The sequence below is a fragment of the Elaeis guineensis genome, chromosome 10, assembly GCF_000442705.2.
Source record: "Elaeis guineensis isolate ETL-2024a chromosome 10, EG11, whole genome shotgun sequence".
In the NCBI taxonomy this organism is placed as follows: Eukaryota; Viridiplantae; Streptophyta; class Magnoliopsida; order Arecales; family Arecaceae; genus Elaeis; species Elaeis guineensis.
The window spans coordinates 43239801-43311889 of NC_026002.2; the positions used below are offsets into that span (position 1 = coordinate 43239801).

The window sequence follows — 72089 nt, forward strand, 5'->3', positions numbered from 1 at the left end:
ATATTAAGTGTAATTTGTTGAAAAGCTCAACTTCTATTGACCATTTATCTTTGAAATAACTCCTGTAACAGTTCAGCCAACCCACTTTGTTGAAGTTAAGATATCTGAAATACTTCATCAAACAAAGCATAATGAGATTAAAGTGACTATGTCTAGTAAAAGAAAGAGTTGTGGTAATATTAAAAAACATTGCAACTTAATATTTAAGCAACCTAGATCAGAATAATATTTGAATTCTGTTGGCCCTATTCCAGGAATAACCTGTTGTAATGGACACTGCATTTGAAGGATAAAATCCACATGCACAAAATCAGAAAAGCAGTGACGCATCAGGTCAGAGTAAAATAGTGTATAAGAATAGCTCATGGCATAATTAGAAGTGGGAGTGATGAGCAAAAGCCACTCCCCAACAATTAGCCTATAGAATGTCATTAAGCTATGGAGGTAAAGGCTCGTGTAAGGAGAAGTTATAGTCCCCAGCTATAGCCATCTCAGCCACATAGTACGCTGCTCTATTCCCTTTCTAATGAATATGATGCACTTTACAATCCAGAGTATTGCTTAGCCACTATTTTATTTCCAATAAGATAGGATGTTGTGAACCATGAAGCTTTTCACTAGAATTGAGCCAATTAACTATTGTAGTAGTCTCCCTCCAAGATAATGCTATGTGCCTGAAATTCTACACGAGCAACCAATAAATCCAGCCATGCTGCAGTTAATTTAGCATATGGCATAGAGAGTGGAAGAAGTAATTTGCTTCCCATCCTGAGTAACTTGCTTGAATAATGTTGGATGACAAGTCCAACAGCTGCCTTTTTAGGATAACTGATGCATCAAAATTTATCTTGATTGTTCCAATGGGAGGGGGTTGCCATGAAACCATATATGAATTCTGTGGTAAAAAGACAGGAGAGAAGCAACTCCAGCGCCATGACAGAGCAACATGTGGTGTCAACCAATCCAGAAGATTGATATCAGTTATAACTTTCCTCAACAGTTGCTGAGGAGACATTTGCATTTGTTGGGAAATATGCTCCTTGCAAGCAACCATAGGTTGGCTGCAACCTAGGGATACAAGGCTCGTATCATAGACTCAACCCTGCTTGTTGATACAAATTGTACCAAAGCCGAAAGAGATGAAGAAAAGAAGCTCTGTCCACCTATATGTTGCAATGTGCCCCAACATTTTTTAGCATACGAGGAAAAAACAATGAGTCCTATTTTCTATCTGGAGTTATGAAATTCTGTACTGTTTGAGGATAATCAAGATTGTCAACATTAATAAAAGTGGGCCAACGATAAGTTGGGATTTTAGACAGCCAAGGGTTATTATATACTTGTATATTGGTCCCATTTCCAATGGATCAGATAAAGTGTGGTTGAACCTGAGGCCCAACTCTATACAATCTAGCTCAAATGGCAGAATAATATCAGAGTTTATGGTAATCAGCCCAATTATCTAGAAAATGATATTTAGCCTGAACTAGCTTGGCCTATAAAGAAGTCGGTTGAAGCACCACCCGGACGGCAAGAAGCTTAAGATTATGTATCCCGTTCCGCCTAAAACGTGCCCACGTTTTAGATCTGTTATATCGGGTCACCATCCATCCGGTTTTTGGTCGGTTCCATGTGTCCTGCCTTTGCTTTCTCCTGGTTCTTTCTTCGCGGGGGGAAAAAGAAGCCAAGGAATCGCTCTTTACAAGGGCGTCAGATCGATTTCTCAACTGATTATTTCCTCACCGCTTGCCAGGAAGGAAGCATGGCGTTCGCCTTCTCCACCTTTTTCCTCGTACTTCTCCTGGCCCCCTCTCTCCTCCTCCTCCACCCGTCCGCCGGCGAATCGTTCGACGTCCGGCAGCACCTCTCCACCGTCACCAGGTCCCCTTGCTCCCTCTTTCTCAGTCTGTTCTTTCATTCCTTTCCTGGAGGAACCTTTAGCCTGTTTCGTGCTTTTCCCCTTTTTTTTCCGTTGAAATTTTGTTTCTTCGTATGAAGATCGTTTAGCGTTACTGTTGATTTCATGTTCCGTCGTGTTTGTTCTCGGCTCTTGTTTTCTTGCCTCATTTTTGGCTGGTGACGGAATTGTATGCGGTTTATTTGAAATCAAAGGGCTTCTTGGAACGAATTGAAGAAATATTCCTTCATTATGTTCCTTTAAATTTATGCAAAGAAGAGTGCGCGTGGGATTAATTTGTTGATTCTATCGCGGCCATGATCATCTTGATTTGGGTCTTACTTTCTTTTTATTGATTTAGGTCTTCCTATTTCTTGATGAATTTTTGTGTTGAGAGTTCGGTTTCTTGTTCTTGAGAGATAGGGGAGCAGAGCTAACCCTCGTATTGATATGATAAGGTATTACAAGCACGTAGTAAGGAAAGTGCTTGTACAATTGCCCCAAGTCAGCGGGTGTAAGGGCTCCAGATTGATGCTGAAGACACATAGAAAGAGAGGGATATGAGTAAATAGGGTTGCAAACAAGAAGTGTTCGACTTTCTTTCCTCTTTAATAGCAGCCTATCATGCCCGGTTTCTACGTTATTTTCTGCTTTTTCATACAAAGGAGACACTAATGAAAATTTCCTGCATTAAGTACGGTCACATTTTCTTTGTGTTAATTGTTCAACTGATAGGGGTAGCAACCTTTAGAGATTATGTTTGAAGACAATGAGTAAGTGAAAAGCATGATAGCAAACTATTTGAGATTGTTGGTCAAAATTTCTCTCTAAGTATAGATCTCAAATTCAGATTGAAGGGCTAGAAAAGAGGAAATAAGGGCAAACAAATCTTGGATGGAGGCAGTTGAAAGGGTTTTTAGACATTTTCAACGTTGGACAGCTGGACTGATGTTGAAGTAGGGTCTAAAATGTCTAAGTAATTAGGATATGGCCTGTCATTTATGTTTGTATCTTTAATATTTTACATTTAAACATTAAAATGGTACTATATAATGATGAAATAAATGCTTTAAAGTCAAGCAGCTGGCATTGCGATTATTTTTCAGAAGAAGATAAGTGCAATGTCTGTTAGCTATTTAGGTTAATCTCTTTTGGTAAGATTATGGCTATATCATCTCATTAGAAAGCAGGATCGAGAATGTTTAGAAGAAAGCATAGAAGAACTTTCCATGATGTCTATGCCACAAATGCTTCTTTAGTTATATAAAATTGAGCAATTTCAAAAATTAAGATCATACTTATTAGGCTTTCTTGCTAAACTTCTTTGTATGGTATTGCTATTGGTATTTCATAAAAATGGCCATACCTTGCCTAAATTTATTATTCATAATCAGGATAACCTGTATTTTCTATTATTGTGCAGATACGATGCTGTAAAAGACTCCAACAATGCCAATTTTGTGCCTTCTGCTATACCAGATGGATGCAAAGCAATCCACTTAAATCTTGTGGTAAATTGTTATCATGAAAATTAAACTACTATTGATATTAGATTTTCATTTACTTTGATGACTTCTTGCTATTGATTAATTTGAGGGTGGCCCTTAGTGCAATGCTAAGGTTACTCCATATGATTTGGGTGTCACAGGTTTGAAACACGAAAATATATTCCTGTGAAGTGGGGGTAAAGCTGTATACATCTAACCCTCCTCAGACCTCACAGTGGATGCCCCTTTTTATTACTTATTGTCGAGTTATCTTTTCCAATCATAAACATATCTTGGTAACTGACATATATCTCCCATAACTTTTGACAAAAGAACTATGAATTCTGTTAGATTATTTATAGTCAAAATATCTTTCCTAGTTGGATGCTATATGTTTCATTGTGGTTTAGATGGGATTCTAGATTCATGCAACATAATATTTCATTTCGGTGTTGCAGGCTAATGCACAATTCAATAAATGTTTTCCAACCTCCTCCAAGTAGTTGTGAGGCTTGAGGGTTTTCTCTTTGATCATCGATTTAGCCTTATTGAATATTTGATCATGAAGATTCCTTTCAGTTGACCAAAAAAAAATTCAAATCTGGAATATGTTTCAGATATAAATATTTTGTGCTTATTTGAACACTAGGTCAGATTGCATCAACCAAACAGTAGATGTTATTTGGTGGTCTTTGTCAGATATAGATGACCCTTTTCGCTTCTTCTGCGCTATGATAATTTCAGTGCATTGTAACTATGCCTGCTTCCTATGATTTGACATTTTTAAGCAATTGATGCCATTTGTTATCAGACATTCCGTTACTGGGATATGGACTTATCTTACCACTTCTGCTGGCCAATTTTGAGAATTCCTTAATGTTGACAAGATATTAACTTTATTTGAAGAAACTCGATTCATCTGGAGTCTTATAGTCCTTCCATTCAGCTAAGTGAGATCAGAGTTGTATCGACCATGGTCACATTGCAAAATTTTATTATAATTCCGGTGTAAAGGTAGGTAAGTATGTAGAAAAAAAAGGTATCACTCCGAAAGATTTAGAAAAAAAAGTTCGTGAATCTTTTGCAATGGTTTTCATTACCTATTAATAAAATATGCTAAGATGACTTAATATATGATTAGTAGTTCAAGATTTTTTCCTCTAGGTGTTAGACTTGTTTGATTTTAGTACAACCATGTTAATGCTTATTGTTGCCATGTACATATTCTATGCATTAAGATCACAAGATTGCTTCGTGTAGTTCGTTTGAAGGAATGCTTGGTGAAACCCTAGCGGTTTCCAGTTAATGCATGTTATGGGCGGAAATTCTATTAATCGCAGTTCTCAGAATTGTTTACAGCATTGCAAATTTCTTAGTTGTTTTTCTGGTAATTGCTTATCGCAGTGGAAACTGATAAATTTCTTTATATGTCCATGTTCTTGATCTTCTTGAGTGTAGGTAAAGGGAGTCTGAAGACTGATACCCTCTTAAACTATCCACACAATGCAATATGCAGAACTTCTGTTGCTATTGTTGGACTACAGTTTATTTTAGATGGAGCTCCTGAATATTAATTCCTCATTCTAGAAGAAAAAATAAGCCATACTTTTGGAACTGTACTTGCTTTCAGAATTTATAACTTTCAATTAATCAGTTGGTAGCCAAGTACTTAATAGAAAGGAGAACTGGGAGCTTCCAACTTTAGTACGTGGACATATATCACTTTTCTTTTTTTTTTTTTTAAATTAGTGTATGCCCCAATTTAGGAATGTTTCTCTCTTCCTCAACCAGCTTCTATCTCAGCTATATAACTGTTTTCAATTTCCACATTTTTGTTTGCTTCTTTTGTTGTATAGAAGAGATCTTTTTCTTTTGCATGATGACAAAATTGAAATATTCTATTGGCATCACTTTCATGACAGGTTTTTTATTGTTTATTTAAGTGCCTTTATCTCATGACTCCATATTGCATTGGTAATAAATGCTCACATGATAGGAAGTTCTTAGATGATTTCTTATTACGATGAAAGCTGTCAGTTTAATGTCTTTTTTCTTAATGGATGCTGTTAACTTTAGTGTTGATTGTTTCTCTGGCTATGCGGAGCCTGCTTGAAATTCTCTAAGTCTTCCACAAGATGCTGTTATCTTAAACGGAGCTCATGAATCCTTTTGATTCACTTCTTTCATCCCCATTTTACATAATAATTTTACCATATTTAATAGTTTATGGCTTTTAGTTGATGAGATTCTGTTTTTGGTGCATAAAGGTAGGTCAACTTTTGGTTTTTACTGGGTTTCTATCTGCCTCAACCATGACAACAAATCAACAATATGATTGCTGTATTTTTTGAACATTTGTTTTATCTCTCTGTAATTTCATATGCTTACTCTGATTCCTTTACCTTATTACACAAGACTGAAATGTTTTCTATAGATGTCACTTTCATAACACTTTTTGAAATTGGGAATTGTTCAATTAAATTATTTTAATTACTGAAGGATATACTTTTGTGTTATGTCACAATTGTGTGTTGATTTTGATGATGTCTAATCTTAAATTAGCTGTAAGATGGAACTAACCTGCATAAATTCTGAATGTTTTTATCACAGGCAAGGCATGGAACCCGCTCTCCGACTAAAAAACGCATCAAAGAGTTGGATCAGCTGGCTATTCGCTTGGATACTATTCTGAATGATGCAAGGGGGTCACAAAAAGATTCTTCCTTGCAGAAGATTCCAAAGTGGTTATCAGGGTGGCAGTCCCCTTGGAAAGGAAGACAGAAAGGTGGTGAGCTAACTAGCAAAGGGGAAGATGAATTATACCATCTAGGACTTAGAGTGAGGGAAAGATTTCCAGAATTGTTTGAGGAGGAATATCACCCTGATATTTACTCAGTAAGGGCAACCCAGGTCAGTTTGATCTGACTCCTTTTTTTTTTCTTTTAAATAACAACTAGCATATCAACAATCTTCCTGTCTGGAAATGCATTTTTATTCAAGCATGCATGACTGTCTCTTTATATGTAATGAATTTTTTTCTCCTTACAGTGACCATTTTGATTCATGTTGATAAGAATTTAATTTTCGGAAACGAAATTCAGTGAGAATCTTGTTGCATCCTTCGCTGAAGAACCATGACCCATGATCATAGATTATTAATTTGAAAGGTCATGTGTTGTAAGGCTAAAACTATAATAATAGCTAAGTCCATGCATATGAAATTCCTAATAAAAACTATGATGATGGCCGAATGTGTGCATGTTCCAACAAAGTTTTGTACCATCTTATGTGCAAATCTGGTTGAAGTTACAAAACAATATCTCATGTATGTTTTAAGAGTATGGTATTTCATAAATTGTTAATTTTACTCTATCAATTGATAATGTGTTAATGTGGTATTGATAATTGTCATAGTTTTTATGCCTTGGATGATACAGGTTCCTCGTGCTTCAGCTAGTGCTGTGGCATTTGGCATGGGGCTGTTCTCTGGGAAAGGAAGCCTTGGACCAGGGCGGCATCGTGCTTTTTCTGTGCTAAGCGAGAGCCGTGCCAGTGACATTTGTCTACGTTTCTATGACACTTGTGAAACTTACAAGGTATGGCAATAATGGATCCCTTTAACATATATATAATTTAAAGGTAAGTTTTTTTTTTCCCCTATCAAACATGTTAGAAAATATTCTGACTGGTTACTTAAAAATCACTTGTGAGTTGAGTTGTTTGTAGGTGACCTAGCCGAGACGTTGTTGAAACTGTGAATTTTGAGGAAAATTCATTTTATATTGTCCAATCAACTATCTATTGTAGCATAGCATCTGTCTGCTGACACGGTGATTGAAAGCAACTTAATGTGGCTAAATTTGGTTTTACATTAAATCTATAAGCAAAATGCTAGCATATTTGTGAGCATGCAAGAAATATAGTTTAAGCTAATAATGTTGTCAAAGGCTTAAGTTGTAGAAAGGTGCCAAGGTCTCTTGGTGCCCTAGATGCAAGGGGGAAAGCAAGCTGCACACCTTGACAAAGTGACGTGCAAAATAAACACACATGTAAATAAAAATGAATGCATGATATTAAGCATATTCAACGATTAACTATCGACGTAGAAAAAATCTAGAAAGCATTATAATTCAAATTTATGCACAAATAAAAGGTATGGCATGGAAAATATCAAATATAACAAATCAAATAATCAACCACAGCACAATAATTACTATCAATTATGCATTACATAAGACTATTAGGCAAGGTTCGCTGTACCGGTACCGGACGGCATGCCGGTGCCGGACCGGTACGGTACCGTACCGACACATGGTATGCCAAGGCGTACCAGTCCGGTATCGGTACATAATTTTTTTTTCGATTTTCAAATTTTTTTTGGGGATTTTTGAAGTTAATAATTGATAAATACAACCTCAAAATGGCATTATATTGCATATTATTAACATATTTGGGTTCAATTTGGAGTTAGGTTGCGGTACAAAGATTCTTGATCCAAAATTTCAAACATATATTTATTTACATTATATTTCAACTATGTCATCTTAAAACTAAAGAAAAAATATATAAAATACACTTTAAAATATATTTAAATATTTAAGTACAAAGCGTAATAACTGATATGCGAATCTTAAGATGTATTCTGCATTTAATTTCTTGTCGAGTGTCTGTGACGCTCGTAGATGTCTGGATCATCAACATAGTCTGAATGGACATCAGTCCAACCCTCTAGTCAAGCTGCACCGTACTCTCGAATATTTATCATCCCATAAGGCATCCTCTCTGGATTGTAAGACATCTCAGACCTCTCGCTAAAATTCTGGCTCTGAGAAGTATCTTCGAAATGATGGTACAGTTGTGGAGGAGCCCATCCAAATATGCCAGTAGCAAAATCTAATCCGTAAGATGCTCCAGACTGCATAGGGTAGTAACCACTAGAAGATGATGCCTCGGATGCACCATATGTATATGGATCATAAGGTGGCTGTGGATAATAGGATCCATAATGCGAGGATGATCCAGATACATCCATGGATCTCACTCCACATGCAAGATCGTCCGCAGCTACATCATGTGCTGGACGACCTCTAGGAGCCCGTCGTCTATATGAAATTGGCTTTTCACGATCTCTGTTGACTCATCCACCATGATCTCTATCCTGTATGACATGCGTAAACTGAGACTCACCGGTGAATCGAATATCACCCTGTGGCTGAGTCATAAACGGTCTCTTGTCCTCCAGTTCCTCTCTGATCATCAGATCCATGGCTACTACTACCAGTATCATCATCACTCTCTCTGGTGTCCGTATCTGAACCAGATAGCTTCTGTACTCTCGAGAGTGGTGCACGTACAACTGTCTTTTCCTTTCTTTGTGCCCCTCTGTGACTGAGTTTTCTGTGATTGGGAGGATGGATGCCTTCTTGCTGGCTGTCGGGAGGATCGCCTATACATCTCTCGCTCGAATCTCTAGGAAGATGTATCGGACAGCGAGTCATGTGATGAATGAGTCCCTTGTGTCTCCTCAGATTGTGGCTGATCAGCTGGAATCCTATGTGAAATATTTTTTTCTGTCCATTGCCCTGGATCCACCCTGATCTCCCTCGCTACCACACTGGCTGGTCGTGGAGGAGACCCTAGCTCATCTAGCTTTGGCTTCTGCTGCTGACCTGCAAGCCATCCGATGATCGGATCATCATCCTCGTCGGCATAATCATCCAGCGTCGAATCAGTGTACTTCAACTGAACTTTCTCTTGAATATATTTTAGCCTCAATCTTAGATTGTAGCGAACACATACAAGATCGTTGAGGTATTTTTGTGTCAGACAATTTCTCTGTTTGCTGTGGATAAGGGCGAAAGTGGACCAATTACGCTCACAGTCACTACCAGAGACTATTTGAGAAAGAATACGGACAGCTATATGTCTCAAATTTTCTACTGACGTTCCAAAATGAATCCATTATTCAGCTACAAAAGCAAAATTACATATCAAATTTGATGATATTATTAAACAAAATTACATATCAATCTATATTGCTCATTATTGATATGTAATTTATCTGAATTTATCTGCTTTTTGCTTACGACAGCTGATGGGACTCCAAAACTGTCTGATCCCTCTCTAAATTATTTCGTCTGAAATAAAATATATTTATTATTTATAAATATATCAGATCGAATTCAGTTGAATAATTACATCTGTTTTAAACTAGTATACCTCTTGCAGACATAACGATGCGATTTCTGGATCGGACACCATCTTATATATGACATTGCGAAGAGCAGCAAGAAGCTCGCTGTCCATATCTATCTCCGGAATACTATACTGAAATCTCGGATTCAAGTAATAAGTTGCAGATAAATTTCAAGACTGATTAAGCACATTTTTATTTTCATGTTTCGAAAAAATATTTTAAAACATTCTTGAATCCAAACTTATCAGGTAGATGCAAATCTCTGTCCACCTGATAGTTCCAACGGCGCTCAATGATGTTAATGAATTCTTGAGCATACTTGGGATCATTCTCACCGATCTGTTTCTTTGTCTTCTCCATCATGTAATATAGGAAGCCCATCTAGAGATACCTCTCGCTGTCCACGGCGCGAAGCACTTCATATAAAGGCTTGATAACCTTCACTACCTTCTCAGTCCGCTGTCAAAATGACTGACTCGTCACCAAGTTCTCCACATGACTTCCATCAGTGCCGGTCCTCGCATATCTGCTCTTCTGCCACTCGGTATTGACAAACATCTGACGTAGGGCTGCTTTCTTCTGAAGAAGACTATCAAGTGCTATGTAGTTGGTAGCAAACCGTGTGATACCCGATTGTAAGATCTCCCCCTCAGTATACATCTGTATTAATGAAAAAATTCATGTGTGGTTGTAGATGAATCTAGTAATGGTCTGGGCAATCTCCACTACCTGCTGCACCCTGCGAATCTTTTTGATATCCATCAATATAAGATCAATGCAATGTGCAGCACATGGGGTCCAGTATATCTGTGGTCGCTGCTCCATCAGCAACTCTCTGGCAGCCTTATATTGTGGTCTGTTATCTGTGATGACCTACACAACATGCTGCTTACCTACTGAATCAATCACCTCCTCCATCAGACCAAGGATATATGTGGCATCGTGCATCTTATCTGAAACAGCAATTGATTTGTGAAAAAATATTTTTCCATCACAGTATGTCAAAAACTTAATGATGCTTCGCTTAGTAGGACCTGTCTAACCATCACACATCACTGTCAGACCGTATGTAGGCCATTTATTTTTGTAAGAAGCAATCCATCTCTACAGATCCTTCTTGTTGCTGTCAAGAAGCTGACCATAGATGTCTTTAGGTCCTGGAGGATCTACACCCTGGCCGGTAGCTTCTATGGTTGAAATAGCAGATCGATAGTAAGGATTGGCTACTGCATTTGCTGGAATATGACTGAAATGAAATCATGATCCAATAGCTCACCACATATTCTTCTTTTTATCTTTTTTCAGCATACTGTCAATTCTCTGCTGCTTTGGATCCTTACTGGACAAAGCATGTGAATCCAAATCCTGAATGCTGGCTCCTACTGGAATATCTCTGGAGGATCTCCTCCTATTGCCAAAAGCTCCCAACAAAGAAGATATGCTGCATCTGCTTCCTCTATCATCAGGCTCTCTGACTGAGGTAGTCCTCTTTAACTCGAATTCTCCTCCACCAGTCGCTGATCCAGATCCTGATTCGTAGCATGATGGTTCGAATCGCTCTATGTACCGAGCCATCTCTTCCTGCCGGTACTGATCCGCCAAGCTCGTTTGAATGACAGTCTCAATCTGTGTCTCATCATCTGGAGCAGAAGCCTCCTCTGACTCTCTAGAGTGATAAGAAGGTGGCTCTGCAGTTCGACGGTCTACTTCGATTTTTTTTGCTTTGCCCTTTCCTTCGCTACTTTCGAATCAATAAAGTACTTTTTCATCAATTGTCGGATCTCTTGTGGACATTTTCGACACATGAACACATCAGGATAACCACCAACCAGATGCTGCTTCAACCTAATCACCCCTCCTCCCTTGAACTCTGTGTTGCACCATTTGCATCTCCAATAATGTCGAGCCGAGAGTATCTCGCCATGATCCCAACCGATGTCACACTCTGGATCTTTCTTCTTACTTATTTCTGCAGGTATAACAAAATACTAATTATTTTGAATTAACTGTAATATAACACTAATTACATATATTTTTTATTTGATAATATTTTTTATTATTTAAATATTTACAAAAAGAATTTCAAAAAAATCTCAAGGTAGATTCAAATATTTCAATTGTTTTGAATTATTCTAAACATTATTCTTAATTTCAAAACTAACTTTAATTTTTTAATTTTTTATTTTTTTAAATAATTTTTATATAAATAAATATATACTATAAAATAGCTGATTAATTAAAGTGAATGAATGTCATGCTCTAAATTTTTTTCTTATAAATATATGCAAGTATAACAAAATACGATAGTTTAATGATAATTAAAATAATTATATATAATTTTAAAATAATTTTAATAATTATTTTAAAACTTATAAATTCAAAATAAATATGTTATATGTTTCAAATAATATTTTTAAATTAAGTAAAATATAACACTATTTTTATATATTTTTTATTTTATAATTAAATTTTTTAATTTAAATAATTAAAAAAATAATTTTTTAATTTCAAATATTTAAAAAAAAATTTGAAATTAGATTTAAGTAGTTTGAATTATTCTAAACATGATTCTCAAACTCTGATTTTTTTTTTTAAAATTTAATTTTTTATTAATTTTTAAATGAATAAATATATAAAAATATTTAAAAAATATATAATTAATAAAAATTAATAATTTTGGTGTCATCGTGTAGATATTTCAAAGATCTATCACATATAATTAAATCATACCAAAATTACAAGATTTTGGCATGATTTTCTCTTATTTTCATTCTTTCTCATTCTTATCTTATTTTTAACAATAAAAATAAAAAAATAAATATTTACTAAAAAAATAACACATTATCTTACCTTCGACCAAAGATCAGCCTCTCCTTGAATCACTCCTGCAATTTGACAGAGTTTTTTCTTTTTTTTTCTAATTTTTCGGAGGTCTCAACAGTTTCATTGAGACCTTCATACGTTTCGGGAGTTCTCTGAGATTTCTCAGGAACTTTAACGCCTTTCAGCCATTTAAAAACTCTCCGACCCCACCCCCTTCCCCTCTCCCCCCTCTCAACTTTTTTCACGTGGGGGATGTCGGCACGGTTCGGTTCACGTCGAACCGGTACCGAACCGACCATACCGCCCGATTTCGGGCGGTATGGATGCGAACCGGACCGAATCGGCCGGTTCGGTGCGGTTTGGGGGGATTTTTCGAAAAAAAGGTTCGAACCGGATCGGTAAGGCGCCGGTCCGGCTCGGTACGCCATGTATCGGACGGTTCGGCCCGGTATGGTGAACCATGATTAGGCTATGAACAAGTTATAAAGTGTTCAGAGATCAGAGATCAATTGTCTAAACTCAAAAGGAGAGGCAAAATATTAAAAGTGCAAATGCAACTCCAAAAGACCAAGACATCTAATCATGAAATCTCAAATCTCATCCAAAATTTCCAAGAGATCTATGGAGTTTGAATTCCTAAACATCATCATCATCATCATCAAGAAGTGCAACATCATTTTCATCTTCATCATTATTAGACTTCTAGTTTGCATAGTCCGCATCTTCGTTCTCATCTAAATCAGCCTCTTCTTCATCAATGTCAACCCTGGATTAGAACTTGAAGCTTGGGTACCTGCTCTTGATTTCACACTTGTTGATGTTCATCTAGTGTTGTGTTTAGTCTTTCCAACTTCGGTAGCTTTAGCAACAGTACCCCATTATAGATTATCAAAAACCAAGTCATCTTGTGTGCTGTCATTATAATCACCCATCCTCCCCATGAGCCACATATTACTATCATCAATTTCTTTCAAGGAGATGGGATCAATTGTATCATGTAACTTGTATCGTTGCTTCAAACCCTGGTTGTATTTAACAAAGACGTAATCATTCGAATGTTTTTTAAGTTTTATCTAACCTAATCTCTTGTTATGAAGTTGCATGATGCTGGAATGCTTAGTGCACGTGATGGCCTAACGGGTCATGGATCTTGACCTAGGGGTCGCAGATCTCGGATGCACGGGTCACAATCCGGCTGCATGGGTAGCAGGTCTTGTACACGTGTCTTGGGACATGACTAGTTTTGGTGATGAGTCATTCTTTTCCATCAATTAGAAAAGTTTGATATTAGTAAATTCTATGGAGCTTTGATTTTTGTGAATTTTTCTTTAAAGAACTTCCATATTTTTAGAAAAGTTAGTAGTTAGGATTCTTCAAGTTAGAATAGGATTTTGAATTCCACATTGGAAAGTTGAAGAAAAGAGCTTCTTTGTGCTACTAATGGATACACCCCCACTAGTATCCTCTTGTAATCAGAGCTGAAGATCCCTGAATAGTGAAAATTCTATTGTGGGAATTATTCTCCCTTTATTTTCTCTCTATTCTCTCTATCCTTCCTTTTGGTGGATTTCTAGGGTTTGCGAGTGGGCATCGCGAGATCTGTATCCTTGGAGTGGCCTGTCAAGGTGGTGTTTTTGGCTTTGGAAGATAGTGATCCACCCCTTCACTTTTTCAAACTACCATATTCCTTGTGTCATATGTATCATAGTTGGCTTTCTACCTCACCACAATCGGTTGCACTGACATACCTTTCTTCGAGTTTTCAGCCAAAGTTCAATCTCCCTGGTTGCACCAACATACCCTTCTTCGAGTTTTCAGCCAAAGTTCAATCTCCCCAGTATCAATTTGTATCAAAGCATGGTTTCAAGACGCTGCTTGGTTGCCGCAACATCAAAGAGCATGTTGAATGTGAGTAAGATCTGCAAGACATCGAATTAGATGAATTGCATCACTGGCTTGAATAACTTTGACAAAAAAATTAGTGGCTTCATCAATGGCAAGAGCAATGTGGACGTCGACATCGATAGCATTCCAATTACTACTATGATAGAGGGCCATTTAATGATGAAAGTGAGTGTTCCAATGAAGTAGAAGAATTTAATCTATTCTACAATAGAAAGGCATCTTCATCGAGTGAAGAAGATACCTGACACCAACATGAACGAGGACGATTTCCTAACCATCGTGACTTCAGTATCCAAATAGACATTGCCGACTTTGAAGGATGCTTGTAACCGGACGAGTTTGCTGATTGTCTCCACACCATTGAGCAAGTTTTTGAGTTTAAAGAAGTTTCCAACAGTCGACTTGTGAAGCTAGTCGCCATCAAGCTCAAAAAGTACACATCAATTTGGTGGGAAAATTTGAATTGACAACATGAGCATGAAGGATGTGGCAAGATCTGAATATGGGACAAGATGCATGGCGAACTCAAATGTACATTCCTACTTGAAGATTATCATTAGAATACATTCTTAAGCTTCATATTAGGCAGCATGACATAAACGTAGAAGAATATACAATAGAATTTGAGCAACTCCTCATGACGTGATATTAAGGAATCTGAAGAGCAAATTATAGCATGATATCTTGGAGGATTGAAGCTTGAAATTAAGCGAGTCGTGCAACTTCAACCCTATTGGATGTTGAACGACATGATATGATTGGCAACAAAAGTTGAGAAGCAACAATTAAGAATAAATAATTTGCCTTTCCAAGGTATAGAGATGGAGCATCCAATTGGGGGAGTTCCATATTGAAAAAAATGTCGGCAACTTCAAAGGCCAGCAGCTCCCAACCACCTCAAAAGAAGGACAAGGGCATCCTTAGCAACCCTAGCCATTCCAACACTGTCATCTCCAACCGTCGCAAGTGTTTCAGGTGCCAAGGATTTGGGCATACTGCAGCCGACTACCCAAATAAAAAACTTGTCTTTTTGGTGGAAGAAGTATCATGCACAGAAGATGAGGAAGAAGATCAGCCAGTCAAGTGGGACGAGGAAGGTCCAAGCATGGAAAGGTTAGTGCATGCCGATCAAGATTAAGTCTTGATCATCCGCTGCAGCCTTAATACTACTGTCGGAGCTGGCAAAGATGATTTGTTTCGCTACAACAATCGTCCATACTAAGTGCACTTTGCATGGCAAGGAAGCTTTGGTCTCACCAATATTTGATCATGGGGTTTATATCCTTTAGAAGATCTGTAGCTGAGTCACTGTGATGGGAGAAAAGGTCAGTCTTTGCACATCACAGACATTAGGAGGAACTGGAGAAAGTTGATGGCTTTGTTGCCAAAAAGAAAGCATCAAGGCTTTGAGCTTTGAAGGCCTTGCCAAGGAATCAGCAGACAGAGCTCACATTGGATTATGGTGGTAGTACTCCTAGCCAAGCTGGAGAAGATGATGAAAAAGCTTTGCAGCTTGGAACTCTTTGAGATGGGCAACAGAAACTATTGATGCCTCTTTAGGGAAATCCACAAACGAACTCACCTTCAAACAAGATATGAATTGCAGTGGATATCTTCAAACTAGATAGTTGTATCTAGGATCCACAACATCAAATATTGACCCATTTAGAAGAAGCATAGAAGAAATTGAGCCAGAGAAAAACTCTTTAAGTCTCTAACCATGCTGTGCAGAGGCAAGACTTGGAGACAGAATCCTTATTGTCATTAACTTGGAGCACAGAAGAGATTGAACAGAATGATATCAGTAGTGTACAAGAGTTGGTGTCTAATGTTTTAACCTGGACCTGCTCCTGATACATCTGACTCTGACCTGACAAATTCAAGAGCCGGTGAATCATAGCTTGCACCAAATCACAACTTAATACTAGACAAAACAACAGTGGCCCTTGAGGAATCTCCAGACCATAAATCAGTTCCCAAAATGAAGGAGCATGCTGCTTCAGTTGGGACTGGCCTGGAGCTAACACATGGAACCAGGAGAAAGGTGGCTAAGTCATTGAGGGGAGCCAAACATCCAGGATGGAAGCTAATTGGTAAGGCAGATAGCAATCTCCGTTCAGGCAAAGATACTGCTGATAAAGTCACGGACAACAATAGATCTGTCTCAGTTGCTTCGCAGAGGTCAGCTACAGAAGTACGCCCCAATACTACCAGTGTACACTCATTTTTTTTCTTTACATGGAAAGAAGATCAGGCATTAGGGAAGGTGCAATGAGATTGCATTTGAAAACCTCCAACAGATTATCATCTTTGCAGAGTCAGGCAAGGTGGAGTTGTCATGAATGTCATAGAAGCCATTGTGATTGGTGGAATGTCCCTTGGCCGGTTATCTTGCTGTTTGAATGCATCTGTGGCAGTAGAAGCAGCAACATGTAAAATGTTTTAAGACTATCTATGGCACAAACGGCATCATGTTGGAAGATATCAAGGATGACATTGAACTTAAAGATATTTATTTCAGCTGCACAGCAAAGCCTGGTCAGTTGATATTTGATGGCTTCTCATTACATATAGGTGGTGCTTGGTTGGGGAGAATGGAGGTTTGGAATGGGAATCGGAGTGGTAACTCTCATTCTAGCCGCTTGGTTAGGGAGAGTCCCGTTCCGATTCTGATTCCGATTTCATGGTGGAATAGGATGGCCCAATCTACCTAAAACTCAATTTCCACTCTCCCATATGGATTTATATTTCTATTTCGATTCCAATTCCGGTTATGAACCAAACGCTTTAGGGGATTTGGTCATTCCGATTTGTATTCCAATCCATTCTGATTCTAATTCCGATTCTGATTCTGGTGACAAACCAAGCACCTCCATAATGATCTACCAAGTGGTAGAACCATGGCTCTAGTTGGAGAGAGTGGCGGTGGCAAATCTAATGTGCTTAGCTTGGTGGAAAAATTTTATGATTCACAGGCTGGTGAGGTGATAATAGATGGTGTCAACCTAAAGACTTTGAGGCTAGGGTGATGGCGGAAGATTGGACTAGTTAGCCAAGAGCCCACCTTGTTTAATGCCATTATCAAGGAAGCCACCTTGTTATCAAGGAGGTTAAAGTTCACTACAAGCAGGACTGTGGTAATGTGGCTTACACCTCGCAAGATAGTATTGTTTAGGATTTGAATGCTGTAAAGGCTACCAATGGGGCAATAATCAATGCTGGGTTGAATCTAGATTCTGAGATTAGACCAGTCAAATCTCCTTCCTAGCTTCCAAACAAAGCTCATCAATGATGTTGCAAATGCTTCCAAAGGCCTTGTAGTTTTGGTGATCTTACCTGGCGAACAAGGTGGTGCTGCCATTGCATATGTTCCCTATGGAAAACACCATTCAGTAGGGGTGGCAATGGGTTGGATATTGGTCGGGTCGACCGATATCAGTACCTGCCTTGCTAGGAAAAAATCCATACCCATGCCCGTACCCATATCTATCTTTGGTCGGGTTGGGTATACCCGAAATCCTTCTTCTACTTGATCTCTCATTTCGCCCCACTTCCAACCTCCCTCCACTCCATTCGTCGCTGCCCTTCTTTGCTCCCCATTTCCGCCACTGCCCCACCATCGCCTGCTGCCCCATCCCCAAACCCTACAAAATATCATGCTTCCACGAAGAGTGAGCTCTCAAAACCTCAAGGGACCAACTCACACCGCCACAACTTGCACAAAACCCATATGCTTGAGACAAAACCTCAACCAAAACCTAAGAAACCCCTCCGATCTCTCTCAAGTGTCCTCCTTTCCCATATATCTATGAAAAAGAAAATGAAATGAAGAGAAAAAAGGAAAGGAAAAAAATATATCAATCTATGTGGGGAATGGTCTTACCTTTTGATTTTTATTCGTCTTTCCTTTTTTTCTATTGATTTTGCCTATGTTTTCCCCCGATTTTCCCTTTGGTTTTTCCATCCTCAGTAGTTTTAATTGGGTGGGAGTTATGGAGCGGCCGAATAGGGAGGCTCTTGTCGGCATTAGCATTCCTGTCCGTCGTCGGCATCCTCGTCCACCACCATGCCCCCATAGGGCCGCCGCTAGGGTGGGGGTAAGTGGACATCTGTTAGGCTGCCGCAGCGCCACTAGGGTTTGGCCCTTAAGTGTTAGGGTGGCCGGGTGGGGTGGGGGGCCTTGGCTGGATTTTGGATTTTATTTAATGAGAGAGATGTGTCTTAAGTTTTATTTAAATAAGAGAGATATTATCGGGGTGGGGCATACTATTACCTACATCCGATCCGAATCTGCTTCGGATAATTTTTCTAGAATCCATACCTATTCCTTCTTAATCGGATCGGATAAAATTCACTCCATTCGGTTCGGATTGGAGCGGGTATCCATCGAATCGAAAAAAATTGCCACCCTACCATTCAGAAAGAAAGCTCCCCATTATGTGGTACTCAGGTGACTATGATCCCAACTACCCATGGCTTCCATGATTGTTTGCCATGTCCATCACTGCCAAGAAGTATGATGATCATGGGCAACCTATCAGGTTGTAAGGCCCCAAGTTGTGTGTCATTTTTCTCTTTACTGTGTTTGACCATGGCATTGGTTTTATCGATCATCCAACTGTATCTGATTTGGATCTTGTCTTCTCATCAAACTTTGAGGACTATATCAACATCTTATGCTTGTTGCCTAGCCTCGATACCTTTGTATTGCAATTTGCCATTGGAACACTATGCAACAAAATAATTGATGGTTCTCTCAAGGTTTTGAGGCACGTCGATGATAATACATACAAAATTGAACTTCCTAGAGACTATGAAGTATTTGCAACATTCAGCCTAGTTGAACTATTACCGTATTATGAAGATGATGAAGACCAAAAAGATCTAGACTTGATGGTGACTTTTCTCTAACTAAAGGAGATGATGTTGGAGTGCCTAATGCATGTGATGGCCACACGGGTCGCTAGTCCCGGTTGAATGGGTCATGGCTCCTCGCTGCATGGGTTGCGGATTCCGACCGCATGGGTCGCAGGTCCTATATGTATTGGACTTGGGACACGACTAGTTTTTGGTGACTAGTTATTCTTTTATATTAGTTAAAAAAATTTGATGTTAGTAAATTCTAGGGAGTTTTGATTTTTGTGAATTTTTATTTTAAAAATTTTTGATATTATTAGAAAAGTTAGTGGTTAGGATTTTTCGAGTTAGAATTAGGGGTGCAAACGAGTCGAGCCGCTCGTGAGCTACTTGAGCTTGACTGGAGTCCAAGCTCGACTCGACTCGTTTATTATCGAGCTTGAGTAGTAAGATACTTGACTCAAAAGCTCGCAAGCTTACTCGAATTTATATATCTTTTTAATAATATTATTTTTATTTATAATATATATTAAAGTATATATTATTAACAGATTAAGGTTCGATTTCGAGCTTGACTATGGCTTGGCTGATATTCGAGTTGAGTCGATCTCGAGCTTCATCTTTTTTTCATCGATTCGAGCTCGAGCTTGGGATATTAAGGTTCGGTCGATCTCGAGTTGAGTTTTGAGTCCGAGTATTTTGAGTCGAGTCGAGCTTGAGCTTATAGCTACTTGACTCGACTTGGCTCGACCCGATTGCACCCCTAGTTAGAATAGGACTTGGAATCTCACATTGGAAAGTTGAAGAAAAGAGTTCCCTTGCACTATTTGTAAATACCCTCATTAGGGCTTTTCTTATAATCAATATTGAAGATTCTTGAGTAGTGAAAATTCTATTGTGGGAATTATTCTCTCTTTGTTTTCTCTCTATTCTTTCTTTCTTTCTTTTTGGTGGATTTCTAGTGTTTGTGGGTTAGCATCGTGAGAGCTGCATCCTTGGAGGGGCCTGCCAAGGTGGTGTTTTTGACCTTTGAAGAGAGTGATCCACCCCTACTCTTTCAACTATCATCTCCTTTCTATCATACGTGCTATAGTGTGGCTTCTAACACACCATAATCAATCGGCTATGCTAACGTACTCTTCCTCCTTCGAGTCTTAACACCTCCCTATCATCACTACAAGATTTGAAGGATAATTTTTGTTAATGATTCAACATGAAACCAAGATCCCCTGATTCGGTATTTATCCTATGAATATTTGATTTCTATCTACTTTAAATCATATAATTGGATGCTAGCTACCTGTTCAAAAATGCTTCAATTTCTTTTGCACCTAAATGCGCTGCATGTTAAGCTCAAAACCTTTATTGCAAACTTCCGTAAATTAGGAGTTGAAGCACCATACATAGCCCACCATTCAATTGTAAAATTTACATAGTTTTTCAATTAGTGAAATGTAATTTATATCTAATCAATTAATAAAAATCCACTTGTTTGTGAATACCTAGGAATAGTCAAAACACCGAATGTAGTCGTTTTAGATTTACTACAAAGTGGAGAAGCCATTGCACAACTCTAGCTATTTTAAGTTCCTCTTTTTTTCCGTTCCTTTATTGGTGGAGTCAATTAATTTCGTAGGTGTTGGGGGTGGGCTTTGCCAGCACCATGCACTTAGGCACTCCTTTCTAAACACTGAGTATAGTCTTTTAATTGAAATAGATTATAACTTCTTTAAAAATGTGCAATATCAATGCAGAGGTTTGTCTATGCATTAGCAATTATGAATTTGAAAGAAAAAGTATTGAAAAATGTTCATGTAGTCATAAGTAAGAATGATAGTGATTGTGAATATGTCAATAGCTTGATTTGGCAAGTATCCTATCACTTTTGATACCATGACTTCATTTGATCTTGTTATACCAAATCCATGCTGCCCTTAGCTATCAGCCATCTAAGGTCCACAATCTTAGGGATGACAATGGGTTAGGTAGGCCATTACTTGTACTCAGGATGGGTCGAGTTAGATGGAATAGGTTGGATGGATTATGTCGTGTAAAACTACAAAAATCATTTTTTTTTTTGGATACAAATCACTTGTTTTTGCCTCATGGAGAGATTTATGAGGAGTCATAAATATCCGGATCGGGTTTACTCGTGCCTTCTTTTGATGCACTATGGATCGAGTAAAACCTGCACCCCATTAGGGTCGAATCGGGTCAAGTACCTAATGGGACAGCGTAAATTACCACTCCAATGCAATCTTGGTACTGGGTACATTACCGTTTTGATGTGGTATAGATCGGTACGATATAGCATGCACCCTATAGCGAGATAGCTGTCAAGCTATGTTTTTCTCACTTTTTATCTTTGTACACCTTTTAGTGAGTAAGTACACACCTTGATACGCCTTGGTATGGGTTGGTGTAGGTCTCATTACCCGAATATAATTTTCATACTGGTTTTGACCTTGTATGGCATGGTACGGCATGAATCGGGTGGTTCAGGATGGTATGACAGTCCTGGGTTTAGATATTAAACACTTTGTTAGGAAGCATCTATTAGCTTAACTAGTATAATAAGTGTGTCTACAAGCATGAATGTGTGCATCCATTTGTTAGTTCAGCTTGAGCCATTGCGTGTACCTATATTGTGCATCCACAATCTGAATTATAAATTACAAATTATGTTTGTTATTCATTATTATGTGTGAAATAATCAGTTTATTAACCTAATGTTAAAAAAATTGGTACTTCCCATCTGCTAGCTCATTTATTGTGCAATATAATCTTGGGAAGGTATAATGCCATGATATGCTGTACATGCGTTAATGGATTATCTCTTGAGAACTAATAGTATAACATTATTATATTCCCACAATATTATACTATTATATTACAATATTATATTATTCTAATATTATACTATTCAAAATAAATAACTAGTAAATTGAGAATACTTTATAATAATAGTTCTTGATAGTATAAAGAGTTAAAAAAAAATTGAAAGCGCTGTTCAGTATCCTTTATTGTCATTTTCTCATACTAAAAGCACTTTTCAGTTTGGTTACCAAACAGACTTGCATTGCATTATGCAGTCACATGGACTATGATGAGCTTTTAGTTATAGATGGTTAAACATCAGGTTAGCAAGTATTTTTTATAGATTGCGCTGTTACAGGAATTTAGGCGCAGTCAGGAACCTGCTGTTGAAAAGCTCAAAGAACCGATTTTGGATGAAATTACTTCTTCATTAGTCACTCGTTACCAGCTGAATTTCACAAGACAGGATGTTGCCTCTCTTTGGTTTCTTTGCAAACAGGTAAAGATTAGTTGTTTGGTTGATGCAAGGGCAGCTATGCTACCTTGAGCCTCGTGTAACACTATTTGAGACTTTTTTTTAAACTATTTTGCGTCACAAGAGTAATTGTTCCGTTAAATGCAGGAAGCATCCTTGTTGGAAATTACTGATCAAGCTTGTGGCCTGTTCAGTGCTTATGAGGTAATGCTTTTAATGCATGTGGCATGTTGGTTGTTAGGTTCAAGAAGTTGCATGCTTTGCTTTTTAGCACACGTCATTCAGTGCTAGAATGCTTAAATTCTGCTTAATATTTCATATTCATCACTTAGGATAAAAGCAGAATGAATATACTTCTTATGATGATGATATTTATGAATTATTGCATCTAGCATCATTCTTGTCAAACATTTAGTTGAATGCTCTGTGTTCCTTCTCTAATAACAAATTGACTTTAGAAAAGTGGAATATTATATAAGTCTCTTCCTTGTACTAAATCCCTATTGGATTTTCACTTGTTTACATCTTCAGGTCTCTTTACTTGAGTGGACAGATGACCTGGAGGTATTTCTACTAAAAGGTTATGGCAAAGCCATTAATTATCGCATGGGAGTGCCATTACTCCAAGACATTGTTCAATCAATGGAGGAAGCAATCATGGCTAAAGAAGGTAGTTTGAACCCATTGATATTAACCTGTTTACCATCATGCTAGTTGGAGGCATGTGCAATGCATTTGAGCCTCTTTTAGTTTGCTGCTGGGAATTATATTCTCTCTCCCAAATGCCACCAAGTATGGTCATTATAAAGAAGTGAATATGGTGTTAACAACTTCCGGAGTTGTTGTGCAACTAAAATTCCCTCTAAAATGTGGCCAGATTATGACATTGTATTGCTATCTAGGTGACTTTGCTCATTGTTTAGATGACGTTGCTTGCTATCTAGAATTTTGAACATTGATCATTATTTAGATGACATTGCTTGCTATCTAGAATTTTGAAACATTGAAGTATTGATTATCCTTATCTTTTGTTGTCAATTAAGCTACTATATACATGATTAAGGCTTTGTAATCGTAAGTTTGTATGTCAATGATATGAGAAGTATCGAATCTTCATCTCATATTTAGTGTTAAACCATGCTTAGATTTTAATACACAATAGTCAACTTCGAAGATTTTTTAAAAACTTGAGCTATAATGCAGTTACTGTCTAAAAGGTTTGATTGTAAAAGAAGCACTTACTATTTATCAGTCAACTCCACTTATGTTTGGTCTTTAGAAGTCCGTCGTGTTGCTGAGAACCATATAATTCTACCTAACACATTTTTTTCCACTAAACATATTCAAGTATGCTGCTGAATTTGAAGCTAGAAGTGTTCACATTCAAATTTCAAAATGGCATAGTTTTGTTTCTGACTTGATTCAGTTATTGCAACTACAACATGCTCAACACATGTCCCATCCCAATGTCCATTTTACTCTGTATATACATGGTACACTAGTGACAGCTATATGCAAGTATGCATTTTCAATAATCATATAAACCTATGGTTAATAAATACAAAAACTGAAACCATGCTGTTGAGATAAAGCTTGAAATTTGTGGTATGGATTTTCGACACAATCTATGTTTGTTGTCATTTATGGCAACATATGTACATAGGTAGGCACCTTCATCTGCATAGTTATGTTCACTGGATCATCTGTCTGTCCTCTTTCATTGATGAATTCTAATGTTGTACTGATTCTAGAGACTGTTTTTAGTGGAGTTTTGCTATCAAGGAAACTGGGAGGGTCACACTATAGCTTACACTTAGTTGCTTTTCTGGTATACTTATATAGTTCATCAATTAGGACTTGAATTTTGAAGTTTGATTGCGCCTCCAATACCCGAATCCACTCCCTATTTATACCACTAAAGAATGGCCTGGTTTTATAAGAATTTTTCGGCATATACACTGTCTTCCCTGTTCTTAACCTTAACTGTTCATATATCTGAGTAAGCAGTGAGGAACCCCTGGATGCTTCTCCTGGCTATTCATTTGCTTTATGGCCAGGTTAGAGTCATAACAGGGCCTGACTATTTAGCCACACACTTGGAGGGGGTAAAAGGATTAAGTATTGACCCTCCTCTTCCCTATTGTGTCAGCTGTCCCTTTTCCCTATTGTGTTAGCAGTTGTCCTTGTTAATTTTCATGCGGGATTATGCATCACATGCTAGATGTGGATATCCAATGACCAATCCCCTTTATCATCAAATGGAGCCCATAGTTTGCCCCAGCTAGGTTATTGCAAATGCATTGCCATGCACATGCCAAACACCAGTGGAGGACTAAAATATGCATATGCAAGATGTTACTAAGATATTATTAACACTATCACATTTCTGAATGAGATGCAGATCTTAAACTGTCAATTTAAACTTCTATATTGATTAGTGACATCATTGAGTTTCCAGAAAACCGCACCCCTGGAATTTTTGAGAAGGCAAGGCTCCGCTTTGCACATGCTGAGACAGTTGTGCCTTTGACCTGTCTGCTCGGGCTCTTTCTTGAGGAATCTGGTGAGGTTTTTAAGCTGATGAGCACATTTAACATCCAAGTATTTCTTTACGTGACTTTTCATCCTTGTATATTTAGAAATCCCATCTTTTAACCATTTATTTACAAATATTTTTGGTTGATTCTCAGAATTTGAGCAAATACAAAGAGAGCAACCCTTATGCCTGCCTCCAAAGCCTCCTCAGAAAAGAAATTGGAGGTGCAGTATTGTGGCACCTTTTTCTGGAAATAATGTGTTAGCTTTGTACCAGTGTCCTGGTAATAATTCTAGTGACATCATGCTGTCTGGAGCTCACAGAAGCAAGTATTTCGTGCAAGTTCTACACAATGAAATCCCAACTCCCCTGCCGGTAAGATTAACTAAGAAAATGCTGCATACTTTTTACTGTTTTAATTATCCTTTATTAAAATGCAGCATCATTTACTGTTGAAAGGATAATTAAATAAAGCAATGTTCTGTATTATAGATGCAAAATCATATGAAAGTGAGTTGATTTCAGAATGCAGTATGGTTGGTACTAGCGTGGAAGGCAGGTGGGATTATGTTTGGGTTTGGTACAATCTGTAACAAATCCGTATTTTTGAAGTGGGTCAAAAATATAAATCCATCTATTTCCATCTGGCTGGGGTTAAATAAGGATTGAGATGTTTTTTATCCATCAGGTATTTCAAGTTGCATTGGGCAAAAAGTAACCCAAAAAATAAATTGTAAGAAACATGTATAACTCGGTTGTTGAACATCAATTGAAGAACATGTTTACATGATTAATTGTGCATAAGATTCACTGAGAACCATAAATAATTTGTCATGTCATATTTTTTGGTGATAATCATCAACAATTCAAATTGATCATTAACTAGATAATAGTTTCACTAGAAGCAAATTAGTTTCTTCAATTCAGGGACATTTGTGGGTCAGTTTCATTGGTTTGGTTTTGGCTTAGGTCACTTAGTGATCCATATTTAATCCATATATGAAACAGGTCATTTTCTGATCCAACATTGATCCAAATGTCTTCAGTTTAGACTTGGATGTCTATTTTCTTTCAGTTTTGGATCAGAGTGGGTTGATCCTATCCTCTTGCAGTGCTAGCTGATTACAACTCTGCCATGTTCTTTGCCAAATATTGTCAACATTATAGTGATCTAGTAGAGATTATATATAGGAATCTAGCATGAGAGGCACTACTGAGGGCTGTGATCCATCAATCAGATTGAGTATAAACGCTATTATTCATGTAGTGTCATAAATGCACTTTGGAAGGAGCACTTGTTGCTCAGCCTTGGAGCAAGAACTGAATAAGCAGGAAATGTTTGTGGAAGATGGGAGTTGTAGAAGCTGGTATAAGGAGGATGTGGATCTCATGGATGGAGAGTAATTTCAGAATTCTGGTTATGTATTAGAATAGATATTCCCATTTCCTCTCTTTTAGCATGCATAGTATGGGGAAACTTTAGCATGTCTGTTTATCTGAATTCTGAAACACATGGTGGGTGTACGTGTTGCTTAGATCTGTGCAAGTGAGTGCATGTGAGCATGTATTATATAAGTGTGTTCATGTGCACCCATTCACATGCATGTGGTGTGTGTGCATTAACATGCTAATGTCAATACTATAGTTAAGAATACACTTTTTTTTCTGTAAATTATGTTAGCCTTCAATACTATAAAAATAATTTATTATTTCTGGATAATAACTAAAATAATACAATAGAAGTTAATTATTCTTTTATTCATAAGTTTGACTCTAACTGAGCCAACCATGGGCAAAAGCTTAGCCTAGCTCTACCTTGGCTCATTTACTAAGCGAGAAACCTGACTTTGAGCTGAATACAAGCTGCTCTGAAACAGCTCATTCGATTGTCTGCCCTGTGTGTTTGGATTTGGATGCATGCTCGCATATTTGCTTATGTGCCTGTGTCTGTGGACGTATAAATAGAAAGCATTTTATAAAAAATGTTAAGAGTACTTTTCTCAGCATCAGTTACTTTGCCATTGTTTTCTTTCCCACCTTCACACATTCCTTTAGCCTTATTGCATCTAACTATTCCATCTATAACACAGTGGTGGTAGTTGCAGGGGGGGAAAAAAAAAACTCATCTGTACTAAGAATAATGGGCACTTCATATTCACTAATTGATGTAGTGTGTTAAGGAAATTCTCTTATAGGAAACAAAGCTAGTAATGTGCTTTGGCTGTAGAACCCAATGAGGTAGTGTTATGTGGTGTGCACTGGCAGGCTTAACTGCAGGATCACACCATCTCTACATCAACTTAATCTTCAAGCTTTTTTCATGATTAAGAGTAATCTTCATGTTGTTTTTATGATTAAAAGTTTTACCTTTTAAAACCCCTCAGAAAGGTATAACACTTGCAGTCAGACGATATGGATTACCCATTTTATAAAAAAGCAGCCACTGCCCTATTCTGCACTACAATAAATCATCCCTCAAATCATAAGTTTTTGGCCATATGTGCATTAGTACCACATTTTACGAGTTCACAGTTGGCAATTGTTGTGGGCTTATATAGCATGTCTTGTTTCAACTTGACCATGACTTAGTATTCGTATAATCTTGTGGTCTATCTTAACTCATTTGACATATATGTTTATGGAGGAAGAGGGAAGCGAAGAGAGGAAGGGGTTGGGGGAGGGGGGGGAGGGGGGGGGGGAGTTGTGTCAAGATGGACATTTATTAGCAACATAAATTTGCATCAAGCAGTGGACATGAGCAATTACGGTCACTATAGAGGGCTAGCCCTGATGTGGACTGATTAGCTGCCTTTTGGATTTCATGTGATTGGAGTCATTCATTCCCCCCTCTTTTGCAATTTCCAAATAATGTTAAATGAACTTCAATGGGTATTAAGTTGACCATTGAGTCTAAATTCTAAATGGAGAACAACTCAAGCATTATGTAATTCTGACTCTTGTTTTTTCAATTATTGTCGTATTGAATGCATTGCTGGAGGTACTTGTAATGGTGTGTTCTAAATGTACATGCTTGTTTTGTGCATACGTAATTAGTGTGGAGCACCTACTAAAGCATGCAAATTTGAGGGAATCTGCCCTTCTACTGAGTTGGCAGAAATTACATTTATTTACCTAGCAATTTTAATGGTGTTTATTTATTTTATTTTTTTGGAGTGTGAGAGGGTGGGGATGGCTTAAGCATCGCACCTTGAATTATTGTGGATAAAAACAATATGGATAGCTATGGTTGTATGATTGGTTGTTACTTCTTTGTTGTTAAGCACTACTACAAGAGTGGTTAAAAAAAAAATAAAAATGCTAGCAAGCTTTTTATCTTTAAGTTGTCTCATGTTTATTTTTTTCATTATTTTAAATCTCTGTGAGTTTTATTTGGGCAGGGTTGTGGCGACACAGATTTTTGCCCATTCGACGTTTTCAAGGTATGGCATGGGGATTTACTTTCCAGACGCTTGCCAGATTTTTTGCCCGCACTTCAAGTAACGAACTTTTCATTGTATGCAGGAACGAGTTGTCAACCCCCATCTAAAGCATGACTTTCATTCGGTCTGCAATGTGAAGTTGGAATTGCCAGAAGCTAAGATAGAACAAATCGAGTCTTGTTCCCTGATTTGTAAGTTGTCAAATTTATTCCGTAGACTTTTCGTTCTGAAAAGATCGAATACATACACCAAAAACCAGAAGACGGAATTGTGATCCTACATTAATCATGATTGGTACTTGCCTTAAAAGATTTATTTTTATCACATTCACGGAGATGATGCAATTGTTCAAAATCTGATGGTTCTCACAAGGGATCTGCTGGATGTTACAGGAAGCAGAGAGGCTATCTAGGAGGAGTAGTTTTAACCGTTCCAGTCCTGAGACATTCCTTTTTCAATGTAACTCAAGATGTATGAATGATTCTACAGCTGTGGGAACTCAATTTTGTATAATGAAGCTACAAACTCTTATGGTCCTGTCTACACGTGGATACCCAGTTGGGTGCCAGTAGTGTGTACTGAAAGTATGCATTCTGACATGCAGCTAATTTTTATATTTTACTATGATTTTTTCATATGTAGTGAGAGAGAGGGGCTACACGTTTTATGTTAATTTCTTAGAAAAAGAGAATTTAAAATTGATGGTATACTATTGAAACTTAATATTGAAATTGTAGAACATTACATACATTATAAAAATGTTTAGATATGAAAATTCAGGTTTCTATCCTAGTTATCATGAAATTTATGTATTTTGATGATTACTGTCCTGGTGATCGACAGTTTTAGTAGTGTGATGTTATGTTTTACTACGATTTGATTAGTGAATGTAAATTAGCTCATGTTTAAAAATGTATAGATCATGATCCATGAAGTTAATTTTCAATTTAAATGCCCTGTTATGTATGTCACTATACTGGTACAATAGATACCTTTAAACTAACTATAAATAGGAGACAAATAGAATCTTTTAACCTGATTATCAAGTAGGTGTCAAAATAGATGGTTTTAATTATGTTTTATAATGTTTTAATAATTAATGTTTAGTAAATTTAAATGTATCTATGTTTTAAGATGGGGATTATAATTTATAAAATGGATTTTATCATGTAAGTACCATAAATGATTTTTGTATTGACTCGAAGCATAGATTAGATATTAATAAAATATATAAATTTTAGTTTCTATACATTTTTGTCAGTGTAAACTATGTTAAAATGGTTTGGGCTTACGATTTGGATGGTTAATTATATGGTTCAACTTATAGTATGTATGTGTGTGGGTGTGTCGGCCTGTCTATATATATATTATAGTTTTTACATTTAAAGATGATAATGAATAGGATTTGGATGGGATATTATATTATTTATTTTTAAATTTAAATTTAATATTTTATATTTAAATTTTATTCGATATTCGATCAGCTAAGAAAAGAAGTATCCATCATTATACCTAATAAATTGAGGGATATATACGGATAATCTATTTCACCATATTCAATCTATATTTGCTCTATATTTATCTTATATTCAAAAAAATAAATAATTAAAATAATTTTATACATATTATCAATCAAAATAAAATTATTAATTCAATATAAAATATAATTTATAAATTTAAATTTATAAAAATTAAATATAAAAATAACATTACAATTAAACATAGAATATATAAATAATCAAAAAAAAAATTTATGTATATTATCAATCAAAATAAAATTATTAAAATAAAATTATAAATATATATATTTGGATATGAAATTTGAGTATTATTTATATTCGTAGTTTTGAATTTAAATAAAAAAATATTATTTATATTTATATTATAATTTTTAAATTTTATTTAAATTTAAATTTAATTAAATTTTATTTTTTTTTGAGTTTGATGAGATTTGAAAACGGTGCATAGCTATTGGATAGATTTTTCTGGCTATTTCCTACGGTTTTTGTACGTTAATGGGTGACGGTTTTTGTACGTTAATGGGTGACAGCAGGACTTGCTTGGATTGGATAGATTTTTCTGACTACTACCTGCGGTTTTTGTACGTTAATGGGTGACAGCAGGACTTGCTTGAATTGTCAAGCACGGGCGAATTAAGTCACCCTCACGTGTCGCGAGCTGTTTCCGTGAGTTACACGTGGCGCATCGTATACCACTTATATGCCTCTTATACTACGGCAATTGTACCGAGTTGAGACCGAGTCGCGCTAAGAACTTGGTTAAAAGCCACAGAGCAAGCGGAAGCAAGGCAGAAGGGGAGAGACTGGAGATGTCGAGCGAAAAGAGGGTATGCGTGACGGGAGGCAGCGGGTTCATCGGATCATGGGTGATCCGCCTCCTCCTCGAACGTGGCTACACCGTTCGTGCTACCGTCAAAGATTTGAGTACCGTTCCTCTCTCCCTTATCCGTTTCCTTGGATATGGAATGAAAAAAATAAACATCATAAATTTCTTTGTTCTGATATGCAGATGACGAAGGCGAGACGAAGCACTTGCTCGGCCTCGACGGGGCCTCGCAACGGCTTCGCCTCTTCCAGATGGATCTGCTTGACTACACCTCCATCCTGGCGGCAGTCCAAGGCACTACTGGCGTCTTCCACCTTGCTTTCCCCATCGTGTTCGGCCCCGTCCAAGATCCTCAGGCACCAAACCAAATTCACTACTACATTATTTTGTCAATCTCAGTTCTATTTACTCAAAGAACAATGTAACAAATATCCAATTTTATCAAAAAAAAAAAAAAAAAACAAGCATGAGTTTGCTATATTTGTTTTCTTTTCCCCTTTTTTTAACAATCTGAAGGCAAACAGAGGGAGCAACTAGATCCTGCGGAGAAGGGGACACTCAACGTGCTCCGCGCGGCACGGGCGTGCAAGGTGAGGCGAGTGGTTGTGACATCGTCAACGGCAGCCATCTTACCCAACCCGAGCTGGCCCGCCGGTGTGGTCTACGACGAGGACTCATGGACCGACATCGACTACTGCAAGAAGCTCGAGGTGAGTGAGTCCACTCACTCACAGTGATTCAAATAGCTTCTAGCATAATTTCGCGTGCTTTGTTGTAGTTCTGGTATCCGGCTTCGAAAACTTTGGCGGAGAGAGCAGCATGGGAGTTCGCCGCAAAAGAGGGTTTGGATGTGGTGGTGATCAATCCCGGGATGGTGTTGGGTCCCATGCTTCACCCAGCTATTGGTGTCTGCGCAACCATTTTGCTCCACCTTATCCAGGGTAACTATTTGTTGCTTACCTCTGTTTATTACTCCTGAAGTAGTGGGTGGTGAGCTGAGCTACTTGGTGCATGCCGTAGGTAGAGATGTAGGAGGGATACTGAACTCGTACATGGGATGTGTTGATGTGAGAGACGTGGCACTGGCTCACATACTGTTATATGAGAAGCCATCGGCACGGGGACGGCATCTATGTGTGGAGGCTGTAACCCGTTGGTGCGACCTTGTAGCTAAGGTCGCCGAGCTCTACCCAGAATTCCAAATTCCAAGGTGTGATAAGAAGCTCAGATATCAAATAGTGTACCTCTATAATTCAGCAACTATATGGTGCTTGATTCCTTTTGTGTTTACAGGCATTCAGAGGACAAACAACCTTGGTTGGTTAGGGCAGAGAGTCCATCAAAGAAGTTGATGGAACTGGGTCTTCATTTCAGATCCATGGGACAAGTGATCAAGGATACTGTGGACGGTTTGAGGAGCAAAGGCTATCTCCAGTGACATGAACTACTTTATTGTTGGATATCATGTGGATGTTGTTTTGTTAATAATCTGAAGATTATATGATTTGGGAAGACTAAAATCTGCTAGTATAGTTTATATACCTTTTGTACTGGATTTCTGGCGGCTATTTGTTGTCTCTGCTTATGAAGGATGACTGCTTTATGAAGATGCTTGCAAGATTTTCTATTTGTCACTGTAGATTGCAACTCTTGGTTGTTAAATTTTTTATTGATGTCATGCAGGAGATTAGAATATAAAAATGTATAAAAATAATCCAGTAGTGGTTCTTTTTAAAGAAGAAAATGCAACAATAGGTAGATCTTCATCTCCTCCCCATTGATGTGTGTACCTGTTTAATAATGCCAATCAGTCTACTAATTACGAAGGCTACTAATCAGTTCAAACCTACCTCAATACTCACTGCATCATACAATTTAGACAATGGGGTTCGAATTAATAGTATGATCATAAGTTAATTTTGGGTTGATTTTAGATAACAACTTAACTCGTATAATATAATAAAATAATAAAATCAGATTTTAATCAAATAGAAGTCCATCTTTATGAGAAATTCTAATTGGTATAACGTATGCGAAGACCGTTGCAGCTTGGGGGTCAAATTAGTAAGTTCGAAGAGGAGCAGATCCTACTGAAAAAAAAGTGGGAGAAGAATCTTTTGAGGAGCTCGTGCACAGAAGAATTTGATGGGAGCGCCTTCATCATTGCTGGCGGAGCCTACTTATTCGATTACAACCGTACGAAAGGCTCAAAGGCCGCATGATCTAAAGGAAAATATTATAATAATAGGAGGAAATCAGCTCACAAAGAAAATAGAGCTCAAGTTCGCTGATTTATTGATTTACGTTATCAATGTGTCTAAATTGTACATACCATTGGTGATGAAGGAAAAAGAAAAGAAAGTTGATCATAATCAAAGGTTATGTAAAACAAAAAATACGAATGCTCCTATAAAAACTTCATTATCCTTCCCTCGAGAAAAGAAAACATCATTACTCAGTTAACTCGTTCATGTAAGCTTAGGAAATCAAGCCAATCAGAAACCATGACTTCAGAAAACTCAGTATGGAGCATTAGCTGTACATTTTCTTAGCGAAAAGAATGCTCTGTGAACCAGATCGTGCAGCGTGATGTTGCTAGCCTTAGCTGAATTAGTGCATGCACCGACGTCGATGTGTTACATTTATCCAAGCTGTTCCTTGATTTTGTTCTTTTTTCCTACGAATTTTGTTTTTATGTTTTATTAACTATGGCTCAAGAGGTCCTACACTGGCTAATTCCCGTAGCAGGCCTTGGTTTGAATTCTTAAGGCAGCGTCCCATCCTGGGTCCTACACATGGCGCGTCGCCTACCGCTTCCACTTCTCTTATCCTGCGACTAATGTGGCCTGCTGAGAACGACCCACACTTTGGTTAGAAACCACAGAGCCAGAGAAGAAGAGAGACCGGAGATGTCGAGCGAAGGGAGGGTATGCGTGACGGGCGGCAGCGGGTTCATCGGATCATGGGTGATCCGCCTCCTCCTCGAACGTGGCTACACCGTTCATGCTACCGTCAAAGATTTGAGTACTGTTCCCTTTCCCTTATCTGTCTCCTTGGATATGGCAAAAATAAAATAAAATTAACACCATAAATTTCTTTGTTCTGATATATATATATATGTAGATGACGAGGGCGAGACGAAGCACTTGCTAGGCCTCGACGGGGCCTCGCAGCGGCTCCGCCTCTTCCAGATCGATTTGCTTGACTACACCTCCATCCTGGCGGCAATCCAAGGCACCACCGGCGTCTTCCACCTTGCTTCCCCCAACGTGCTCATCCCCGTCCAAGATCCTCAGGCACCGAATTCACTGCTTCCTTAATTTATCAATCTCGGTTTTTCCTTTTAAATCCTTGGAAAGTAGCGATGAAATAGAAGAATCTTGAACTAACCAAATTAAGGTGGATTTGAAAAAGCGCATGAGTCGAGTATATTTGTTCTCTTTCCCCTCTCTAACAATTTGAAGGCGAGCAGAGGGAGCTGCTGGATCCCGCGGAGAAGGGGACACTCAACGTGCTCCGCGCGGCGCAGGAGAGCAAGGTGAGGCGAGTGGTTGTGACGTCGTCAACGGCAGCCATCTTCCCCAACCCCAGCTGGCCCGCCGGCATGGCCTACAATGAGGACTCGTGGACCGACATCGACCACTGCAAGAAGCTCGAGGTGAGCGAGTCCACTCACTCACAGTGATTCAAATAGCTTCTAGCATAATTTGACTTGCTTCGCTTTGCTGTAGCTCTGGTATCCGGTTTCGAAAATTTTGGCGGAGAGAGCAGCCTGGGAGTTCGCCGCGAAAGAGGGGCTGGACGTGGTGGTGATCAATCCTTCGGTGGTATTGGGTCCCGTCCTTCCCCCAGCCATCGGTGCCTCCGTGGCCACTTTGCTCGACCTTCTCCAGGGTAACTATTTATTACTTACCTACGTTTATTGCTGATGAAATAGTGGCTGATGAGCTGAGCTACTCGGTCCATGCCATAGGTAGAGTAGCAGAGTTAGAGAACTTGCACATGGGATGTGTTGATGTGAGAGATGTGGCACTGGCTCACGTTCTGTTATATGAGAAGCCATCGGCACAGGGACGGCATCTATGTGTGGAGGCTATGACCCGTTGGTGCGACTTTGTAGCTAAGGTTGCCGAGCTCTACCCTGAATTCCAAGTTCCAAGGTGTGATGAGACCCTCATATAGTAAATACCGGACCTCTATAATTAAGGAAATATATGATGCTTGAAACCCTGTGTGTTTACAGGCATTTAGAGGACAAACAACCTTGGCTGGTTAGGGCAGAGAGTCCATCAAAGAAGTTGATGGAACTGGGTCTTCATTTCAGATCCATGGAACAAGTGATCAAGGATACTGTGGACAGTTTGAAGAGCAAAGGCTACCTCTAGTGAACGAGCTATCTGATTGTTGGATATTTGTATGTTGTTTGTTGATAATCTGAAGACTACTTGATTTGAGAAGACTAAAATCTGCAAGCATAGTTTATATATGCACCTTTTGTGCAGGATTTCTAGCAACTCTGTGTCGTTGTCGTCTCAGGTTATGTAGGCTGATTGTTTTATGAAAATGCTTGCAGAATCTTTGTATGCATACATACTTTTGTTACTGTAGATTGCAACTTATTGATGAATATAATATCCGTAAAGATAATATCCGTAAAGATAATCGTAGTTTGGGAGACAAGCCATGAAATGTTAAAAATTCTCATAAGATGGGCTTCTATTGATTATGAACTGATTTTTTATTTTAATTTATTATAAAAATATCAACTAAATTGTCATTTGAATGAATAATTAAGGAGTTCATGATTATTTGTGATCATATTATTATTCTGAGTTCTATTGTCTTAGTCACATGATGTAGCAGATATTGGTGCAAGTCTGACTTGGTTAATGAACTTTGTGATGGATGGACTCATTAGTATTACTAACTAGGCTAGATTCTAATTCTACTCATATATATATATATATATATATATATATATATCCGTTTGTAGGGAAATCCTTGCTGCGGGATAATAGAACATTATTGATGCTAAAAATGATCATTTTCGATGTTAATTAGCATTGCAAGATGCTCTTCCGATGCAAACAGAAACATTAAAAAAGCATCAATAAGTAAAGGGTGGAAACTAAACTTACCAACGCTTTGATATAGCATTGAAATTTACTGACGCTTGTATTTTCGATGCTTTTCGTGTCATTAAATAGAAGATATTTTCGATGCTTCTTAAAAATATCGATACTTCTATAATATTGATTCGTGCGTCGTTAATTTATGTGATGGGACTGACGCTTTTTAAAAATATTGATAAATTTTAAAACTATTGATACTTCTATAATATATATATATATTAAAATAAAAATATCTATATTGATGGTGTCTTCGTTTGACACGTGGAGGTTTTAAGAGGAGGGAGCCATGTGTGAGTATTGCATTTTTTAGAGCTCGAGTTTTTTGTTGGGCATCGCATGATGCGGTGCACAGTGCATAAGCCATCGTGCAATAGATGGCCGCATGTGGATACACATTTGTTGTATGTGACTATATGCAGCCATCCATCACATGACGGATGGGGTGTGCTGTGCACCGTACCGTATGGTGTGGTGCACAGCAGAGGATCCGGACGGTATTTTTGGGCTTCGTTTGCTTCAAGCCTCCCACCTGATTGAGATCCTGAGGATGGAAAAATAGTGGAAAAACAGAGACCTGGGCTTTATCCACGGAGACATAGGAGGCACAATCGAAGTGGAGGGTATGGGCGAGGACGTCGTCCTCCTCGCGGTGGTCTAGCTTGATGGACGAGACTAGATCGACGACCTCCACGCACCACTCATCGGAGTGGAGCAACATCTCTACCAGGTGGCGAGAGCAGACGCCGTCCTCCTCGTGGGGGTCTAGCTTGATGGATGGGACCAGATCGGTGACCCGCACACACCACTCGTCGGAGCGGAACAGCATCTCCACCAGGGGGCAGCGACCCGCACGCACCACTCATCAGAGCGGAGCTGATAGAATATGTAATGGTGGTGGAACATACAACAATAGTATAAAAAACTATATAAAACAATGGAGCAGTACAATTTTTTCTCACAAACTCTTTCTTTTCTTTTTCTATTCTTTGATACCACCTCACCACACCATACATTCTACAACAACCACCTATTTATAGGTATAAGAAATGACCTTTTGACTCTCTTAATAAATTTATCATTTAGACTTCCCATGTCACTCTTGAATTTTTCATGTGACTCTTGATTTTTTACCACTTCAATTAAGTTTACAAAATGATCTTTCGATTTCTTCAATATATTTAATATTTTCTTTTTCCAACACTCCCCCTTAAACTTAATTGTTCTTTCTTCATCGTGCCAAGAGAACTTTTAAACTTGGTGAAGAGCTCTGCTCCTAATGGTTTAGTGAATATGTCGGCAACTTGATCTTGTATCTTCACATACAGTAGCTCTACTTCTTTGTTCTTCACATATTCCCGGATTGAATGAAAATGCACATCAATATGCTTGCTTCTTTGATGATACACCGGGTTCTTTCCTAGTGCAATAGCCGACTTGCTATCAATACTTATCTTGGTAGGTTCTTTTTGCTCAAAATGAACTTCCTTCAGCAAGCTTCTTAGCCATATAGCATGTGATACATATGCGGATGCAGCAACATATTCGGCTTCACATGTAGAAAGAGTAACAATAGGTTGCTTCTTTGACATCCATGAAAAAGCTGCATCTTCCATAGAAAATACAAATCCGAAAGTACTCTTCTGATCATCCATGTCTCCAGCCCAATCACTATCTGAATAGCCCACAAGTTCCAAGTTACTATGATGAGAATAAAATAGCCCATCAGTAATAGTACCTCGGATGTAACGAAGAATTCTCTTCGCTGCCTTCTAGTGCATTAATTTGAGCTCTTCCATGAATCTGCTGACTAGACCGACTGCATATAGAATATCCGACCTAGTACATGTCATGTAAATCAGACATCCTACCAAGCTTCTATAGAGAGTAGGGTCCATAATCTCTCCTTCATCTTCTTTTGACAGCTTTGCTCCACAATTAACGGAGGTGCTTATAGGGTTACAATCTTTCATCTTGAATTTCTTCAAGATTTCTTTGGCATAACCTTCTTGGGATAAGAAAATTCCTTTTTGATATTGTTTGACCTCCAAATCCAGAAAATATGTCATTAACCCCATGTCTGTCATCTCAAACTCCTTCATCATGGCATGCTTGAACTCCTCAAACATTTGTGGATTATTATCTGTAAAAATAAGATCATCCACTTACAAACACACAAGTAGAATGTTAGAATTTTTCTTCTTTACATACACAGCATGCTCATAGGGACATTGCTTGAAGCCATTTGCTTTGAAGTAGTCATCAATTCTTGAGTTCCATGCTCTTGGAGCTTGTTTTAAACCATAAAGTGCCTTCCTTAGCTTTAAAACCTTCTCTTCATGTCCCTTCTTCACGTACCTTTTGGGTTGTTCAACATATACTTCTTTTTTTAGAAAGCCATTTAGAAATGCCGACTTCACATCTAACTGGTAGATGTTCCAATTATTCTGTGCAGCCAAAGAAATCACCAGACGAATTATCTCCATGCGTGCTACGGGAGCAAATACCTCCTCGTAGTCAATTCCGGCTTGCTGCTTGTAGCCTTTAGCTACTAATCGAGCATTATATTTTTCTACCTTTCCTTCTGCATTCTTCTTTACCTTATATACCCATTTCACTCCGATGGGTTCATGACCTTCTGGAAGAGTAATAAGCTTCCATGTGTTATTCTTCTGGATTGCCTTCATCTCTTCATTCATGGCCATCCTCTAGTTTTTATTCTTCACTGCTTCTTCAAAAGAGATTACATCCTTATTAGCATATAAACAAATGAGATTAAGGGGACTCATCATCTCATAGAGATCTTGAATACTTCTTGTCTTTCTGGATTCTTCATTTGAAGATGGAGCTCTCGTGCTAGGTGATGAAGGTGGTGTGGGATCTTCAACTTGAGCCTTCACTTGTTCTTCTTCTTCTTGCACCTCTATCATGTTGGTGCTCCAATTTCAGATTCCTTCTTCATTGAATTTCACATCACGGCTTATGAGGATCTTCTTCGTCTTTGGATCATAAAGTTTGTATGCCTTGGATCTCTGATCATATCCTATAAAGATGCAAGGATAACTCTTGTCATCAAGCTTGCTTCTCCTTTGATCTGGGATGTGTGCATAGGCAATGCAACCAAACACTCTCAGATGAGATACATCTGGCCTATATCCATTCCATGTTTCTTGAGGGGTCCTTCCTTCAAGATTCTTTGTTAGACAACGGTTGAGAATGTATACCGCACAGTTCACAGCTTCCGCCCAAAACTCTTTTGGCATTTCTTTCATCTTCAGCATGCTTCTCACCATGTCAAGAATGGTCTGATTCTTCCTTTTTGCTATGCCGTTCTGCTGGGATGAGTATGGTGCAGTCAAAGTCCTCCAAATATCTTGAGATTTGCAGAACTCCTCAAATGCCTTCGAGGTGAACTCTCCTCCTCGATCTGATCTCAAAGCTTTGATTTTGCATCCGGTTTGGTTCTCCACAAGAGCTTTGAACCTTTTGAATGTCTCCAGAGCCTCACATTTCTCCTTCAAGAGGTACACCCAAATTTTTCTGCTAAAATCATCAATAACTGTTAGAAAATAATGACGACCTCCAAATGAGGTCGGTGTGATGGGACCACAAATATCCATATGGATGAGTTGCAAAGGCCTTCGAGCTTGATGAAATGACTCCTTTGGGAAGCTAGCTCTTGAGTATGTTTCAATAATACATCCTTCACATATTTTTTCAGGGGTATCCTCAATGAGAGGTAATCCCTTCACCATCGCCTTCGAAGATAAGAGTTTCAAGGAACCAAAGTTCACATGCCCGAACCTCAAGTGCCATAGCCATGTGTCATCCTTCATGCATGCACTGAAGCACTTTGTCACAACATACTTGATGTTCAATATAAACATTCGGTTCTTGGTCATAGGTACTTTTGCAATCAACTGATTATGTTTTCTTAAGTAAAGATATCTACCTTCCATAACAACATCAATTTTTTTTTCTAATAATTGACCAAGACTTAAAATATTTGTTTTCATATTAGGCACATAGTAAACATTAGAAATGAACTGTTGAGAACCATCTTTGAGTTGAATTAAAATTTTACCTATCCCCTTCACTTGAACTTTTGAGGTATCACCGAAAGAAACATTGCCTTCCACTGTCACACCCCAAATCCAAGACATAACACGGCCATGCTACCGAGGGATGGACCCACGATAACACGAAGCCAAAATTCATCTTCTAAAATATAATAACAGGTGTATCATAAATAAATATAATAATGAAGTTCAATTCAAATATTTAATTAAACCAAAACTGGTTCAGAGCATTTAAATCCAAAGATGAAATAATCCAAGCCTTAAAATTCATAATGACTACAATCCATAAACATAAACTGAATTCCTAGTACAAAATTTCCAAGCTTGCTTTGCTGATCCCCAAGTCTGGATTCTCTTTCCATCAGTCCTAGCCTTATTTCTCTGTACATGAAAAAAAAAACAAAAAGAATATGAGCTACACCAGCTCAGTAAGTAGACTTCCGCTTCCTTACCGTATCAAGCATAAATTTTCTATGATAATGCATCATTTAGCAAATAATAATTATTATAAAAATAAATATTTCATAGAGCATATAATAAAACAAGTTATAAACTCATCATGCATAAATCATGTATATTTCACAATTATGAATCATAAATCATTTTCATCATGTATTCATGTCATGTTTCAAAACATTGCTCACAGATATTCGTGCTAAGGTCACTATTATACCCGTGACAGGATCATGTTTCTTAATCGACAAAGTTCTTAATTCATGTGCCAACTTTATACCCGCTGGTAGGGCCATGTTTCATGTGGATGCTAGCTCCGAATGTCGACCTTCCCGAAGAGATTCATTCATAGCCATCTGAGAGCCTTTGAAATCATTATATCTTTTTCTTAAAGCATACATATACATAGATAGAAAAATAATGAAATTCATGCTTCATAATCATACTATTTTCATAAGACATATTCATGAAATCAATACTCATAATAAAATATACTTTTTCATATCACATATGCCGATCCTTATTTTATGAAAAATTATGATTTTATCAATAGCAATTCTTTGCATAAAAACATGATCATTTAAAAATAAATAAGGAGCATAAGATCTACTTACCTCGATCGTCCTGGACCTTTTAATCTTTCTTAAAAGAATCGGACAGTCCTATTTAAAATATTAAATCATCAATAAATTTTGTTTCATATATTTAATAAAATTACATAATATAAGAAAATGACCGATTTGATGATCAGTCCAATAAATCTCTTCCTTCGGTTCTAAACCGATCTAAGGTCATAGGTCCCTAGGAGTGGAGAAGATAGCCTAATAAGGGATTCATAGGATTTCTTGGAGAGAGAAATTTTTTTAGAGAGATAAAGTAGAGAGAGAAAGTAGAAAGAGAACGAATCCAATTCTAGAGAGAGAAAGACTTTAGAGAGGGATGAGAGAAACTTTCTCTTTTTTTTATTTATTTTTATTTTTATTCTTATTATTTTATAAATATATATTTTTCTTTTCTTTTCTTTTTCTTCTTTTCTTTTCCTTTTTATTATTATTATTATTATTTGATTATATATATTTTTTCTTTTCTTTTCTTTTTCTTTTTCTTTTTCTTTTCTTTTTCTTTTTCTTTTTCCTTTTCCTTTTCTTTTGCTTTTTCTTTTCCTTTTCTTTTCTTTTTCTTTTTCTTTTCCTTTTCTTTTCTTTTTCTTTTTCCCCCGTGGCCTTCTTTGGCCGGAACAGGGGACCTAGAGGTCTCCGTTCCCTACGTCGGCCGTTCACAGCCACCCCTTGCCCGACGGTGGCCGGCGGCAAGGGCGGCCTTCCTCCGAGTTTGGAGGGCCCGTACCGACGGTCGGTGATGACCGTCGGTGCCAGAAAATCGGAGAAAAGAAGAGGCGAAAATAGGGGTTTTCTTTTCCAGAAAAATCCGGCGACATCCGTCGCCGGCAATCGTGCCCACAGGCACTGGAAAGAAGGGAGAGAAGAGAGGAAGAGGAAGGAGACCTTACCACAACCTCCGGTGACCCCCACCGATGTGAAATCACGACGAACACAGGTCGAGGAGTCGCGGCTTCAAACGAAAAAATCGGAGAAAAATCTCCGGCAATCGTCGGTGACTGATGGATCTACCCTTAGAGGAGAGGAGGGGGGTTCTTATAGAGCTCGTCCTAGGGTCTTTTAATGGCCCTAGGACTCTGATTCTTGATCGGAATCGGGGAAGAGGAAGACTCCGATCGGGAGTCTTCTTCCCTATTTTTTTTTCCTAAGTGGGCTCAGTGGGCTTTTGGCCCATCGGACCGGGTTATCACATTTTAGCCCCCTTAAAAAAAATTTCATCCTCGAAATTTAACATACCTTCATTTTCAAATAAATGTGGATATCTCATCTTCATATCATCTTCAAGCTCCCATGTAGCCTCTCTCTCTTCATGATTACTTCAATGAATTTTTACATATGGAATGATACGCCGTCTTAGAACTTGCTCTTTTCGATCAATAATTCGGAGGAAAAATTTTTCATAGGTTAGATCTTCATGAAGTTGCAATGGCTCATACTTTATCACACTATTTGGATCAGGTACAAACTTTCTCAGTAGTGAAACATGAAAGACATTGTGCACTTTGGATAAATCTGGTGGTAAGGCTAGTTCGTAAGCAACATCTCCTACTCGATTTAAAATTTTAAAAGATCCAATATATCACGGACTCAGCTTGCCATGTCTCCCAAACCTCATGACACCCTTAGTAGGTGATACTTTTAGAAAAACATAATCACCGACCTGAAATTCTAATTCTCTTCTTTTTCTATCTGTCCAACTCTTCTGTCTATCCTGTGCTGCCTTGAGTCTTCTCTTGATTAGATAAATTTTGTCTCTAGCATCTTGAACTAACTCGAGACCTATTAATTTCTTTTCACCTACTTCATCCCAATACAGAGGGGATCTACACTTTCTTCCATATAGGGCTTCATAGGGTGCCATCCGGATACTAGAATGAAAACTGTTGTTATATGCAAATTCAATCAATGTCACATGATTATCCCAATGTCCTCCGAAATCAAAAGCACAAGCTCTTAACATATCCTCAAGAGTTTGAATTATCCTTTCAGATTGGCCATCGGTCTGGGGATGGAATGCAGTACTAAGCCTCAATTCTGTCCCCAAAGCATCTTGAAAATTTTTTCAAAATCTAGATACGAATCGTGGATCTCGATCAGACACAATACTTATTGGAACACCGTGCAGGCGTACAATTCCATCAATATATATCTGGGCTAACTTATCAAGTGGAGTGCCAACTCGAAAAGATAGAAAGTGAGCTGATTTAGTAAGCCAATCAACAATCACCCACATTGCATCATTTTTTCTTGTTGTCCTTGGAAGTCCAGTAACGAAATCCATCGTGATATTCTCCCATTTTCATTCTGGTATCTCTAATGGTCTTAGCAAACCAGCGGATCTTTGATGTTCGGCTTTCACTTGCTGGCATACCAAGCATTGAGATACAAACCGAGCTATCTCCTACTTCATTCCATTCCACCAGAAGAGTTGTTTTAAATCTCTATACATCTTTGTACTATCGGGATGAAAGGAGAAACAAAATTTATGGGCTTCTTCCAAAATTTTTTTTTTAGTTCAGGATCTCCTGGTATACATAATATGTTCCCAAAATAAAGAGTTTCATCTGTATGTAGCCTAAACTCAGTTCGTAGCCCTTTCTCCATGTCCTTCTTAAACTGACATAAATGAATGTCACTTTGTTGGGCCACTTTTATCTGTTCGATCAATACTGGTTGTACCATTAAATTTGCTAACACATTCTTAACATCAGTACAAGTCACTTCAATTTGTAAATCTTCAAAATCCCTAAGAATTTATTGCTGAAAGGATAGCAGAGTCATCACATTCGCTGAAGACTTCCTACTAAGTGCATCTGCCACCACATTAGCTTTTCCAGGGTGATATTTAATATTTAGATTAAATCTTGTAATAGTTCGAGCCACCTTCTTTGCCTCATGTTCAGCTCTTTTTGAGTAAATAAGTATTTCAAGCTTTTATGATCAGTAAAGATTTCACATGATTCTCCATATAAATAGTGTCGCCAAGTCTTTAAGGCAAAAATAATAGCTGCTAACTCCAAATCATGGGTCGGATAATTCTGCTCATAGGCTTTTAGTTGTCGAGAAGCATAAGCTATGACCTTATCATTCTGCATCAACACACAACCTAATCCTTTCTTAGAAGCATCACTATAAATGACAAATCCTCCTTCATTAGATGGTAGAGTAAGAACTGGGGCAGATATCAATCGTTGCTTCAGATCTTGAAAACTCTGCTCACATTCACTGCTCCATTCAAATTTTATTCATTTCTGAGTTAAGCGAGTCAGAGAAATTGCAATTTGAGAAAATTCTTTGACGAATCTTCTATAATAACCAGCCAAGCCTAAGAAGCTTCTAACTTCCGTCACATTAGTCGGACGAGGCCAATTTACCACGGCTTCTATCTTCTTTGGATCGACTGAGATTCCTTCCTTAGATATTACATGGTCGAGGAAGACAACACTATCCAACCAGAATTCACACTTGCTAAGCTTGGCGAAGAGCTTCTCTTTTCTCAAGGTCTGAAACACGATCCTCAAATATCTCTCATGTTCCTCTATATTTTTAGAATACACTAGGATATCATCAATAAAAACAACAACGAATTGATCCAGATACGGCTTGAAAATCCTATTCATCATATCCATAAAAGCAGCCGGTGCATTGGTTAGTCCAAAAGGCATTACTAAAAATTCATAATGGCCATACCTGGTTCTAAATGCAGTCTTAGGTACATCTTCATCTCTAATTCTTAGTTGATGATAGCCTGATCGTAAGTCAATTTTGGAGAAAACTTGAGCACCCTGAAGTTGATCGAATAAGTCATCTATTTGAGGAAGAGGATATTTATTCTTTATGGTTACCTTGTTCAACTCTCGATAGTCAATGCATAATCGCATGCTCCTATCTTTCTTTTTCACAAATAACACAGGAGCTCCCCAGGGTGATGTACTTGGTCGGACAAACTTTTTATTCAAAAGTTCTTACAGTTGATCCTTTAATTCTCGTAATTCTATGGGAGCCATCCGGTAAGGAGGTTTTGAAATAGGCCCGGTTCCTGGGGTGATATCAATTTTAAATTCAACCTCGCGCGCTGGGGGCAGTCCGGGTAGTTCATATGGAAAAATATCAGAAAATTCCTTGACAATTGGGATATCATCCAACTTTATCTTTTCCTTCTCGACGTCTATTACATGGGCCAAAAATGCTTTGCATCCTTTCCTTAAAGCTTTTCTTGCGTTCATGATTGAGATAATACCCAAAGATTATTTGGATTCCTTATTATGAACTTCGCCTTGAAAGAAGAATTACGGTTCATCCGAAATTTGAAATACCACTTTTTTTTCAAAACAATCAATATGTGCATGGTATGAAGATAACCAGTTCATCCCAAGAATAACGTCAAAATCATACATATTTAGCTGAATCAAATCTGCTGCTAATTCTTTTTCTTCTATTTAGATTATGCAATTCTTGAAAATAATGTCAGCAATAACAATATTTTTAAAAGGTGTGCTAACATATAATGGTTCATTTAATTTTTCAGGCACACAATTCAAAGAAGTAGCAAACTTGAGAGATATAAAAGAGTGTGAAGAGCCAGAATCGAATAACACACGAGCATAAATAGAATTGACTGGGATAATACCTGTCACCCCTTGATCATTTGCATTGGCCTCCTGCTGGTTTAAAGTAAACACTCGTACGTTTTCTTTTTATTTTTGATCAACTGGTTTGTTAGATCTAGAGTCATCTCTTTTCTTATTTGGGTAATCACGAGCCATATGTCTTTTCTCACCACATAAGAAGCATGCTCCAATCCTCTTGAGACAAGGTCCATTGTGATTTTTTCCACAATAGGAGCAGGATGAAGATTCTTTCTTCTTATCAGAGTTATTATTTTTGAAAATTTTCTACTGATCCTTTAGATTTCCTGCTGATCTCGGTCTCTTCTTATCTCCTCTTTCTAGTTCTGCTCTTTTCAATTCAGATTTCACTTTCAAAGCTCGCTCCAGTACGTCCTTGTAGTTATTGAAAATATGAGAAGATAGACGGGATCGAATTTCATATCTTAGACCTTGTTCGAATCTGTTAGCTTTACTCCTTTTGAATTCCATAAGCTGGGGGCAGAAGCGGCCTAGCTCATTAAATTTGTTAGCATATTCTAACACCGTCATATCATCCTTTTGCTTTAAGGCTAGAAACTCATTTTCTTTTACCAATCTCATTATCCCCGAAAAGTACTGACCATAAAATATCTCTTTGAATTCTTCCCAAGTGAGCTGATCATCATTGTTCCCATAGGCAGCTTTTATTGCAGTCCACCAAAACTCGGCATTCCCTTTTAACATAGAAACGGCTAATCGGACCTTCACATTCTTAGGATATTGCAGGGCATCAAACATCTTTTCCATCTCTCGAATCCATATCTCTGCAGTCGTAAGATCAGATCCACCCTCAAATAGAGGTGGGTTGAGCCTTCTGAATCTCTCGTAGTATAACTCCATAGATAATGTCGGTTGAGGAGCAGTCTGTGCCTGCTGCTGGATAAGCTGAGCCACCACTTGACATACACCAGCAATGTCCACCTGTGTGGCCGGTGTGTTAGGAGCCCGCTCAGCTGGTTGATTGTCAGTTCCTCGTGACGTCAGTCTTGCTCTTCTTGCTCCTCTTGTCCTAGCGGCCATATTTGCCAAAGTCTCGTCCTCCCTATCGCTCATCGCTTCCTATTCAAATGCCAATCATTATTACGTTATTTTATAATAGAGTTACAGTACAGTTAATAATTTAAGTCAGAGTCTAACTATGCGTAACCTAACTACTCACTGTTAGGTTTTAAGTTCTATCCTTGATTAAACCTATTGCTCTGATACCATAAAATATCACGCCCTAAATCCAGAACATAACACGGCCATGCTATCGAGGGATGGACCCACGATAACACGAAGCTAAAATTCATCTTCTAAAATATAATAACAGGTGTATCATAAATAAATATAATAATGAAGTTCAATTCAAATATTTAATTAAACCAAAACTGGTTCAGAGCATCTAAATCCAAAGATGAAATAATCCAAGCCTTAAAATTCATAATGACTACAATCCATAAACATAAACTGAATTTCTAGTACAAAATTTCCAAGCTTGCTTTGCTGATCCCCAAGCCTGGATTCCCTTTCCATCAGTCCTAGCCTTATTTCTCTGTACATGAAAAAGAAAATAAAAAGAATATAAGCTACACCAGCTCAGTAAGTAGACTTCCGCTTCCTTACCGGATCAAGCATAAATTTTTTATGATAATGTATCATTTAGCAAATAATAATTATTATAAAAATAAATATTTCATAGAGCATATAATAAAATAAGTTATAAGCTCATCATGCATAAATCATGTATATTTCATAATTATGAATCATAAATCATTTTCATCATGTATTCAAATCATGTTTCAAAATATTGCTCACAGATATTCGTGCTAAGATCACTATTATACCCATGACAGGGCCATGTTTCTTAATCGACAGAGTTCTTAATTCATATGCCAACTTTATACTCGCTGGTAGGGCTATGTTTCGTGTGGATGCTAGCTCCGAATGTCGACCTTCCTGAAGGGATTCATTCATCGCCATCTGAGAGCCTTTGAAATCATTATATCTTTTTCTTAAAGCATACATATATATAGATGAAAAAATAATAAAATTCATGCTTCATAATCATACTATTTTCATAAGACATATTCATGAAATCAATGCTCACAATAAAATATGCTTTTTCATATTACATATGCCGATCCTTATTTTATAAAAAATTATGATTTTATCAATAGCAATTCTTTGCATAAAAATATGATCATTTAAAAATAAATAAGGAGCATAAGATCTACTTACCTCGATCATCCTGGACCTTTTAATCTTCCTTAAAAGAATCGGACAGTCCTATTTAAAATATTAAATCATCAATAAATTTTATTTCATATATTTAATAAAATTACATAATATAAGAAAATGACTGATTTGATGATCAGTCCAATAAATCTCTTCCTTTGGTTCTAAACCGATCTAAGGTCATAGGTCCCTAGGTCTCTAGGAGTGGAAAAGATAGCCTAATAAGGGATTCATAGGATTTCTTGGAGAGAGAAATTTTTTTAGAGAGAGAAAGTAGAGAGAGAAAGTAGAGAGAGAATGAATCCAATTCTAGAGAGAGAAAGACTTTAGAGAGGGATGAGAGAAACTTTCTCTTTTTTTTTATTTTTTTTATTTTTATTCTTATTATTTTATAAATATATATTTTTCTTTTCTTTTCTTTTTCTTCTTTTCTTTTCCTTTTTATTATTATTATTATTATTATTTGATTATATATTTTTTTCTTTTCTTTTCTTTTTTTTCTTTTTCTTTTCTTTTTCTTTTTCCTTTTCTTTTCTTTTTCTTTTTCTTTTTCTTTTTCCTTTTCCTTTTCTTTTTCTTTTTCTTTTCCTTTTCTTTTCCTTTTCTTTTTCCCCCCGTGGCCTTCTTTGGCCGGAACAGGGGACCTAGAGGTCCCCGTTCCCTACGTCGGTCGTTCACGGCCACTCGTTGCCCGGCGGTGGCCGACGGTAAGGGCGGCTTTCCCCCGAGTTCGGAGGGCCCGTACCGATGGTCGGTGATGACCGTCGGTGCCGGAAAATCAAAGAAAAGAGGAGGCCAAAATAGGAGTTTTCTTTTCCAGCAAAATCCGGCGACACTCGTCGCCGGCAATCGTGCCCACAGGCACTGGAAAGAAGGGAGAGAAGAGAGGAAGAGGAAGGAGACCTTACCACAACCTCCGGTGACCCCCACCGGTGTGAAATCACGACGAACACAGGTCGAGGAGTCGCGGCTTCAAACGAGAAAATCAGAGAAAAATTTCCGGCAATCGTCGGTGACTGATGGATCTACCCTTAGAGGAGAGGAGGGGGGTTCTTATAGAGCTTGTCCTAGGGTCTTTTAATGGCCCTAGGACTCTGATTCTTGATCGGAATCGGAGAAGAGGAAGACTCCGATTGGGAGTCTTCTTCCCTATTTTTTTTTCCTAAGTGGGCTTAGTGGGCTTTTGGCCCATCGGGCCGGGTTGTCACATCCACTATCTCATCTAACTCTTTGAACATGTGTTTGTACCCGCACATATGATTGCTTGCACCGGTATCCAAGTATCAAATATTTTCGTTGGAAGCTTCTTCTCTCTTCTCTGCTAGTAGCAAGATACCATCTTCTCCTTCCTCCTCCTTTGCATAGTTGACCTTCTCATGCACTTAGTTATCTCATTATGGTAACATTCTGTGGAGTAATGACCATATTTACCACAAGTATAACATTTAATTTTACTTTTGTCATACCTTCGTCCTCCTTTTGAGAAACCTCATTGCCTTCTTCCGTCAGAGAGACCTTGTGTGTTTTCTTCATTAGGTAAGACTCTTGTACCTCCTCTTCCTCTGCCATGTCCAAAGGAATCTCGTCCTCATCCACGACCTCGTCCATGATCGTATCCACGGGTATAACTATGACCGTGATTTATTTGACTGCTTTCGCTAGTTGGGCCATCCTTCTTCTCATTGATGGTGAGCTTGCACTTCAAGGCTTGCTCCAAGGGTTCTTCTTTCCGCATCAAGATCCTCTGCTCATGGACTTTTTGAGAACTCATGAGTTCATCAACTGTCATAGTGTCCACATCTTTGGACTCTTCAATTACAGCCACAACATAGTCAAACTTCTGATCCAAGGATCTTAGGATCTTCTCCACCACACGCTTGTCCTCTACATTCTCACCATTTCTTTTCATTTGGTTTACATTAGAAAGAATCTTTGTGAAGTAATCCGAGATGGATTCTCCTTCCTTCATCTTCAAAGTCTCGAACTCGCCTCTCAACATTTGGAGGCGCACCTTCTTCACTTTCTGAACGCTCTTATGAGTGTTCTCGAGGATCTCCCAAGCTTGCTTCAAGTTGGTGGCACAAGCAACCTTCTCGAATCCGGCTTCATCTAGCCCTTGATAGATGAAATAAAGGGCCTTCTTGTCCTTTTTTCTTTGATCAACAAGCATCGTTCTTTGTGCCGCCGTTTGTGCACGGTCATCTTGGGGTTCTTCATATCCCTTTTCAACAACCTCCCAAATATCTTGGGAGCCTAGCAATGCCTTCATCTGGATGCTTCAATTCTCATAATTGGTGGTGGTGAGTCGTGGAATGGGGAATTGCATGCTGTTGGATATATTTTCAACCTCCGAGCTCTGATACCACTTTGATAGAATATGTAATGGTGGTGGAACATACAACAATAGTATGAGAAACTATATAAAATAATTGAGCAGTATAATTTTTTCTCACAAACCCTCTCTTTTCTTTTTCTATTCTTTGATACCACTTTACCACACCATACATTCTACAACAACCACCTATATATAGGTATAAGAAATGACCTTTTGACTCTCCTAATAAATTTATCATTTAGACTTTCTATGTGACTCTTGGATTTTTCATGTGACTCTTGATTTTTTGCCACTTCAATTAAGTTTACAAAATGACCTTTCGATTTTTTCAATACATTTAATATTTGCTTTTTCCAACAGGAGCAACATCTCCACCAGGTGGCGGGCGGGGATGCCATCATCCTCGTGAGGGTCTTAGGGGCAAGGGGAGAACGGATCGATGGGCCTGCAGTCAGTCGCTGCCAAATCAGAGGTCATCATCATCGAGATCTGCTAGGGGATGAAAGCCATGATGGTGGAGCTGGACTCCGACAGTGATTACTTCGTGGATCTGAAGGAGTTTGTCATGTTCCACCATAGGTTGGGTGCAAAGGAGGGAGAGTTGAGGGATGCGTTCACGATGTACGATCTGGACTGGGATGGGCAGATCACGGCAAAGGAGCTCCATCTGGTGCTGAAAAGATTGGGGGAGGAGTGCTCCGTCCATGACTACTCTAGGATGATCCGGTCTGTTGATTCGGATGGTGATGGAAGCATGAACTTTGAGGACTTCAAGATGATGATGGTGAACGACGGAGAGAGGAAGGGCTCTAGAGGTGATCGCCGTCATCGTCCTCTGATTGATGTGGTATATCGTGATTCTAATTTCTTTCACAAGGGTTAGATGAGTTTTACATAAAGATTGGAGTCCCATCAATCCCACTGTCAAATTCCTTGTGTCATTTTGAGACGTCATTTAAGATTGTGTTTGGTACATAATTTTGAAAGATAATCTGAATTACCTTCAAGATAGATTATCATCATTAAATTATCAATAATATTGATTACTGTGTTTGATATACGTAGGTAATATTGCAGTAAAATTATTAAAAATTTTGATTGACATGTTTGGTATAACAATCAGATTATCGATAATATGAAATCAAATTTCTAAAATACCCTCTTAACCTTGTAATCATAATAATATATTATATTATATTATTATATATAATGATATTTATATAATTATTATAATATAATATATTAATATAATATATTATACTATATTATTACATATAATAATATTATATTATATATTATGTTATATTAATAAAAGATAGAATATTATATGTTATGTTATATTAATAAAAGATATTATTATAATATATTATAATATTCATATATTAATATATTATAATATATTATAATATAATAATGTAACAATATAATTAATATATTGTTATATAGAATAATATTTATATAATATATATTACAATATATTAATATAATATATAATAATATATAATTATATAATAATAAATTATTATAATATAATATAATATACTATATTATTATATATAATAATATTATATTATATACTATATTATATTAATATAAGATCTAATATAATATATATTATTATAATATATTATAATAATAATCAAATAATATATAATAATATAATATTGTAATAATATAATAATGATATAATATAATAATATAATATAATATAATATAATATAATATAATTTATTATTATATATAATAGGATTTATATAAAATATATTATAATATATTATCATATTCTATATTATTGTAATATAATATAATTACTATAAAATTATAATAATAATATAATAATAGTATATTATATTATAATATATTATATCATATTATTATATATAGTAAGGGGAGGGTGAGAGCCGTCGGGGAAGAGGGGTAAAGGGATTGATTTTGTATGATTTTTTTTTGAAGGATAATTTTGTTCATTTTTTTTTTTACAATATTACCAAACAAATGGTTATCTGGATAGCCACCTCTCCCTAAGGCAATCCAGATTACCTCCTGAGAGATAATTTGGATTGTCAAGATAATCTAAATTGCCACCCAAAAAGTATACCAAACACAATAATCTATTGGGCTCATTTTAAATTGCTAGCAATTTGGATAGATTACCAGCTATCAAATGCAACCTTAGTTTTTAGCGATGCTTTAAAAGAACTCTCTTTGCAATGTTTATTTTGTGGTGCCTCTGAGAACTGACTGATTATTTACATGCTCTTTGCAAAGAAGATGAGTTGATACTCGATACTGATAGGAGGAGAGGAGGAAGAACGAATAGGGCTCAAGAGATAGGAAAGCCCTGTAGGTTCTTTTTGAGAAATGCAATGCCGATACGGTGATAGGCCAGTGAGAAAAAAATTTATTTGGAGGTACCTACTAAATCTTAATTATATATTGGCTCCTAAGTCTTTATAAGGGATGATCAGTGACCCAATTTTTAATATTGACAAGCTAATTTTTATGACTGTATTTGTTCAAAAATAATATATATATATATATATATATATATATATATATATATATATATAAAATCTAAGGATAAGATCTTTTTTCATATAGATGATTTTTTTTGGCTTCTTTTTTTTTTTCATTTCATTATCTTTTTCAGAGATCCATAGGAAAGGAGAGTATTTGAGAGAGATTAGAGGGATTTCTTAGGTTCCGATTGGATTTTTTTTTTCTAAAGGACATAGGATTTTGTGAGTTGTGGCGGTGTGAGTTGGTCCCTTGAGGTTTTGAGAGCTTAACCTAATGTAACCTTCTATAATTTCTGCCATTGCGTTTCTTCCCATTGTCATTAGTGTTGGACTCCCCCCTCCAATCTCCCTCGGATCGGATCTTCATAGGATGAATAAAATTAAATATTATTTTTTTAAAAAAATCACATCCCATGAATCGCATGAGGTTATAAGCTAGTATTTAATAATTTTTAACATTTTAAAGCATCAGCAATTAATGCATTATTGATGCTCAAAAGCATTAAGAATGTCCTATTCCAGTAAAAAAATAATTCCAAAACAATTAGTAATCTGTATGAAAATATATAAAATCGATCCAAAATGTATAAAAAAATCAAAACACTATTAGTCACAATCAAGACTCTATATAATATCATAAACTTATAAATCTGTCTAAAATTTATAAGCAAATTCAAACACCAACATACTCACAATCAACACTCTATATAGCATCATAATCAATATATAAACCTATGAACCTATAAACCTATCCAAAATTTATAAGCAATTTCAAATACTAACATAAAGTCATAATAAGCACTCTATATAATATAATAAAGTCATAATTACATTATCTATTCTGTTCATGAATTACAATCCATAACCAAGAAGAAAAAAATAAAATAAATATCTCAAAAGAAATATAAAGGCATTAAGCTATCAGCGATCCAGAGGAGCATGATCATCATCGACTCCACGACTGTTGAAACTACCAAGAGCCTACAATAAAGATATATAAACTTTATTAGTTGAGAATACGAAAATCATAACATAAATTAAATGATTAAGTGTATGAATAAATATAAATATAGTAAGATATATATCCGAGAAGACTCTACAAACATCTATAACGTGGATATCAACTGATCAATCTGAGTTTTTATAATAGATATCACAATATCATAGCTCTATCTGATTGTCTTCACCCGTGCCTCCACCAGTGCTTCCACCCGTGCCTGCAGCTGCTCCTCAATCCATGCCTACATCTACTGCTCAATCTATGCCTCTATCCGAGCCTCGAGCATATGAATATTCGTATTGCTAGAGTTCTCTCTAGCATTTTGAGTGTATTGACATACGTCAGATAATTGAGTGGGAATGATGATAAACACACGAATTAGCATACTAGGAGCATCTGATTTATTATTAATTGATCATTATTATTGAGAATTTGATGCTTCTTAGTCTATTTTGTAGATAATTGAAAGATTAGGTTAATCAAGATTTAAATTGATTCAAATCTAATGGGCCAAGTGCAACCAGTTCAAAGGTTAAATCGCGATCAAGGATTAGAAAGCAAAACATCAAAATTCAAAGATCAAAATTTAAGAGGCTGCACTCCAAACTTGCATGAAGAGAGAGGGCGCCACGTCTCACAAAATCTAACAACTTCTCTCCCGCCAACAAAACACTCACCATGGCCCCCACTCTTATTCTCCTTTAATTTTCCTCCGGACTTCAAAACTCCTCGTATGCTCTCAACTTCCCAAGCTTCCATAAAGTCCTTGTGGCCCCACTCAAACTCTTCCCAAGCTTCCATAAATTCCTCCACGCACCTAACATCCTCCTTCCCTTAACTCTCCATCATTAATTCATGGCCCCCATCTTTCACTAAATTAATTCTCACACAACTCTCTCTTTCAGAAACTCTTCACGTGAGCCCCCGGCTCCAATTTCCTCCTGCTTCCACAAACTCCACGCTGCCTCTTCTCAGCAAACTCTCTCACGTGCTGCTCCAAAGCCTCATGCGCTTTCAAACTTCACGCGGTTCTCTTCACGTGTCTCCCTCTCAAGCTCAAACTCTTCTCCCTATCTCACGCCGCCCCAAATCCTGACACAACTCAATCTCCTTTTTGCTCCCAAAATCCTCTCATGCCTCATCAATAAATAATGCCCCATCCTCCTTTCAGATGATCAGGCCGAGAACGCCTCAGGCATCCAGCCGAGGCTGTTCCCCCTCTCCTTCATATTCTCTCAATACCCCTAGTCACCTCATTCTCTCCATCTTCACACCTCACCTCTTCTCTTCTTCTTCACCCAAGAAGTTTGGAGTTCAAAAGATGAAGGTACTAGAAGCGAGAAGACTCAACACCATGTGCTTCTAAACTTCTGCATCTTGGGAAGAGATGATTTCTTTTGTAAGGTAGATTCATTTTTCTTGACTATATTTTTATATACTTTTTTTTCATGCAAAAAATAAAAAATTATTATTTTTTTCAATATATGATTAGATCATGAATCTAAACAATCTATATTCTTTGAAGACGCATCGTGATCCAAAGGATACGGCGTGCGCTCAAGAAATAAATAGATTGTCTTAGGGTTTAACCTCTTATCTTCTCTTTATAGAATCTCTTGAGATAATTTATACTCATAAAGGGATGAGCCGTGATCCGAAAGATACAGTCCGTATTCAGATAGAGATAGATTATACTCAAAGATCATGATAACAAGCCATCCTTGTATGATTTTGAGTACTAAAATATGTTTGACAAAAGAATGATTCATAATCCCTGAGATCTTTCTTGCTTGATCACCTCTATCATTAATTTAGAATTTATTTTTCTTGTTTACTTAGTTTCAAAGATATTTAAAACAACAACTTCAGCACACATTAAATTCTAATTTTTTTTTTATTTTAAGTTCCAAATATAATTGTCCTAGATCTCCGTAGATACAATCTCGACTCATTCTATCATATAGTTTGAGTTGATTTTTATTTTTGATCGCCTACAATAGCGATCAAATTTTGGCATCATTATCGAAAATTATTGGCATAATTGTGTTGAAAAAAATAATTTAGTATTTATTTTCACCTTATATTGCTTTACTGCTTTCTAACTAGATGACTTTATTTGTATGCATAGAAAATTTTCTGCTTATTATTCCTAGAGATTTACTACTTTTCATAGCTTAGAATAATTTACTATTTTAAAAATAGATTTGATTTTTTATTTTAATTATAGGATATCTGGTTGCCTTATATTCCTAACTTAATTTAATTTTTTTTTTTTAAATTTAGACTCCCCAGATCTTCTTAGACCTAATTAATTTAATTTAAAATTTATCACTTATTCCTTCTTATTTCAAATAACCTAACATAAAAAGAAACAAAATATACATCTCATAATACTTAGTTAATATAGAGAAACCTAAAACACAATAAAAAAAAAGAACTTAATATGTTTGGATATCTTTTCTAATTACATTGCATCTTCCATAAAATACTTTAAGGATATAAACACTAAATAAAATAAGATGGAGATTTGATCACCCTTCCTTAGTCCAAAAACCACCACTCCTTACTTTGCATTGATCTAAATCTCTAATTTAAAATCAATTAGACGTCAACCCTAAAGACATCCGAGTTCAATTAGGATAAGGTCACTGAAAGTTGAACCAGGTTTGAACTTACGTAATCAATAGATGTCTAGGAAAGTGGCTCATGGGGAGCCTCCCACCAATTTTATACTTATCTGGCTAGTTAGGTTAGCTAGCTTTGAGCTTGGAGAGCTTATAGGTGAACTTACAAAGTTAGGAGTTGTCTAAGTCTAGGCAAATCCTAGGATAGAGTTTAATTTGTTGCCTAACTTGTGTAAAAAAAAATAAAAAAAAAAACACTTCTCATTTATCCTTCTTTGATTTAGGATTTTAGGTTATCATCTTTAGACTTCATCTTTTTCTTCTTCTCTATTTCTTCCAAAAATAAAATAAAATAAAATAAAATAAAATAATAAAAAAATGAGTGACTTCAATCATAAACCCCTAAGTCTTAAGGATTATTGGTATCTGGGCTCAACCAACCTACATTAGATCGCCCCAGACCATGGCTTATAATTATTTTGAGATCAAATCCCAAACCTTCAACATGCTTCCTCAATTCACTAGAAATGAGGATGCATATGTATTAATGAGGGAGTTTGAAGATGACCAAAGGCTTAATTCACTAGAGAAAAGTTTAGAAGTCCTGATGAAGTCACATACCGACTTTATGCAGACCATAGGCCAATATTTAAATTCAAACACCCAAGCCATTGCCCGTTTGGAAATGCAAGTAGGGTAGTTAGTTACTTCCATCGATGAGGAAGAAAAAGGTAGAACTGAAGATACCCCTATAGCCCAAAATGGTCCTAGTGCCCCACAAGAAAATCAGGTCAACCAAATAAAGAAAGTTAACACCCTACGATCTGAGCAACTGATTTTTGATCTAGAAGATGAATTGGGCCAACCCATTGATGTGAACTTGATTCAAGATAGTGATTATGAACCATCAATTGGAGGAGAATCTAATTTAGAATTGAAGCCACTTCCTGTCACATTTAGGTATATATTTTTAGGACCCAATTACACCATTCCGATAATCATTGCATCGGATTTGACCTGTGACCAGGAAACCCAACTTATGGGTGCCCTACAAGAACATAAGGTGGCCATTGAGCAAACCATTGCCAGTCTGAAGGGCATTGATCTCTTTCTCTGCATTTATTATGAGCCAAATGATAAACCTTATAGGGACATGCAGAAGGAATTGAACCCTAATATATGGGATGTGGATAAAAAAGAATTAACAAAATGGTTATGTCAAGAAATCAGTTACCCCACATTAGATAACCAAAGAGTCAACCTTATCTTAATAGAACTGAAAGAACCAGATACTACTATTAGGGAGACTGAGGGAAGTAAACTAATCCCCGCTTGCACAACACCTTGTTGGCAAGTGTGTATAGATGCTGTTGCTAGGACCAACCAAGTGTTACTGCTATTCATTAATTGAGTCCTAAAATTATTATCAAGTTTAATTTTTTTTTATGTCAAAAACACATGAGGTCTAGCTGAAGATGTCATAAACTTAGTGCTTGTTGGGAGACAATCCAATTTCTTAGGAGTAGTCTTAATAAAAGTCTGTCTGAAGATATTAAACTTAGTATTTATTGGAAGGCAACCCAAATTTTTTATTTTCTCTAATTTTTGCTCTAGTGATTTCAATTTTTTTAGGAATAATGAACAACTCCTTACGGAAGCATCTGGCAATACACGTGCAAACCTAATCTGATGACATCTCTCCTTGCCTTATTTACGTGTCTTTATTTTATTTTCTCTTACTCTATTGAGGATAATAAAAATTAAGTTGGGGGGTGAGGGTAATAATTTTTTTTTTAAGACCTCGAATGAGTAAGTATTTAGTATTTAGGTACACGATTATCCTAGATTTAGGTTGAATCAAGTAAATTTTGAAACAGCAATTGATGTTCATCAAGAAAATTTTTGAGACACTGAGGGATCAAGTATTAAGAAAACTTAATAAATGGTTAAATCTAAAACAAAAATCATTCTAGCATTTCTAACTCTCCTTACTAGTATCAAAGAAGAGTCTCCTTTTTATAAGCATAAGTAAAGTATCTATATATTTCTTTATAGAATATAGAAAAATAAGAATAAATTTTAAGCATTTTTCACCGAGTAACTGAACCTCTTTGCCTCAAGAAGTATTGTCTCACGTTAAAAAGTAAAAAATATGAAAGAATTTTATCCTTTAAAAAAAAAAAGAGGTAAGTTCTAAACATTGGTCTCCCACCGAGTAACTGGGCCTCGTTACCTTAAGAAGCATTGATGTTCACATCAAAAAGTGGGCCATGTGAAGATACCTCTTTCAAAAAAAAAAAAAGGAAACAAAAGTTACTTTGCACTTGCTTGTATTAAAGTAGATAATTTAGAGATAAAAGTAGGAATTGAACTAGAAAAGACCTAAAAATAATTTTTATTCTTTATTTAACCACTATATTAGTGAGTATTAATACCCCTATGACCTATTTCAACAATGTTCTTTTGAATATCAATGGACTGTTTAAAAAATTACTTGATAAAATATTCATTTCTGAGTATGACGGTATCTAACATTAATTTCTTTTTTTACTCGAAGACGAGCAAAGCTCAAGTTGGAGATGTGATAAACATATGAATTAACATACTAGAAGCATCCGATTTATTATTAATTGATCATTATTATTCAAAATTTGAGGCTTCTTAGTCTATTTTGTAGATAATTGAAGGATTGGACTAATCAAGATTTAAATTGATTCAAATCCAAAGAAATACTCAAGAACTAATGGGCCAAGTGCAACTAGCTCAAGGGTTAAATTGCGATCAAAGACTAGAAAGCAGAGTATCAAGATTCAAGGATCAAAATTTAAGAGGCAGCACTCCAAACTTGCATAAAGAGAGAGGGTGCCACATCTCACAAAATCTAACAACTTCCCTCCTACCATCAAAACACTCACTATGGCCCCCACTCTTATTCTCCTTTAATTTTCCTCCAGACTTCAAAACTCCTCATATGCTCTCAACTTCCCAAGCTTCCATAAAATCTTTGTGGCTCCACTCAAACTCTTCCCAAGCTTCCATGAATTCCTCCATGTGCCCAGCATCCTCCTTCCCTTAACTCTCCATCATTAATTCATGGACCCATCTTTCACAAAATTAATTCCCACACAACATCTCTCTTTTGCATGATACGGTGCACAGTGCACCATCCATCGCATGATAGATGACCGCACGTGGATGCACGCTCGTTGCACACAGCCATGCATGGCCATCCATTGCGTGATGGACGGTGCACAGTATGCACAGTGCGGTGCACAGTGGATGATCCGTGCTCAGCTCCAATTTCCTCCTGCTTCCCCAAACTCCATGCTGCCTCTTCTGAACAAACTCTCTCACGTGCTGCTCCAAAGCCTCATGCACTTTCAAACTTCACGCGGTTCTCTTCACCAATCTCCCTCTCAAGTTCAAACTCTTCTCCCTATCTCACGCTGCCCCAAATCCTGGCACAACTCAAATTCCTTTCCGCTCCCAAAATCCTCTCATGCCTCATCAATAAATAATGCCCCATTCTCCTTTCAGATGATCAGGTCAAGAACGCCTCAGGCATCTAGCCGAGGCCATTCCCCCTCTCCTCCATATTCTCTTAATACTCCTAGTCACCTCATCCTCTCCATCTTCATGCCTCACCTCTTCTCTTCTCTTCTTCTTTCTTCCTTCACCCTTTCACCCAAGAAGTTTGGAGTCCAAAAGATGAAGATGCTGGAAGCGAGAAGACTCAACACCATGTGCTTCTAAACTCCTACATCTCGGAGAGGAGATGACTTCTTTTGTAAAGCAGATTCATTTTTCTTGACTATATATTTTATATACTTCTTTTTCATGCAAAGAAAAAAAGATTATTTTCTTTTTCAATGTATGCTTGTATTTTTTTAATTGATTAGATCATCAATTTAAATAATCTATGTTCTTTGAAGATGCACTGTGATCCAAAGGATATGGTGCGTGCTCAAGAAAGAAATAGGTTGTCTTAGGATTTAATCTCTTATCTTTTCTTTATAAAACCTCTTGAGATAATCTATACTCATAAAAGGATGAGCCGTGATCCCAAAGATACTATCCATACTCAGATAGAGATAGATTATACTCAAAGATCATTGATAACAAGCCATCCTTGCATGATTTTGAGTACTAAAATCTGTTTTGCAAAAAAATGATTCATAATCTCTGAGTTCTTTCTTACTTGATCACCTCTACCATTAATTTAAAATTTATTATTTTTTTGTTTACTTAGTTTCAAAGATATTTAAAACAATAACTTTAGCACACATTAAATTCTGAATTTTTTTCTTATTTTAAGTTTCAAACACAATTGCCTTAGATCGCCATAGATACGATCTCGACTCACCCTATCTGTATAGTTTGAGTTGGTTTTTATTTTTGACCGCCTACGATAGTGATCAAACAACTTCAACTCCATAACCCCTCACTCAATCATAATAGTTCGGTCCTAGTAGCTTTGTCATCATTTGGACCTCGCACGACTGGCCTTTGTAGATGCTAAGGACTTGCCAACATGCTCAGCAACAAAAATGAAGCTAAATGATTACCCTAAATTCAAAAAAATTGATTAATTTTATATATTCAAGAAAAAAAATATATATTAATTTTATACTTTAAAATAAAATTGTAAATCATTATCCTAAATGATTATACATACAAATATATCTCTCGATTTATCTGTAATAAAATGGTCATCTCGATGAATATGAGTCATCCTGTAAAACTCCATCTAACCAAGCTTTCTTCTATGCTCATCCATCTATAGAAAACATAAATTTTACAAAGTATATAATCCATAAATTTTAATTGATAAATTCTAAGATTTTCAATAAAATCTATAGGTATCATATATAATCCATGATACATGATACATTATACGTAGTGTCACTAAAAAGTATGAGGATCATATATATGGCAAATTAGTCTAAAAAGACTTGTAATATGCTAAAGATTTTGAAAGAAGCATACAAAGTCTTGTCTATATCGTGCGTAGCTTTTAAACCTTGACGTATGAGGAACGGATAGAGCTACTCATGTAGCTCTACCAATTATAGCAGAAAATGCCTATAAAATAAAGTAAAGAGTGTGATATATCTTGTATATATGATCAATCTATGTTAGTAATCAACATAACAAGATATATGATGAGTGTATATAATTATCTATCCCCTGAGCTCTCAGAGAACCAATAATGAATAAGATTTCTCCACTAATGAGGATTTACATCAAGAGGACAAATATGAGTGACATCGTCTACTGCCAATCCCTCTCTCTTGTAGTCCATCTTCAGTGTTGTCTTGAATTCTTTCCATTTTCGATTGAGGGACTTTAGTGTGCATTTATGACTGTCTGGAGGGAGTACGAATTTACTCTAGAATAAAGTAAGAAAAGATATTCACAATACAATTAATTGACTATAAGTAATTTACTCTAAATTATTAAGTCATCTTTTTACTTATACTACACATAAGATCTTAAGCTTATATGCAAGAAGCATATCATTCCATTTTATATGGTTTAAAGGACACAATTGACCCTTCAATGCAACACTACCTAAAAAGCTTGTCAATAATCTAACAGCCTTATTGATAGACTACCCCATCTGATTGCATTGGATAATGACTATCTCACCTTCAGCTAAACATCAGATATCTCTGATCCATGTGGATCCACATCTAATCCATGCTCTATCGGATGCATCTACAGTAAACACATAAAATAAAAAAATATATTACGAATCAATCAACCAAAATTAATACTTAAATCTTAATAGTCATGAATATATAATATTTCTATTAAATTATTCCAGATGTATATCTCATCTATAATAGTATCCTCATCAGTAGGAGGATCGTACTGTGGCTTAGACTGCTGTGCGGATAAAGAAGGATCGATCTCAGGCTATTGCACGGATGATGGATTGACCTCGAAGTACGTGGCTGCTTCGACTATCGGGACTGATCAGACATGATCCATCCTGAAAAGTCCGCAACTCAATATCATCAAACCATCTGTGTCGAGGCATGATAACACCTAGTATTCATAAGTAAAAATAACAATCAGTTAGCATAAAATATCAAATAATAAATACAATAGTGATTGAATTGCTAATAAAAAAGAAGATCTACTAAATGAACATGATAATATAATACAATATTTCATACAAAATATGCACATCTTAAATATCTCTTACCAATTAAAGATTCGTCAATATTTTTTCCTTCAATATCTATCCTAATCAAGCTCGTAGCATTTAGATCATCAGTCGAGGTAAGATTAATTATAAGGTATACACTATGTATAAGTTTCATCATCTCTACAACTAACCCTTTTCTCATATCATACAAGTCTCTAGATTTCGTTCTCATAATAGTAGCTCAATCCTTATCTTTCGAGTCCTGCACAAAAAATACTTGACAAGCTTGAGATGAAAAAAATGATTGGATCATCCTTTAATAATATTTCAGTATGTATCAATTTTGAAAAATTTACTAGTGTAAATCCATTCGTATCTTGTTTCAAGCCTTTTGGTAAGTTTATATTCACCTATTGAAATAATATAACCTTAAATTTTTCATAATAATCTAAATTAAAAATATTTGTAAGTACACCAAAATAAATCTTTCCATTTGCTTCCACTATGACTCCACTATTCTAAATTTTTCTAAATTTTTCATATTTTTTTGTATGAAATTTGAATTCATTAATGATGAAACCATTATATCTGCTGACAATATTGTTAGGATCTTGAGTAATGATAATTAATTTATCTGAATAGTCACTCTCCATCATTATTGGTACCTAAAAGTTATGATCAAATTGTTAATATATTATTTATTTTATACTAATAAATATATTTCAAAATCAATCCTTTCTCTCACATACCTAACTAACCTATTTAAAAAGCCATTCAAGGAATAACTCAATCAACCATTATTGTTCAATCCTTGAATTGGGTCGATGCTATTGTTTACTCACCTTTGAGCAACCAAAAATTCGTGATAAGAAAATTAATACATTGATTAAGAATATTATATATCATGATAATGAAAAAAATCAATATATGACTATATTAACCTGTGATACTGAGATATTATGTCACTATCAAGTATCACATAATGATGGGCTTGTGCCAAGGATCTTTTGTCAAGGATCATACTTTCATGCTTCTCCAAAACTCTTCTAACAGTTGAGAACTTATAAATTTTTGAGTTATCGATAATATTATAATTTCTTTGAGATCGATTAAAAATAATTTTTATACTTTCAAGATATCTTAAATAAAATGTTAAACCTCTTCAACAATATATCTTTTCGTAATTGAGTCTTTGGGATAGGCACTATTTCATACATAATCCTTTAAATGCATAAAGCACCTTCAATAATTAAAAATTTATTAAAATATTAATATGAGTATGATACTACTTATACTAAATATTTTTATATTACAACTTTAAAGTTTAGTAATATCATCTTTCAATAAGATACATCCATCTGTAGTGTATCGATCCATCAAATTTTACTTTCGCAGCTAAATGAACAAGTAGATAAGTCATGATAGTGAAAAATCCTGAAGGAAAGATCTTCTCCATATGGCAAAGTGTATGTGCAACACCAGACTCTAAGTGATCAAACTCTTATGGATTAAGGATTTTGGAACATAGTGACTTAAAAAATGATGATCATTGATCAACAATAACAACAAATTGTTTTGGCATTGATGACCTTCAAACCATTAGAAAAGTATCTCTCATCAAAATGTGCCCATCATGACTTTTAGGGTTTGAAAGTTTTCACTCCTTGAGATTTACACATCTTAAAATATTTGATGTATAGCCATCAAGAATCTTGATATTCTTTAGAAATATTAGGAAATGATCTTTCTCTTGAATGGATATTGTGTAACATGCAGGAGGTGTATAAACTTTACCATTAGCAAGCTCTTTAGGATGAAGCTCTTGTTTCATGTCCATTTCTTTCAAATTTAAACATACCTTTATGTTATTTTTACTTTTTTCATCAAGATTTAACGTTGTTCCAATTAAATTATCCCAAATATTTTTTTCTATATATATCACATCAAGATTATGCTTAAGAAGATTGTACTACCAATAAGATAAATAAAAAAAATATTTTTTTTCTTTCACAAATGCTAAACAACTCTATGTGTAGATACCTCCATTGTGTCATCATTATTTTGACTTTCATCTATATGATCATCACCATCGTAGAAGTTGTCAACATCCTTAAACACCCCCGTATTACGATTGCGAGTAATAACATCCTTTGTCAACCCTTCATTCATTGAACTTTTATCATCTTTTTGTCCTTTTTTTCTTAGAAAATTTGGAAACCTTACCATACCTTTGATTCATGCCATACATTTGTATAAGAACCTTAGTTCCAAATGGTGGTACAGGAGCAAATTATAATTCTATAGTATCATCAAATACATCTTGTTGAAACTAAAATGGATGATCAGCTTCTCACCATCAACGATGGCCCGTACAGTAGAACTTCCTTCCACATTTTAACCAATTTGAATTGATAAAATCCCCACAAGAGGGGCATGTGATATGCCCCTTTGTACTCCATCTGGATAAATTGGCATATGTAGAAAAATCATTGATAGTTCAAATAAGAGCTGCCTTCAATTTGAATGTCTGACTACTACAAGCATCACATATATAGATACCCTATAATAGCTGTTTTAATTCCTATATTAAAGGTTTCAAATAGACATTAATATCATTGCCTAGATCCTTATCGTCTGGAATAATTAATGGCAAGATAAATGAAGACTGTTTTATATACATCTATGGTGGCAAATTATATGGAATCAGAACAATCAGTCAAGTGCTATAAGTAAAACTCAATACTCAAATTGGATTGAAGCTATCAGTAGCGAAACCTATTCTAACGCTATGAATATCTGAGGTAAAATTAGGATACCTATCATTAAATATTTTTCATGCTGAACTATCAGCTGGGTGTCTTAATATTCCATCTTGTGTATGACCTTCATCATGCCATCTCATCAACAAAGTTATCTTTGATGATGTATAGATTTTTTTCAGTCAAGATATTAAAAGAAAGCAATGCAAAACTTTTGCTGATTTTTTCTTACTCCGAGTAGCATCTATTTCATTCAATACATCACCCTCATTTTCTTTGTGCGTTGTCCAACATGAAGATCCACAAAGCATGATTCTTTATTAGCATTTTCATCCTAGTACAACATACAGTCATTTGGATAACTATGAATCTTCTTATATTTAAGATTTAATTTTTTATTAGTTTTTTTGCTTCATAAAAAGAAGTTGGCAAAGCAGTGCTCTCAAAAAATATATCCTTTAATAATTAGAGTAGCATAGTAAAACTCTTACTAGACCATCCATTCAAATATTTCAAATGAAATAGACATATAAGAAAAAAATTTTTTTTGAAAAGTTCAAACAATCTGGATATAGTTCTTGATCACAATCTTCAATAAATTGTGATACCACTATTCTATTTCATCATTAGAGGAATGCTGGAGCGTCTCAGTATGTATAGGATTAGTAAATGTAGATCCTTCAAACATCACAGATGTTTTTTGTCCTTCACTGAAATCTCCTAAATTTTAGCACTAAATCTTAGAGCATCTTTGAGTAAACCCCTTATATCTTCTCTTGCAGGATTTCTTTGTAGATTACTAGTTTCAATATCAGATGTATGTTCTATATGTAAGGGTTGATTACACAAATGTATGTTCTATATGTAAGGGTTGATTACACAAAGATGGCAACATGGATTTTTTATGAAATACCCATTCAGTATATTCTCTTACAAAATCATTCTACTCCAAAAGTTCTTTAATAATTTGTGGATTGAGAGAAAAACTATTCACATATTTTCGACACGGACCAAAAATCTTCTCATTCATTGACTCTTTTTCAACAACTAATTTAATAAAATTTTGGACTCCTTCAAAATAATTTGTACTGGACCTTGGCTTGTTTATCCAACTTTTATCCATTATATGAGAACAATAACTAGATAACAATTTTCCTAAAAAAATTATACAAATAAAATATTAGCTGAGCTCTCTCCACAAAAAATAAAAAATTCAACCTTATATATTGTTGTATTAACACAAATTAAGACACATCGCTAGAATCCATTTTTACTTATTATATCCAATTACAAATAATATGATGTAACATAAGTTATTCATAATATGCAAATAGACAATAATAAGAACAAGGAATATATTTAACACAAATAGTATAATTTGCATTATTATTATGACCCACAATTATTTCAAGCCATGGCCATTAATCAATTAATCAGAACATAAGGATAAGGAATCCAATTTTACCCTAAATATCAACAACTAAGAGGTCCTAAGGCTATGACATTTTTGTTGAGAGTAGCAAAAGGAATCCCTGTGCGATGGCACATGACATGGCCATTACTTTGGACTCAATAAAGTCTTGCTTCTTTCAAGGATTGGCACACATCACACAGTAGAAGTATTAATAAAATGCCATTAACATGCAACAAAACACAACTTCAAATGAGTTACATATTAAGCATACTATTTGCTTTATAGCTAAAATTGTAACCATCAATAATGAAGTCAATCTGCCCATAGAATATTCCTACATGCACATATCTATATTGTTTCAGATGCCTTCTTTTTCACACAGGTCCGGTAGGGACAAAGTCTGTACACAGAAAAATAGATAATCAGTCTCTATGCAGTTTAGGAAAAAAAAGGTAAGGTAACTATATCATCAAAAAGTTCTGGAGCGGCACAGAAAAGAAATGAAAAGCCCATAAACATCCACCAATTTTAGACAATGCAAATGACAAGAAAGAATAATCTAAAGAACTTGGTTTGCTAAATTGCATTGCGGTCTTGGTAAATTAACAGCACTTCATAGTTAGTGGACAGTAACTTGAAATATCTTCCACTAAGCTATACTACTTTTTGTCGGTATAGCATGCTAAGATCACTGAAGTAGCAGCTAATTTTTTGAAGTTTTCCACAAGCCTTTTAATAAGCTTTACATTCTCCTTATATCCTCTTATTCTTGTTTCCTTACAAACCGTCTATGCATGTCAATACTGAAAAACTGTATGTGCTACTGATGTACAAGTTTAGGAACTACCTGCAGCTTGTAAAAGTTCAACTGTGTAGGTTGACAAACTAATTGAAAGAATCATCAGATGATGGAACTATGATGATATCTGAACATATTAGTTATTCTTTCATAAATAAGCTAGATTCAAGACCTTGGTTGCTCTATAGGCCAGATAATCCACATTAAAATTGCATGAATATCACCATAGTACACAAATCCACTTCTAATGATCATAAAGTGAATACAGAAATGGCTGCATCCTTAGGCATCATTCCAGAAATAATTCACCCCACCTTAAGGTGAATGAATGAAAAGAAAGAATGGACCATGGCAGTACTTGTATCATCTCTGATGATTGCATTGTAGGACATAGTTGCTGTTGATTCTAAACTCAGACAAGGAAGCAACAAGGGCATCTAAGACTTTATTAGCATGACCTACCCAACCTCTCTCAGACAAAAGCAAGGGCTTAATAAGGATGGATGGAACACTCATTTGAAAAAGGCGATGAAGCATGCATGGTGAGTGAGGCCATTTTGTGATGAGCTTTTCCTAGACCACACTTCTATCCAACGAGAACACAGACACAAACACACACAAAAGTGATCCTGGTTTAACTCATCATGGGCATCTCCACATAAAAATTAGATGTTCTTTGCATTAGAAGGCAGCCCAAAGCCTAAAAAAAAAACAGATTACGCCATAAACTTTCAGCCAATGCTGAACAAAGAGTTAAACGGGACAAATCAAACATAGAGAACAATTGTACCAAGAAAGAAATAGAAAAGAAAAGAGACTTTGATGCATACTCTATCTTCTTCTTTTGCTTGTCTAACCTTGGAAGGACATGACAAGAAATGGAAAAAGAGCAGATATTTGTTCCAATGCTTAGTCAGGGTCAGCTGAAGGGTAAGTCCACAAAAGTCCTTGCTTTAGGCCCCCACTATGTCCAGCCATCTAGGCGTCCACCCACGAGAAGATGAATGGCACCCCATGTTCTTGGTGAGGAGGCGGAGGCCGTCGTCGGTGGAGAAGAGCGGGTGCCCATCGAGGCAGCGGGTGAAAAGGATGGCAGTGAGGATGTTGCCGACATTGGATCTAGTGGCAAGGTTGAAGAAGTCGGCAATCCGGATGGTGTGATCGTTAGAGAGCTTATAGAGGGAGGCCTCGAGGCGGGCGAGGGCGACACCGTCATCGCTGTCGATGGAGAGGATGCCGATGCATCCATCAGTATTGGTCTAGCTTGAGGGGCATCTCCGATAGCGGCAGACATTCTAAACTTGAGAGGCACCCCTCAAGGCCTCCAGCGGCGGGGTTCCAGGCTTCCAACGGTGGCGAGAGGATGCAGACCCGTCTGGTAGCAGGCTTGAGGGGCGCCCCTCAAGGCCTCCAGTGGCACTGCGACAGGGTTCCAGGCTTTCCACAGTGGTGGGGTTTCGGGCTTCTGACAGCAGCGGGGTTCCAGGCTACAGTGGTGAGGAAGGTTGAAGGGTTTTGACTTTTGAGTCTCCGCATGAGGGTAGGCAAGGGCTCCGATGGTTGGGTTTTTTTTAGCCTTTCTCGAGACACACATGGCGGATGGTCAACGGTGAATGGTGCATTGGAGCCTAAAGGAAATAAAAGGTGCATCTGCAATTAATGCTTTCGTTTGAAGATGCCGACGTATCCTCTCACTGTCTTAATTAAATATCAATTTCCAAGCAAACAATAGATATTTGTACAATGGCTATATTTTTTTTATAAAATAAAGTTTGCTTTTTAATTTATAGTATTTGTTGCTTAATTCTTTTTTCCTTATTCTCTTTACTCTTCTCCTTAGTAACATTTTTAAGGACTCTAACTTATATTTTCTGCACTTCTCTATCGGACACCTGCTCTTCTCCACTCTTCTCCACACGACGGGCACCCACTCTTTTCCATCGATGATGCTCTTGTACAGTATCAGATAATTACTTGATTATTCATCATATTTGTAGTCAGCATTCAACAATCTGATACTATTATTATAATATTTATAATTTTTTATTTAATTTAAAATTTATATTAGATTATTATATTATCTCTATTTTATTTAATACTTGATTCATTGAATTAAAAATTTTGATTGTTGATCTTGCATTAGCCATTTAAAAAATATAAAATAATTATAATAGTTAAATTTTTTTAGTAATTCATAATAAGAATTTAAATATGTCAACTCAAAAATATAAATTTAGTTATTCAAAGTTTCAAAAAAAAGAATTGAAAGTCTAATGCAATCTCAAAAAAGAGCTCTTGATAAATTTTTTACAAGCAATAAACATAATAAATCAAAAAATAATGATGAATATTTTTTAAATGAACAAGTTAATAATCTTTTAGAGTTAGATGATAATAAAATACTAGAATAAAAAGAAGTCAATGAAAAGATTCAAAATGATCCTCAAACTCATGGTGAAGAGAACCAACCTATTAATTTACATGATTGCATTCCAAAAAATATTTATGATCTAAGTCAATGGATAAATATTGATACAAATTTGAGAGATTTATTAGTAAAAAAAAAATCTAATTAGAGTTAATGATATAGATTTTTCGAAAGATGAATTCTCAAGATATGTTTCTACTACATATTATATTCAAAAGTTGACAAATGGAGAGAAGCATGAAAGAAGATGGCTAGTTTATTCAAAAAACTTGGATAGAGTATTTTATTTTTATTATAAATTATTTAATTTTACTTTTAGTATAAGTAAATTAGCTAATATTGGCACTAGAGATTGGAGAAATCTTAGTACTAAGCTTAAGAGTCATGAGATGAGTAATAAGTATATTATTAATATGAGCTCATGGATTGATTTAGAAATAAGATTATTGAAATATAAAATAATTGATAAAAGTATTCAAGAACAAATAAATAGAGATGAAGAATATTGAAAACAAGTATTATTAAGAATTCTTACTATAGTAAAAACTCTTGATAAAAATAATTTAGTTTTCTATGGAAAAAATGAAAAGATCTATCAAAAGAATAATAAAAATTTTTAAGTCCAATTGAAATAATTACAGAATTTGATCCGATGATGCAAGAATATATTCGATGCATTAAAGATAATAAAATTTATACTCATTACCTTAGACATAATGTACAAAATAAATTGATAAATTTGTTAGCAAGTGAAATTAAAAATAAAATTATTAAAAAAATTATAGATGCAAAATATTTTTCAATAATACTTGATTGCACTTCAGTTGCAAGTCATCAAGGATAAATATCTTTTATATTGTGATGTGTGGATATTTCATCAAGTACAATAAAAATTATAGAATATTTTTTTTGAATTCTTAAAAATAGATGATACAACTGGAAAAGATCTTTTTGATGATATTATAGATAAAATAAAATATATTGGACTTGATATTAATAATTTAAGAGGATAGAAATATGATAATAGATCTAACATGAAGGACAAATAGTAAGGAGTGTAAAAAAAATTTTTAGATATAAATTCTAGATCCTTTTATACACCATATAATTATCACAATCTAAATTTAGTCCTTTGTGACATGACTAATTCTTATACTAAAGCTATATCATTTTTTAAAATGGTACAATATATATATTCACTATTTTCTTCTTCTACTAAATGATAAAAAATTTTACAAGATAATATATCCAGTCTAACTCTTAAATCATTATCACAAATATGTTAGAAAAGTCGTATTGAAAGTGCTAAAGCAATAAGATTCTAAGCTCCACAAATAAGAGATGTTTTATTGAAATTAGCAGAAGTTAGTGAAGATCCTAAAACTAAAAGTGAAGCTAATTGCTTAGCAACATATGAGCTTGAAAATTTTGAATTTTTATTGGGCATGACTGTTTGGTATGATATATTATTTGTTGTTAACTCAGTTAGCAAAAATTTATAATTAAAAGATATGCATATTGATGTTGCTATAGAATAACTAAACATCTTCTTTCTTTTTTTAAAAAATATAAAGAAGATGGATTTGTATCCGCTATGATTGTTTCTAAAAAAATTGCATTTGAAATGAATATGTAATCTAAATTTTATGATAAATGCATCATTCGTAGAGAAAAATAATTTCATGAGAATGTTGAGAATGAAATAATAAAATTTCTTAAAAAATTATTTAGAATTGATTATTTCTTATATATAGTAGATCGAACAATTTTTTCATTCCAAATTAGATTTGAACAGTTGAAGATATATAAAATATTTTTGATTTTTTATTTAACGATAAAAAATTTTAGTCATTAGACAATGATAGTTTTAAAGAATATTATCTTAATCTTGAATGTTTCTTAAAATATAATAACTACTATGATATTGATGATTTAGATTTATTTTTAAAGCTAAAAATTTTTAAAAAAATTATACAAGTGGAAGATAACAGTCCAATGGACATACTCAATCATATAAGATGATTCAACTTTTTTTTTAAATACATATATTATTTTTAAAATAATATTAATAATTTCAATAAATATTGCTTCAATAGAATTTTTTTTTTCAAAACTAAAATTAATAAAGACT

At 36.0% G+C, this 72089-nt stretch overlaps 4 protein-coding genes and 4 pseudogenes across 5 annotated transcripts; 5 read left to right on the forward strand and 3 right to left on the reverse strand.

Annotated features, from left to right (window-relative positions):
- Positions 1–1558: 1558 nt before the first annotated feature.
- On the forward strand, positions 1559–28970 carry LOC105033642 (uncharacterized). Of its 2 annotated transcripts, XM_010908525.4 has the most exons (12): positions 1560–1881; positions 3321–3408; positions 5995–6294; positions 6822–6980; positions 22341–22481; positions 22605–22661; positions 22989–23127; positions 24916–25020; positions 25148–25368; positions 28392–28433; positions 28516–28624; positions 28826–28970. In XM_010908525.4, coding segments are annotated over exons 1-12 (1614 nt in total). In that variant the 5' UTR covers positions 1560–1630; the 3' UTR covers positions 28828–28970. The 2 variants fall into 2 exon arrangements, with proteins under 2 accessions (XP_010906825.1, XP_010906827.1); XM_010908523.4 differs by having other exon boundaries at positions 1559–1881; positions 28516–28925.
- Positions 8117–9281, reverse strand: LOC140851964 (uncharacterized; annotated as a pseudogene).
- On the reverse strand, positions 9207–11341 carry LOC140851965 (uncharacterized; annotated as a pseudogene).
- LOC109504995 (uncharacterized) lies at positions 12286–22334 on the forward strand (annotated as a pseudogene).
- Positions 28882–32386, forward strand: LOC105033643 (phenylacetaldehyde reductase). Its single transcript, XM_010908526.4, has 7 exons — positions 28882–29017; positions 30554–30877; positions 30963–31135; positions 31304–31489; positions 31558–31720; positions 31800–31989; positions 32073–32386. Exons 2-7 carry the CDS (start codon positions 30763–30765, stop codon positions 32215–32217), a joined length of 972 nt encoding a protein of 323 aa, XP_010906828.1. The 5' UTR covers positions 28882–29017; positions 30554–30762; the 3' UTR covers positions 32218–32386.
- A 1231-nt stretch (positions 32387–33617) lies between these two features.
- Positions 33618–35368, forward strand: LOC105033644 (cinnamoyl-CoA reductase CAD2). Its single transcript, XM_010908527.4, has 6 exons — positions 33618–33803; positions 33903–34075; positions 34252–34437; positions 34511–34673; positions 34753–34939; positions 35023–35368. The coding sequence occupies exons 1-6, from the start codon at positions 33689–33691 to the stop codon at positions 35162–35164; spliced, it is 966 nt and encodes a 321-aa protein (XP_010906829.1). The 5' UTR covers positions 33618–33688; the 3' UTR covers positions 35165–35368.
- Positions 35369–50760: 15392 nt separating this feature from the next.
- LOC140852220 (probable calcium-binding protein CML18) lies at positions 50761–51144 on the forward strand. The gene has a single exon (XM_073245191.1). It carries the CDS (start codon positions 50761–50763, stop codon positions 51142–51144), a length of 384 nt encoding a protein of 127 aa, XP_073101292.1.
- Positions 51145–63891: 12747 nt separating this feature from the next.
- Positions 63892–64727, reverse strand: LOC140852221 (uncharacterized; annotated as a pseudogene).
- Positions 64728–72089: the final 7362 nt, after the last annotated feature.

Bases quoted from the DNA above. Each gene is read 5' to 3' on its own strand.
- LOC105033642 (XM_010908523.4), top strand. From the start codon at position 1,631: ATGTGTCCTGCCTTTGCTTTCTCCTGGTTCTTTCTTCGCGGGGGGAAA. The intron at 1,882-3,320 runs GTCCCCTTGCTC...ATTATTGTGCAG, and splicing joins CACCTCTCCACCGTCACCAG to ATACGATGCTGTAAAAGACT. The intron at 6,981-22,340 runs GTATGGCAATAA...GCGCTGTTACAG, and splicing joins ACACTTGTGAAACTTACAAG to GAATTTAGGCGCAGTCAGGA.
- LOC105033643 (XM_010908526.4), top strand. From the start codon at position 30,763: ATGTCGAGCGAAAAGAGGGTATGCGTGACGGGAGGCAGCGGGTTCATC. The intron at 30,878-30,962 runs GTACCGTTCCTC...TCTGATATGCAG, and splicing joins TGCTACCGTCAAAGATTTGA to ATGACGAAGGCGAGACGAAG. The intron at 31,136-31,303 runs GCACCAAACCAA...GAAGGCAAACAG, and splicing joins GCCCCGTCCAAGATCCTCAG to AGGGAGCAACTAGATCCTGC.
- LOC105033644 (XM_010908527.4), top strand. From the start codon at position 33,689: ATGTCGAGCGAAGGGAGGGTATGCGTGACGGGCGGCAGCGGGTTCATC. The intron at 34,076-34,251 runs GCACCGAATTCA...GAAGGCGAGCAG, and splicing joins TCCCCGTCCAAGATCCTCAG to AGGGAGCTGCTGGATCCCGC. The intron at 34,438-34,510 runs GTGAGCGAGTCC...GCTTTGCTGTAG, and splicing joins ACCACTGCAAGAAGCTCGAG to CTCTGGTATCCGGTTTCGAA.
- LOC140852220 (XM_073245191.1), top strand. From the start codon at position 50,761: ATGAAAGCCATGATGGTGGAGCTGGACTCCGACAGTGATTACTTCGTG.